Here is a 72089-nt window from a genome sequence, read left to right as displayed (position 1 = left end):
AGTCATAAGTACATGCTACTTTTTACTCAAAGCATCATCTACTTCATTCTCAACACCCAATTTGTGTTGTAAGATGAAATCAAATGCATGTAAGTATTCATGGCATGGCAGGGGTTTGGATGTTTTTGTGAGCTCAAATATCTGAGACATTCACGATGAGAGAAAATAAGGATTCTAGGGGAAATAAGGCAATGACACTAGTGTGGAAAAAACTTGGACAACCATGATAGCTCATTCTCGTATGGATGAACTTACGGAGAGGGTGGATGATTTCATCTTGACCACTAAAATCATCTTAATTAACTGAAAATATCTAAGCTAAGAAATTTGGAATGCCATGAATAAGAAATTCCAGGTTATAGTCAAATATAATGGTTCGTCTACAAGAAGACTTTCGGTGCCTTTTTTGGGCAAAAGCACAATGCCTGGTACGACCATTCGAAAGGTTGTGCTTGTAGATCGATACGGCCGTGCCCTAGAAGCCACCTTGGGGGCTTTGATATTTGTAGAGGTTTAGTGTTTCATGAATTTTTAGTCATGAAGCAAGTGTACATATACAATTACACACATAACCCACTCTCCCACGCTCACAACCCAAAGTAAAGAGATACTATAGTGAGAGCTTGGCAGGATTGGGGGAGTCCTTGGTTGTCAGCAGTTGGTTCTTGGCCCCTTCAGAGTCTTCTATGGTGCTTATGTAAGACATCGTGGGCTCCCATCTCTGACTCTCCATGTTATGCGCCACTCTAGAGGTCATCAGTGTTGGGTTCTGTGATTTGGTTCATCCATGGAAAAATACGTTCCATGGATGCGGAAGCGTGGTTGATCAATTCTCAAACGATCTATAAAACAAAACATTTTGTAGTACCTTTTGGGGAACTCGTTCCACCCTTGACTTTGCCGCTCCGAGATCGTTCTGAAGCCGTTCACGCGTCCGGCCTCTAGAAGTGTCCATGCGATCACTCGGCGCTTGGATCTCGACGTCTTCTTCTTCACTTCTTCTTGAGAATCTAGAAGATCTCCTCACCATGAAGACACTCTTCCTTGGATAAGTGTAGAAGAGAGTGGAGAGGGGGGGGGGCTCTCAAATGAGGCTTGCATGGGTGCTTAAAATGAGACCCCTTTACCTCTTTATATTTCACTTAAGGTTTTTCTCAAAAACCCTCTAAAGAAACATATATCCACCAATGCCCTTACGACCTTTTGCATGTGACCCTCTAGGCCCATGTATCGTTCTAGTTAATAAATTTAATTGCCCAATAACATTTATTGACCAACCTTATTAATTAACTATATCAACATATATATATTAATCAAATAAGGATCGATTCAACCCAATCGACAAGTTAAGTTTCCAGCTTGTGGGGTGCCAAGCTACACCTTGTGCTCTAGAAGATACCGAGTAGTCTCGAACTCTCTCATGGAACCTTTACCGTGATCGGTTACCGTATATGGATAATCCAGCATCCGCGCGACACTCTCGAATGACTTAGAGCATGGTTTTCGACAAACCCTAATATGTCATTCAATTAGTTCTGATGCGTAACGGGGATCATTGGAGAACGCCTTTTCCAATATCCTCACTACCTTGGACAGGGATTTTCCTGCATCGTCTTCCTCGAGTCAATCTCCTCTTATATCGAGGGTAGATGATCCCATCTTGACCACTCAATCATCTCCGCAAGCTTCTTACTACATTCAATCTATAACTTATTTGAATCTCATGATTAGAGGCTCGTAAGTCATAGTCAAAATGTAGTCGTCCACTCACGAGATGTCCTTGGTGTCTCAGGTCAGTGGATCACTTATACAACCGTGACTTGAATCAACCTGATTGACGTTTAGGTATAATACCATTCAGGGATTCATACGGATCAATTCAGTGAACTCTTTCTCCAAAATGCACCCACTATTTGTCCTTAGTGTCGCCACACTAATAGCCATAGGATCAACTATACTTATCGAATAAGTAGGATCATCTAGTGATATTCTATCCGGATAATTCGATGTCTGTCTCAACTATCCTCGAATAGGAATATTTAGAATACATGTTTAAAAACTAGTGATCACTGTATTATGATCTCATCATAATTCACTAAGTCATTGCACGTATTCATGGAATCCATTATAAACATCATATGAAATAATAATGAACGTAAATATTTTATTCAATGGACTTAAATAAAGATGGTAGTGTGATTGGCTTGACGGCCACATATATCCATCAATCAGATACAAGGGTCCGATGTGTGCGAATAGCTTGCATGGTGAGGCGCTCGAAGTGATTGATACATCATGTATCTTGGAGAAGGTCCTATCAAGTTCTAAATAAAAAATGATATGAACACACACTAAATTAATTCATAATATTAATTTAATGAATTATTTCTCCTCAAGATCACCTACTAATTATTTCTTCTCTAACAACCATGGGATCAGCCACACACATTAGATGAGTGGGCTATATCTCATCATAATTTAGTTATCATAAGATGTATTCATTTATTTCATTTTAAGCATCACACATACATCATATGAATATATTGTATCAATGAACATTAAAGGAGATCCAGAATGTATGATTGGCTCGAGGGACACAAATATTTCCATAAATCTTCCACTTTAAGAAGGTCGATCACTTCTAGAGAACAAACCCATTATTTCTTAGTGATGCTCAAAATACAATAAGCTAGTGGCTTCATCTATGCATATGATGTGCTATCAGTTAACAGAGCTCTTCTAATCTGACATATCCTACATATATATTCTCCCTAAACAAGTGAATTACGTTAGAAAGTTTGTTAACTTATAATGAAGCCTTGACACTTTCACCAACGCAATAGTACTATTGGTGTTGCACAAAAATGGAATAGGGTGTCTGATAAAAGGGATGACTCCAAGGTTAGTAATGAATATTTAAATCAAAATTTTTATTTTCAAACATCAGTTGAAATGATTACTCAACTTGCATGGTTTAGGTAGGCCTACTTTAAATCTTTCTAATGGGCTATACCCCCATGTTTTATTAGCAAGAGGTTAACTATATATTTTTTATCCTCTGTATCTCATAAAAGACTGAATTTTATGTACCCCTTGAGTTCAGTTATTATTTCTCCACGTACTATTCATATTTCATTAGGTATTCTCCAGACCTCAATAAAAAATCTCGCATTGTCTAGGTCTTGCTAGGTCTTGCACACATCATGATGTACATAATGGATCTAATTGTCAACTATAATAGATTCTACTTAAAGATCTGAACTCCATATCCCATAAATATGATTCCTATCTAAGAGTTATCCATCACAAACCCTTTTGGTGATGATTTATATGCTCATGGATTAATAGAATTCTGACAATCTTATTGACCTATTTCTATACATATGTATCCCAATATGTATGTTGCTTCTCTGAAATCACTAAATGGAGAAGTTATTTGATAAACATTGATTTATCAGATATAATATTCCTATATCATTTAAAGAATATAACATAATTTACATAGATTATTATGAAACTTATCAAGCTCCAATGGTCTTTATGTATAGTCATATGGCTCATCTTCATTCTCATTAACAACATGACATTTGAGCACTGCATCAAAATTCATCTTCCAACCAGAGGAAACATGTTTCAGTCCATAATTGGAACCATCAAAACTTTTCCCAACTTGGTTGTATAAACTTAAGGATATATCATATATACCTTCATCCATTTCCTAGATTCCATAATCACCATATGCTTCTTTGGCGAGAAGAACTCTAGTAAAATTTATGATGGTAACTATGATGCGAAACAACAGGTTGGGGTCGACAACCATTCTAGCATCATTTAGGCGGGAATGTTCTAGAATGCGAGTGCAAAATGCAACGAGAAAAGTCAAATGAGAAGTACAAATTGGACATTGACGGACTTTGATGATCTCTAAGCCACGATAAGAGGGACCTGGGAATGCCTCAAGGCTCCCAATGACCCGGGCATCGGGTTGAAGACCGACGACTCAAATAGGATTACTACCATTAGTGCTTTCACCTTTGACGAGTTCAACTAGGGACATATCGAATTCCTACCTCTCAGAGTCATATCCCTACTTGTCTCTACCCTAAACCCAGTGGTGGAGATGGGTTGGGGAGGTATTGAATAAAAGAAAGATTGTTGCGAGCGACCAACTAGGCCACGAGTCGGTCGATCATTGCGATGACAATGGAAGCCGGCGTGTGACCCGTCACCAGCACGATGTGCGGAGGTAGCGTGGGCGATGCACGTGGCAACTGCCGGGGTGTCGAGCGGGCGGCAGCATGGGGACGCATGCAATGGCTTTGGCAATGGCGCCAGTGTCGACTCGAGAATTGTGTAGGCGACGACATCGATAACAATGTATTCGATGGCTCGTGCAGCAACATGGGCAGTAGATAGGGTGATGGTGAAAATGATGGTGAGGCGATGACTTGGGCAGCGGTTATGATAGTAGGGCAGTGACGACGAGGACAATGCAAGTGATGACGGCATGGGAGACAGGGGTGGGTCAGCATGGGCAGTGGCGTTGGCAGACAAACAATGACGACGGTGAGGGCAGTGAGGGCGGGACGATGTACATCGGTGGCAAGGGTGACATGTGGCAATAGTGGGGGGCATGGGTGGCGACAATGCGTGGTGGTGGTGGAGCATCACGCGGCGGCAACGCGAGCAACGTGGATAGAGTGAGCAATGATGACAAAGCTATTAGTGTGGGTAGACACGCATTGACGTCACAGGAGTGACAAAGGTAGTGCTTGCAGACTTGTAGTGGCGGCGTGTGGTGGCTGTTGGGTTCTACAAGCCTATATGTGGATGGATATTTCAAAACAAACTCCAGTGGAAGACTTTAACAAAATTGTACTCTCATCGATAGAGCATTGAAACCAACTACCATTGCATGTATCACATTTGTGATTTCTCGGATCCTAGGGCGAGACGAGTTGAGATGCTGAAGTGTGCAGCCTCAAGATGTATCCACACGGTCCTCGACACGTTGGATCTCCTCCGTCTCGTTGACGAGCCTCGTTCATCCTCCGTCAGTGTCTTGGCGTCCTAATCGTGTCAGGAGTGGAGAGGAGGTGTGGGGAGAAGGGAGAAGAAGGGGAAGACCCCTTAACAATTCTGGCCTGGTTGAATTTTGTTCAGAGCCTTCTCCTATTTATACTAAGTGGGTATTTTTCATAAAACCCTCCAAAACTTAAGTATATATTTCGACGTCCAAAGACCATTTGCGTGTGACCCTCTCGACACATGTATATGTCTAGTTAATGACTCCAGTGGCCCAATAACCTTTATTGGCCTTCTAAATTAATTAACTATATTATCATTTAGATTAATTAATATCAGATCAATTTAACCCAATTGATAAGTCGAGTCTCAAACACGTGAGGTGCGAAGCTACACCTCGTGCTCTAGAAGATACAAAGGAGTGTGCGTTGACTCACTCAAGGAACATGTTTGTCATCGATTACCGGGTATGTTTAGTCCCTCGTCCACTTCATGCTCCTAGGACGACTTAGGGTATGGTCAATTGTCAAACCCTAATTGGTCATTTGAGTTAGTACTGATGCGTTTGAAAATCATCAGAGAACTCTTCTCTGATATTTCACTACCTTGGCTAAGGACTTCATCACATCGTCTTCCTTGAGTTGTCACCTCTTATACCGAGGGTGGACGATCCCATCTTGTTCACTCAATCATCTTCATGAACTTCTTGATGTACCCGAACTAAGACCGTTTAGAATCCCATGATTAGAGACTCATTGGCCATAGTCAAAGTACAACCATTTGTCCACAAGACGTCTTTGGTGTCTCAGGTCTAAGGACCACTTACATAGCCATGGCATGAATCAACCTGATTGATAGTTCGGTATAATACCATTCAGGAATTCATACCGATCAATTCAGTGAACTCTTTCCACTAAAGAGCACCCACTATCTATCCTTAGTGTCTCCACACTAATGGCCACGCGAACGACCATACTCATCATATGAGTGAGGCTAGATAGTGTTATTCTATCTGGATACTTTGATGTCCTTCTCGCGTATCCTTCGAATAGGAATGTTTAGAACACATGCTTAAAGACTAGTGATCTCTGTATTACAATATCATCATAATTCATTAAGTCCGATCATGTATTCATGGACTTCATTATAAGCATCACACATGCACAGTAATGAACATATTTTATTAATGAACATGGAACAAGATATAGAATGTGTGATTGGCTTCTCACCAACATATATTTCCATCAAAGGTGGTGAGGTGCCATGAAACAAGAGCACTAGCGGAGTGAGCGGTGTTAGCGTGGGCCAGCGCCGGAGCAAGCGGTGTGAGCGAAGTAGGTCGCAACGGCGCATAGGGTTGGTGAGGCAGCATGTTGGGATAGCGCAAGAAACAAAGAAGGTAGCACAGGCTGAGCAAGCAGCCACAACGCAACATCAGGGAGGGTGACATACACCAGCGTGTTGCGGCATCACAAGTAGATGTGCGCGATGACAAGGACTGTGAGGCCGCCGTAGGCGGGGGCTAGGAATGAGACAAGCGGCAGTGGTGACGATGAGTCCTTTGCATCGGCGGCTTGATGCACACGACATTTTGGCTAAGGCGTAGGCAGTGGTTCCACTAAGGCACATATAGTGGCTCGATTGGATGAAGGCACGTGCGTTCGACAACATAAACAACTTGAACAATGATGAGGCAGTGACCAGGAACGCGTCAAGGCAACAAGGACAATGATGCAGTTAGGGTTTCCCAAAAGAAGGGGATAGACCAAGAAAGGTCAAAATAGAGACAAGTACGAAAATAAATTAAAATAAAGAGCACTTATGATTTACTTTCAATTCTTCATTATTTTTTTCTAACAAAAGGGTGTTGGATTTTGTGTTTTGGTTCAACCATGAAAAACAAGTTTCGCTAGGGATGCGTAAGTGATAATCAAATTTCAACCGATATTTAAAATCATACCTTATGGGGAACTTATTCCACCGTTGACCTAGTCAATTTGAGATTGTTCTAAAGAGTTCACTTGTTCCACCTCTAGAAGTATCCACTTGATCACATTGTTCTTTGACCACTGATAATCTCCATTTAGGGTTAAAATTCGTCATTGGTGATTGAGATTATTCAATAAAAATATATTTAACCGTACTTACAAATACATAGTTAGTGATGAGTACAGATCGTCTCCACAGGGAATGATGATTAAGGAATTAATTTCTTATATTAGTGATGATCGACGAGAGGATAAACAAAAACACGGTCCGTGTGAGTGAACTAGTGATATTGATAAAAAGTAAGTAATTTATAAGTTAACTTAACTTAAATAAAAGAGTAAGCGTACGGGACAGACATGATGATGGACGAAGGTATGAATGAAGATGGTGATTGGATGTGGGGTGGTATGATGACAAGGATGGAGAGACGAGAAACATGAGTAAAATGAGAATGCAAGTAAGATTATAAACCCTAATTATGTTAACTATAGTGACGGGAAAGAGAAAAAGTAAGGCGAAGATACTTACCTTAGATCATTACGTTCTGCTAGAATCACGATAATTTACGAATGCTGGTAAGCTCCCTCTCTTCTCCAATGCTTCTTCCCACACACTCAAGACACCAAGGAAACTCTTGACGGATCTCAAAACTCACTATCTTTCAATCAGCCTACACAAGTAGGAAGAACGTTCAAGATGAATTTTACAATGATCCAAACCTCTATTTATAGATCAGAGGGTATGGATAGAAAGAGGAGGGGAAGACGAAGCAATCTTGAAAAGTTAGCTCAATCGGAGTTGTAGATAAAAAATTATGGCCGTTTCAAGTTGAGCCAATCCTAGCCCTTGATTTCCTTCTCTCTTCTCATCAGCGTCCTCGTTTTCTGTTTTCGTTAAGAAGTCAAACTGCATGAGATTCTGTGCTTTTCTCCTTCTCTCGTGTGCTTTTCAGAGTCCACGTGTACTTGAAAAGAAGTAAAAAAGACAAAAAGACGAGAGAGAAAGAGAGAAAAAAGAAGAAGAATAAAGAGAGATCCTTGCAGCTGACATGGTGGCAGGTCAGCGCGAGAGATGTTAGCACGGGCCCTTTTTTCTCCTCTCAGTGGGAGACACGTGCACACCACATCACCCTGCATGGGCCACTTGTACACGTGGCTTTGTGTGGGGTGGCCATGTCGCTCGTCGCTTTAGCAAAAGGAGAAAAAGATAAAGTAAAAAGTTTCTTTTTGTCTTTTTCTCCCTCGGCCCATGCGCGCATTTAGTGCGAAAAAAATGCGTTCCTTTTTCTGGTTACCCTGCGTAGAAAAAAGTAAAATGACCTTTTTGTTAGTCATCAATGCAATCATCACTTTGCGAATCGCAAAGGGATGATTGTGTGGTGAATGATTGGCTGACGCCAATCATTAATTGGGGTAATGATTGGTTGGCGCCAATCATCGATAATTGGGCTAATGATTGGTTCACTTAATCATAATCGAAGAGCTTCTCTCTCCTCTGTCAATGGCAATTTTCTCATCACTTTTGCGTCCGACCTTGGATTGAGCTGAAATTGGTTTCATTGCATTCAGAAGGTTGAAATCTATAGGAATCAACTCAAAAAGCGCCTCAAATAGATCAGTATAGCTCGTTCTAGAGGTGATTCAAGATCAAAGGTGAGTTTTATCTCTCGAAATTTATTTTACATAATTTAGGCGTTATACAAATCCAAACTGCGTCAAATTGGCCTTGGATTGTATGTCTTGGGGAGAAGAACAACAAGGTACACTTTTTTTTTCATTTATTTATCTTCTTTTCATTTATTTATGATGTTTTAGAAGCCTCCATCGAAAAAAAAAAATCGAAAAACATCGCCGCCTGCAATCCCATGCGGGCCGCTGAGTCACGGGGGGCGCCTAGCTGGCCATCGGACGTGTCAAACACGTCAAACAGCCAGCGCGCCCAATAAGGCGAGCTTATGCCGCCAGCACACCCTTTATCTGACATGCTCGCCATGTCAAATAAAGGTGAGCTAGATGCGCCAGCTCCACGATCCATCCAGGTCGTTGGATCGGACAGCCTGGATGGATCTAACACTCCAAAAAAACACAAAATTAAAAAAAATGTATTTGCAAAAAGACCCAACAAAAATCCCCTGTCACGCCACCGACATCATTAACTACTGAAGGTGGCGTTTGTCCATCTATCTAGATCGTCATCGACGACACGTGACACATAGACAACGATCCAGATGATGGACCTTCAATGGACCCATCAAAGATTCAAAAAAACCAGCAGTTGGCATTAACTGTCAATGGCTCTCTCATTAAATTTGGATTTCTCGATTCTATCCCCATTGCCCCGTCAGATCTGACGGTTGAGATTCAATCCGACATCCAAACCGATCCAATCCCAACCGTCGGATCAGCTCGATCATCCTACGTGGATGGATTTATTAAAGATTCTAACAACACATTAAATGTGTTGCTGGCAACCTCACCCCTTGCGACGCCTACAAAAATTGACGCCTACGGATGGATCTATTCCTCACGTCAGTTTCCGTTGGATCTCCCCGAGACACATCCATCAGACGGCTTAGATTGGGCCACGTCACCCCTTTCCCAACTTTCACATATCAGTGCTGATGTGGCCCATACAGGCCGTACTCTATCTGCCACACATGTCGGAGAAACGACGACCAGATTGGACCACGTCGATCCAGCTGGCCTGCCACCTCAGCACCACGCCATGTCAGTGCTGACTGGGCTGGTTGAGGAGGACTGGTCCGCTGAGTCGAATCGGCGGATGAAGGCTAAGTCGACCTGGTCGACTCAGCTAAGCCAACTCGAGTCGACCAGGCCGAGAGAGGCCGAGTTGACCTGGTCGACTCTGCTGACTCAGCCCGAGTCGACCAGATCGAGAGAGGCTGAGTTGACCAGATCAAGAGCGGCCAAGTCGACCAGATCGACTTGCTCGATTTGACCGAGTTGACCTGGTCGACTCAGCCAAATCGGACCGAGCCGATGCGGCCGACCCGATCAAGCCTGACCGAGTCAACTTGGTCGACTCAGTCCACTCTGACCAAGTCAACTTGGTTGACTTGGTCAACTCTGCTTGGGTCAACCAAGTTGACTCTGTTCACTTTGAACGATTCATTCTTGTTGACTCGGTACAGCCGCCCGAGTCAACCCTGATCGCGTTGATTGAGACGAGCAGGTTTAGTCAGTCAACCTTGAGTGTGTTGACCAGGTTGACTTGGTCAACCTCGATCTGGTTGACACGGTCATTCCTAATCTGGTTGACTTGGTAAACCTCTATCAGGTTGACTTGGTCAACCCTAACCATGTTGACCAGGTTGACACAGTCAACCCTTACCAGGTTGCCCACGTTGCCTCGGTCAACATAGTCACCTCTGATCCTGTCGGCCAGGATAACTCGGTCAACCTTGATTGAGTACACTCGGACGACCTAGGGCCTTTATACTTGGGACATTCAGACGACTCAAGACGACCTGACTCAGGTACTTTGCCCCCCCCCCCTCCCATCTGTTGACCGGAGTGGCATTGATGGGCCAGCCCGAGAGGTCTTGATTGACTCTAGGAAAGTGGGCTTGACATCTTCTATTGAAGTTGTCCCTCCTATTTTAGATCACGTTGCACCACTTGGACTAGGCATGGAGGATCAGTGAGCACTGAAAGAGCATGGGCAATGCACTTGCTGGGCAACCCTCTGGGAGACCACCATCGACGACCTGGGCGGCGAAAGTGGCGGGGACTACACACACGGCTAGCACTCAACCCGTCGCCAAGAAAGTTTTATTTTCTTGTCCATTTTGCTCGCTTTGTTTTTTGTTTTGTTTCAGGAATGGGGCCTCGTATCCACAGCTCTCACGGGAAGATTGTCAAATGCAGCATGACATATTCAAGATTTTACATCTATCATCTAAACAACAAGCCTCAAGTCCATCCCCGCTGTTTGCAATTCTCTCCCTCAATTTTCCTTTTCGTTATTTTAATCGTTATGCATTGAGGACCATGCGTGTTTTAGTGGGGGGGAGCTAGTTCATTTTATATGGAAAACGTTGACTCATGTGATTAATTTTAAAGAATACTACATGAATTGAACCTGATTTTAACGATATTTAACATGCACATACATGAATTAATTTTCTTTCATCCAGTGGTTTGGAAACATGTGTAGAGAAGTTAAGCTCCTAGAGCGGATCAGGAACATGTTGAGGTGCAACACAAGTGATTTTGAGCAATGTGGGTTCAATGTCAAATTGGGGAGGTCGTCTAGTGGTTGATTAGATGATGGAAAGTCTAAGGGTAGAAGCTCTATACTTCAAAGGAGAGTGATGAGTGAATTGAGATCCCCCATTCCAATCAGCTCAAAATAGCCGATCCCACTTATGTATTTCGTCCCACCATTAGCCTACTTTCATTCCAAAATAGTGGGCAGTCATTCTCCAAGTCCTATGCACAGAATCCACCATCTCCATCCACCTCATTGTTCCACACACTTCACGCCATATCCATCATAACCTGACTCCACCACCTTGCTCCCACTACCGAAGATATACCTATCTCCCAAGTACATCTATCTCCCTTTCCACGGTATCACTCCGATACTGCCTCTTCAACTCTTTTTCTGTCCATAATTCACTCTACATTATCTAAATCTTATTCTTATATCTCTTCTTCCTAGACCAATGTGATTGTTATAACACTCATGCTAGTTGTGACAAGATGTTTGGAAAACCATTTAAGTCATGGAAAGTGTTTCATTTGTTGTTATCCTCTTTGTTTGATATACAAAAAAAAAAAAAGAAGCTAAAAAAAAAGGAGTTTGAAAAAAAGAAAAAGAAAAAAAAAGACAAGAGGAATGAGAAGAAGACAAAGAGAAAGGAGGGGTTTGACTTGCACCATTTCTGGTTTTGACTTTCAATTCAGGGCAAGATGGTCTTTATTCTCTATATCATCACATTGGTCTCATCTCTTCTATCTCCCTCACTTCCTCTAAAAATCTTGGGAGTAGGTTATCCAAGGTAGCACAACACCCGTTGGACCATAAATCTCTCATTGTTCATGCTCACCCTAATTCTTTCACAAAGTCTCATTCTCCTCCCATCACAACTCTATCATATATTCTTCTCGTTGTGTTCAATATTCTGTGCTCAACAGGAGGAGGAAATGGCTTCTTCTATTCTTAGGAAAGAGAAAAGGCTAATGGAGAGGCAAGTACTAGGTGGCCGTCACCCCGGGAGAGAGTGATCTTGCTCGCTAGAGATGTGAGGCCAACTGCACATGAGTGGAGAGAGTTTACCTGAGGAGTATAGCGTTATACCTAGAAACAAGTACACTCCCTTCTCATCCACTTAGGCATCCAAGCCAAGGAGAAAGAAACCCCACATTCCTGAAAAGGTCGGAGCTCAAAATGTCATTTAGTGTTTTAGTTCGGCTTGTGATTGATACACTTAACACTTCCCACACTTGTTGTCTGACTTACAGGATGAAAGAGATGATAATTCAGCAAAGTACTTAGATGTTGCTAAGGGACTAGCAGTGTCTAAGTAGGGGGGTATATGATAACACCCTAATTTCGGTCTTTATTTCATGTTATTAGCATGATTTATGCATTGAAAAGGCTTAAATTTGGGTTGTTATCATATATTTACACAAAAATAATGCTTCCAAGTAATTTCTGATTTTTCCCTAATTTTCTGTTAATTATATGAATTTTTAAGGATTTATTGAAGCTCGAAATAATTATTTTTGGATGAAAATGGCACATTAAAAATTTTATTTCGACATTTATCAACATGGGAATTAATCAGGGAATTTTTTAGAATTTTCTAGAATTTTTTACGAATTTTTAGGAATTTTCTGGGATTTATTTCAAGAAGAAATGCATTTATTCTATGAAAAAGAGCATATTTATAAGAGAAAACAATGTATTTATGCAATTTCTAGACTTTTCGGGGCCTTTTTGCAACGTTTCATTGCAAAAAGACCCTGAAAACAGCTCTCGGTTGCCACGGCACGCGTAAAGATCCTATTTAAAATCATTCCGGGTTTTATTGCAATTTTTAATATATATTTTTAATGTTTTAGGAGAAATCAGAGGAGAGAGAGTGCGCAGGGGCATATACGCAATTACTTTTGGGCGGCGTCCAAAAGCAATTCCAGGCTTTTTAAGGACTTTTCTGCAAAAAGGAGGATTCAAAATGCGCCAGCCAATGAGAGAGCGACACGTCATTGCGTGTTTAAAAACGAACCTAATAAATAAATCAATTTTAAATCCAATGGATTAAATTGGTTTAAAATTGATTTATTAATAACTTTTGATCCTGAAGTCCGATTGAGATGATTTTTTATGGATTTGTTCGTTTTGATCCCCTCTTTCTATCTGTATGGTTAGATCATTCAGATATAGCCTACATTGATAGATAAATATTAAGTACTAAACGGGGGTAAAATGGTGATTTTTACCCTATAACCTAAGTATAAAAGCTAAATTTCGAGAGGGGGAGCTCATTATGGATGGTGCTCTATCACAGCTGCAAGACAGGGAGGAGCTCTAGCTTGGATCAAGTTATCTGGTACTTTTTTTCCTTGATTGTATTTGAACTTTTAATGCATTTTGAATGAATTAGGTTAAGTTGTTTGTTTCTTCATCTCTATTCTGATCTGAACTTCTAAATCGCTTGGCTTGAGCGGCATGTACAAGCCCTGATTAGGATTGAGAGGAGAAATTGAGGGATTTACCTTGGCATTCAATTGCATTCCAAAAGAAAACTCTAAAAAATTTAGTTTTAATTCTTAGGAGAGTAAGATTTCCCTTTTTATTTCTGATTTAGCAAATTCTCAAAACCAACCAAAACTTAAATCAAAAATTTCTTCCAACCTCTCTAATTGAATTCTTTGATCCATCCAATTGGATCAATTAATTCAATCTAGAGCCACACATTTCTTCTTTTCATCTCATCTCTTCTACCCCCCTCTCTAAATTCTCACCTAATTAGGGTGACTTGATCCTCATTGAAGATCAAATTCACTCTAATTAGGATCTAAAACACCAAAAATAAAATCAAATTAAAATTCCTACTTGCCTCCCTTGGACGACACTCATACTTATCACTATACATATTAAGTAGAGTTTTATAAATTTTATTGCATAAGCCAAAAATTCACAACGACAAGGGCTAAAAAATTTGCGTAATTTTCACCCCTATTTTTGGCTTATCAATTGGCGCTGTTGCCGGGGAAGCAACGCTAAGGAATTTAATTGGTTTTGATTCTTATCAATTGAGTGCCTACGAAGTATTTTGAAATCTTAAATGAGTTATTTGGTTTAGTGATTTCTCTCTTTGATTTTTAATAACTCTAAATTTCTGATAATTTTTTAACTTCAATAGAGAATATCATATTTTAATTTTCTTGAACATCTATATGCAATGAGCGTTTGATTTTTGGAATAATTATCCTTTTAGTGCCTTTTGTCATCCTATTTATCTAATCCTTGATTAGTGAATCTAGATTTACGTAAATGAAAAATATGCAGCCAAAGGTTAGAATGACAGTGAAAGAGCTTGCGATGCAAGCTGCAAGGGAGGGCAAAATAGAGACAGATAGTACCCAGACATCTTCACCTCCTATGAGCGTATTTGGACACTCTAGTAATCAAACACGGCGAACAATAGGGGACCATTACAAGGCACCTTCATTTGAGGAATATTTAACACTCAGAGAAAGATCATACAAAAGCCTTCATGGAGATGAGTTGAGGGTAGATGTTTCAAACAGAGAATTAAAGAGGACGGAAGAGGAAAAGAACAAAATAGTAGATGAGAATGTTCGATCTTTCCAATAGGAAGCGGACTTTAGGAAGGCTTGGAGCCGTACCACGTGGACAATTAGTGGTTCCACGATGCACACTTATCGATGAACAACCGATCAGACAAGCAGCTCACGGGAACATTTCCCCCACTCTGTACGGATTTGGATCGGTTTCCCAAGGTTCTGGCCACATCTCTTCACGCCTACTGCTCTAGAGTCCCTAGCAAGTGTTGTTGGAACATTTATACATCTTGACAAAGATGTACATCTGTTCAACCAACCCAGATATGCGAGGGTATGCGTCGAGATAGACCTATTTGAGCCCATCCACCGCATGATCCTCATTAGCAATGGGGATGAGCTGATTCGACAGCCCATAGTGTACGAGAACATTCCACAGTTCTGTACGCATTGTATCCTTCTAGGTCACACACTTCATACGTGTCGCCAACGGGCGTCGTCGACTACCTCGACCCCCTCAGAGGAGTACCTCCCACCTTTGTCTTACAATGACCACATCATAGAAGCAAAGTCTACTTCTCAAGGGCATCGCCCCACCAAGAGACCGACTTTGAGTACACGTCCCGCCCCTGCACCGCATGGTGCACCTACTACTACCCCTCTCCTACCAGGGACTCTATGTCGGCCAAACCTGTCTCGGCCAAGCATACGGCTTCAGGGTCACAATTGGTGAAGAGGGGGGCTGACGAGCGCCCACAAACCCTACCCCATCCCTTGGATGTTCCCCCTATCAGCATTTGGTCAGGCAAGGTTAAGGAGGTACAAGCACCCACTAGTACCTCCAATACCTTTGCTCTCTTAGATCTAGAGGTTGGGCAGAGTCGTTCGAGTCTCCCCAACACTTCCAGCCATACACCCACCCATCCCTCAATAGTCCCCCATTCCTTATCGTCCCCCCGTTCTACACCCTCTCGCCTCTCATCAGTCCACTGGCCTCCATCTTCATCATCCCCACCACTTCGCTCCCCTCCACCTTGCTCACCTCCACCTACATCTTCCCATCCTTCCCCTACGTCTCCCCCCCTAGTGCCCCGCTCCCCTCCACCGGCTTCACCTCCATCCCCTCCCTCCTCCACTATCCCACCCCCACTCCTGCACACTGCCCTCCTCACTCTTCCCCCTTGGACCCACTCCGCCCTATACCTCGCTCCCCCCCCCCCCCCTCGCTCACCACCCATCCCCATCCTTAGCTTACCGCCCCACCCTAGCCACACTCTGCCCCCAACTGATATACTCACCTCCATGCTCGACCTCCATCCATCACATATCCCTTTCGAGTAGGCGGAAAGCTTGACTAATTGTCAGGCTTCACTCAGTAGTTCGGAGGACACTTGTGGAGGTACTCGTGGTCGGACTTCCACACGAGAGGAGGAGGATGATGTCTCTCTCTCTGAGGATTTAGACGTGGATGCCTCTCCCCCTCCGAGACATCATTCGGATGCCTCCCATACACGCCGCATATACAACACCCGATCGAGGGTGCGTCACATGAGCCGGTAGTTTTATGATTCCATGTCTTGTTTAGAATTGTAGAGGGATTGGTAACCCTCTAACCCAGTCACATCTCCTCTCACTAATAAAAAAGCACAACTTAGGGATAGTTGGGCTTATCAAACTGATGACAACATCGGATCATTCCCACTCCATAGCGAGGAAACTCGGAATGGATCATATTTATTGTCATCCCTCGAATAAACTCTGGCTTCTTTGGAAGCGAGATTATTCGTTGGTGCTGCTGGCTGAAGGGACCTGGTACGTCACTTTTGACGTACCGTACTCCCCGAAGCCTTACTCGCTTACTGTCGTTTACGCCCCAAAAAGACAACTAGAGCAGGAGGCCCTCTAGGAGGAGCTCGCCTTACATGCCCATTCCCACTTACGGTTTGTTGATCTTCTTTGATTTATAGCTGGGGATTTCAACTGCATACGGGCAATTAGAGAGCGCTAGGGGGCCGCCCACCTCGGTCACAATCTATGCAAACGTTTAATGACTTTATCCATCATGCGTCACTAGTGGAGCTGCCTACCATAGGTCAGCAGTGGACCTGGTGTAATGAACATCAGGCGGATGCGCGTATGTATGAACAACTCAACCGTTGTTTTACCACTAGTACTGCACTGATGCATTACACCACCACGATTGAGATCCTACCGCGATATTACTCAGACCACTTGCTGATCCTCCTTCTCCCAGACTCTAGCAACCGAGTCCGCTACCCTCCATTCCGATTCCAAGGCATGTGGTTAGAGCACACCGACTTCCATCGTTATGTACAAAGCTATTGGCATGGAACGATCTCTACATCACCTATGGAGAACTTTAGTTCCAGATTGAGGAATCTCAAGTTCCACCTTAAATGGTAGAATCGACATGTCTTTGGAGACATACATGCACCGGTCGAAGCACTCAAGGGGGAACTAGCTGCTATCGAGCGACAATTGCAAGATGGTTGGACGGACGACGTGGGAGAATGCCAGCTTCACCTTAGAGAGCAGCTTGAGGATGCTATACGGCGCTAGGAGATTTTCTATCTCCAAAAGTCGCGTGTCCAATGGCTACAAGAGGGTGATAGAAACACATGTTTCTTTCACGCTTCGATCCGTCATAGGGCGCGTCCTAATTATACGACACTATGAGAGACGTATAGTCAGGACCCCGCCCAACTAGCAGCTGTACGAGTGGAGTATTATCACTCGCTCCTCTCCTCACAACCAACTGTTGTGAGTGAGGACATCCTTGCCTCTATCCCTCACTTGGTGACCAACCAAGATAGTGCACTTCTCATAGCTCTTCCTACCTAAGCAAAGATTAAGGTGGTCGTTTTTTCCTTCGGTAGGAAAAAGGCTCAAGGACCGAATGGATTTTCTACAGAATTCTACACTGCATGCTGAGATATCGTAGGCACTAACTTGGTGCTTGCTATCAAGGAGGTATTCACACGCAAAGTCTTCCCGCGAAGTTGGAAATCCACTTTTCTAGCGCTCATTCCTAAAGTGGACACTCCAATTTCCTTCCGAGACTTTCGCCCTATTAGTCTTTATAATGTATGCTACAAAGTTGCATCCAAGATCATTACAAATCAACCAGGGCACTTTCTCGATAGACTTATCTAGCCTGAACAGTATGGTTTTGTCAGGGGTCGACAGATCCATGACGATATCATGGTAGTTCACGAGCTAGCCTAGTAACTAGGTGCTCATATTCGGGGTTCAAATGTCATCATAAAACTTGATATGGAAAAGGCCTTCGATCGAGTTGAGTGGAATTTTCTTACCAAAGTGTTACGTCGCTTTGGATTCACTAATGCGTTCATCGATCTAGTTGATGCCTGCATTCGAGAGAATCATTTCTCTCTCTTGATGGATAGAAATTCTACTAGGTTCTTCACGGCCGCGATAGGTCTATGACAAGGTGATCCTATCTCACCCACCCTTTTTATATTGATGGAGGAGATCTTCAGTCGATCGCTCACACGTGCGATAAATCGTGGCCTAATCCAACCATATTTTACGAAAAGGGGATGCCCGATCCTCTCGCACCCAGTCTTTGTGGATGATGCCATCCTTTTCCTTAATGGACTAAAAAAATCTATTAAGGAATTTATGAGCATCCTCACTGCGTACGAGCAAGCCTCAGCCAGCTCGTCAATGCCTCAAAGAGTAGCTTTATAGTTGGTCCTTCCACCACTACACAGCGCTCCCAGATAATCCAACACTCTACCCGTTACTCACGAGGATGTCTCTCTTTCGACTATTTTGGATGTCCTATCTTTCTCGGACGCGCTAGGCATCATTACTTTGATGCCCTTCTGGCTAAATTGAGAAAGAAACTTGAGGTATGGAAACTCCATTTTCTCTCTCCTAGAGGATGCATCCAACTTATTCGGCATGTCCTCATGAGTATCGCGTTGCATACTCACTATCTCTCACAGTCCTCCGCTCAGTGGAACGATTATGCGCACGTTTGTTATGGTTCGGTCACCTCGAGGGTGAGTAGGCCAACGGCCGAGGGGGGTTAAGGGATCAGACGCCTCTCAGATGTCCTGGACATGCTTCAAAAGAAACTTGTATGGCGCATGCGCACCATACACTTCCGATTGGGAAGTTTTAATTCTGCCAAGTACGGTGAGTAGGCCCATCGAGAGATGGATATCCGAGGCCATCGGAGATGGCAAACGTGGCAGCGACAGTGGCTTGAGATCGCCCAGGTCACATGTTGGCGTATAGGCTGAGGTACGATTAGCGCCTAATTTGATACTTGGCACGCTGACGAGCCTTTTGCTCGCCATCCCCGCTTTGTACCACATCGAGTGCGACTTACAGTGGCCTAGCTGCTTAAGGGCAACGCGCCACACTTATGGGAGCAACATGGCTCCCCTCCGCCATGTTACCCAAAGTCCAGAACACTTCAATCAGGTCCACTCTCGACCGTGCTATTTGGATGCTCACACTGGATGGCGCACACTCATGGAGTTCTTCTTGGGAGTATTTTATTGAGAAATCCCCCATCCAGCACTAGGTCGCCGCACCTGGCACCCGGTGATCCTTACCAGCGTCTCCTTTTTACTCTAGAGACTCCTACACCGTGGCCTCTCAAATGATGATAGATGATCCGTCTAGGCCACTCTCTCACCTCATGTTGCAACTACTGTCCCGCATTTCCACATATTGAGACTATGGCACATCTTTTTTTCCATAGTGAGACAGCCATAGAATGTTGGCGCCAAATCACGCACCTTTGGCGTCCACTACTTCATATTCCACTGACCCCATTGGAGTGTTTTGGCAAGATATTTCTCTTGCTAATATGCTCTAAATGGAGTCCCATCCTACACATCGCCATAGCTTATTTACTATGGGAGATATGGAAGGGGCGAAATTCTTCTCATTTTGCAGGGACTCCCATGTGCGCCGTGGATATCATATGTTGCGCCAAGTTGTGGATACGACGCATCCACCATCTCATCCCCACTCGCGACTACAGCTCAATACTTGGATGCAATCTCCTTCGTGCATGGGGCATTCTGATGACCCTTGCCCCTATCCGCATTCAGCTACACGTCATCCATTGGCACCCATCGACAATTGGAAGCCTCAAACTAAATGTGGATGGTGCGTCCAAAGGGAACCCGGGGCCAGCATGGGGAGGTGGTATCCTCCGGGATCATACAGGGAATATTCTCTTTGCTTTCTCCTCTTTCTATGGTGTACAAACTAACAAAGTAGCCGAAGCTATGGTGATACATGATGGTGTAGCACTCTATGAGGAACGAAATCTTCATAATATCGTGGTAGAATCAAACTCACAAGTGTTAGTCGACATGCTTCATGCAAGTACATGTTCCCAATGACGACTACACTGTATATGGCAGAACATCATGCGGTGCCGCCCTCGCATAACTAGCGTTCGTCATCAGCTGCGAGAAGGCAACCAAACAACAGATGCCCTCGCCAACCACACGGTACACACACGACTCCCTTCCTTTTCCTTTCTTGGCAAGCACTCCCTCCGACCTCTAGGGGATGCAATCCCATCAAACGTCTCGGCTCGCCGAACCTCTGCACGTGCCGAACACTTTTGAAGGAGGTCCCATGGTAGTGGGGGATCGCGTGGAGCACTCGAGGTGGGAGCGCTCACACCTGATCCAACGATCACGACAGCGGGGTGGATGAGGTCCTCGCCATGCACTTCATCAATGTACTTGTTAAAGGCAGGGACAGCTCCACTATCTCTCCATCATCATCATGTGGGGGGCTCGTGTGAGGCGTCGACGCGAGCACTTCTCCAAGCACCTACAAGGTATCACTTATGTATCGTTTCCTCTCCTGCACATGGGCGTGGACGAGTGGGATCCAAGTGTAATTGGGATATTTATACTCGCTCCACGCCTATAAACATTGGTAAACACTTCACTTTGTAAATAAACTCCCCCTAGGTGGCGTCCAGGGCATGGCTGGATCGGTCTACGGGCACCATTGCTGGGTTGGCCGTACCCAACATCGTGTTTTTTGCCCAAAAAAACAAAAAGTCATCAATAAGAGCTATGATTCGTCGCTGTTCAACGAATTGAACGGCGCCATGTGGCGGCACAATTAAAAGGATTTTAAAATATTTAAAAATCCATAGTAATTAAAAAAATCCCAATAAATAGATATAAATATATATTTTGACTCAAAAAAATCGTTTCTTTCCAAATTTAATGTCAAATTTTTTAAAAAAAATCATATTCTGTCTTAAAAATTATATTATTTAAGAGTATATAGTTAGAAAAATCCCAAAAAATGCAAAAATTTCAGAAATTCATTCTAAAAATAGATTTAATTATTTTAAGCTTGATAACATGCAAATATGATAAATTTAATGCGGATAAACATGTAAATATGATAAGATAAGGTACAAAAAATTCATATTCTCAATCTCCACCTCTTCTTCTTCAACTCTCCTTGATAATGTTGAAGATCTTGTCACCATGAAGCCACTCTCCGTGGTTGAGTGGAGAACATAGCAGAGTGGAGAAAGGGTGAGTCTCAGTTCTCTCTGCCCTAGGTGCTTGAAATGAGTGCCCCTTCCCTATTTATCTTTCATTTAAGTTGTTCTCAAAAACCCATCAAGCAAAATATATTCACCAATGCCCTTATGATCTTATGCGTGTGACATTTTAGGCCCATTTGTCATTCTAGTTTATAAATTTAGTGCCTAATAATAATTATTGGGAAACCTTATTAATTAACTATATCGACATATATATTAATAAACTAAGGATCAATTTAACCCAATTCATAGGTTAAGTTTTCAGTGCGTGGGGTGCCAAGCTACGCCGCATGCTCTAGAAGTTACCAAGTAATGTTTGAACTCTCTTATGGAACTTTTACCGTCATTGGTCACCGTATATGTGTAATACATCATCTACACGAGACTCTTGAATGACTTAGGGTATGGTTGATCGTCAAACCATAATTCATCATTCGACTAGTACTGAAGTGTAACAGGGATGATTGGAGAACTTCTTCTCCAATATCCTCACTACCCTGGATAGGGATTTTCTACATCGTCTTCCTTGAGTCAATCTCCTCTTATACTGAGGGTGGATGATCTTGTCTTGACCACTCAATTATCTCCGTGAGCTTCTTACCACATCCGAGTTATGACTTTTTGAATGCCGTGATATGAGACTCATAAGTTGTAGTCAAAATGTGGTCGTCCATCCACGATGTTTATGGAAATATCTATGGCTAGCAAGCTAATCACGCATTCCATGTTCATTAATAAAACATATGCATTAGAGTGCATGTGTGATGCTTATAATGAAGTCCATGAATACATGAACTGATTTAGTGAATTATTATGAGGTCGTGATATGGAGATCACTAGTCTTTAAGCATGTGTTTTGACTATTCCTATTTGAAGGATACTTAAGAAGGACATCAAAATATACGTATATAATAATACTATCTAGCCTCACTCATATGATGGGTATGGCCATTTCCGTTGCCATTAGTGTCGAGTCACTAAGGATAGATAGTGGGTGCTCTTTGAATCCCATGAGCTTCTTTCTATATGATGAGTATGGCCGTTTTTGTAGCCGTTTCTATGAGTTTCTTACTACATCCGAGCTATGACTTGTTTGAATCCCATGATTAGAATCTTGTAAGTCTAGTCAAAATATAGTCGGCCATCCACGAGATTTCATTGGTGTCTCAGGTCAGTGTATCACTTATACTACTATGACATGAATCAACCTGATTGACGTTTAAGTATAATACCATTAATGGATTCCTCGGATCAATTCAATGAACTCTTTCTCTAAAGATCACCCACTATATGCCCTTAGTGTCACCACATTAATAGTCACAAGATCAGCAATAATTATTATATAAGTAGGATCAGTTAGGATTATTCTATCCAGATAATTTGATGTCCGTCTTGACTATCCATCGAATAGGATTCTTTAGAATACATGTTTAAAGACTATTGATCTCTGTATTATGATCTCATCATAATTCACTAGGTCATTGCACGTATTCATAGACTTCATTAGAAACATCATACCAAAATAATAATGAACATAATATTTTATTCATTTAACTTATATAAATATAGTGATGTGATTTGGCTTGACGGCCACATAACATCCATCAGCGGGCTCCCTCCTTACAAAGGGGGTAATATGCCCCCCCTAAGGAAAATAAGGAAATATGCCCACATAAAGGGTTCTATGGGCGCCTAAAAGGAGAGGCCCACACACATGATCATCAACAGGCTCAAACACACGTGTACAAACACAAACACACAAACACATTGTCCCGCATATAAGGCCTACAGACAAAAAGAAGCCATAAAAGCCCGAACGAAGATAACGTCAACCTCCGGGGGCCTGTTGACTAGTCTGAATACTTAAAGGCTAGGTCTTTCACTTTAGTCCATGTTCCTCAAGCTGGTTGGGACTGGCATTCGGTGCTAGTTGGTCCCCATCAAACTAGAGAAACAATTCTCCATAGACATTTCATCTAATACTTAAAACTTGTATATCAGCGTCACTCTTTCTTGGAGGATTCAATAACATCGTATGGGCATCGCCCTTGGGAGAATCCGCCAAGTTCCAAACTTAAATAGGAGCATAGATAACTTTCAAAATCTATGTGTTCTTATTCACTCCAGAAAGTTAGAATATTATCAACATTTACTTGAATCATTATTCCAACATTCTGATCACGCAGTACAATCATCGTGAATAGAGATATGAAATTATTGTGTCTATCTGAATAGGTTTAGCATTCAGACCTCAGCAATGAGGTTGTGATGGTTTTAGATTTGAAATTTCTTGCAAGATTATTATTACACCCAATATCTTCATATAGAAGAAATATGTCTTCGAACAAAAATATAATTTTATTGAAACTGCTGTTTGTTCCTTGGGAGGGTAGAATCAATATTCAAAAATTCTCTTTCGGATAACTCATGCCTCTTGTCAAAGGTTAGACTTCCCATGCTCATTCTTAAATTTGGGTTCAGTTCCTTTTCCATAACTCTTATGGGTTAAGAATTAACAAAATATCTGGAAAAAATATCATTATCTTATCCTACTTATATGATAATTATGGTTTATCTTGGGCCATTAGAGTATATACACTAAGTACATGTGGTGGGTGTTGTTTAAAGAAATATTTTACTAAAGTGATATATATATCCCTAAAGTGGTTATACATAAAATATCGTCGTTGTATAAGTAGCCTATTGCGTTGAAACATGATATACATCTTGTGGAGCGAGGACTATGTTTTGAGTAAGATGTATGAGACTCTAATCATTGGATTCAAATAAGAATGAACTCAAATATAATAAAAAATTCATGAGGAAGAAGATGCATTACATCCCTGGAAGGCTAGGGGGAATATTGGTTATCAAGTTATCCAATGATTCATGTTCCACATCAATACTAATTATAATGATACATCATGGCTTGGTGGTTAACCGTAATCATAGTCATTAAAGATCCATTGTCGCATTGATAATGTACATTCACCTTGAGTTGGAAATATGTACAACTTGAAGATACTCTTCCAAGGAGCAAAGTTTGAGTGGAATCAATTCCTGACAAGGTAATATGATCATCTAAAATTTAATGAAACAGTTCTAAAATAATTTTTGCTAGTGAACTACTTAAAGCTTGATTCTAAAGTAATATTAAAGCAAATAAAATGGAAAATTGTGGCTGGAAAAGATTTAAACCCAAAAATGCTTCAATAGATTCATATAAAATTAAATAGAAAAGCCAATATACATATTATACAAATAAATATATAAATAGTATATTCATGAATATAATGTCAAAAACAATGAAAAAATATATTATACTAAAAAATTATTTTTATAGTATAATATTATAAAATTCCCTCAAAATACCCAAAGTTTCAAAAATTTATAATATAATTCCAAAATAAGATTGGTCATTTTTATGCTTGATAACACATGTTTAATCAATTTAATGCAAATACAAATGTAAATATTGGTATATTAACATATTAAAAGTGTGTATTATCAAACCCCCTACTTTAATCAATTCTAGTCCATTAGTTGTGGCTGAGCATGGCATTAGAATGTGTTCTCCTATATTGGCAATCTCTTGGAGTAACAGTAGTCTGAGGCACATGTGAAGATGAGTCTAGGCACGTCACAAGTTGCAAAGGTCGACAACCACCACAGTGTGTCCCCGTTGTGCTCTATTTTATGCGCGAACCCACTATCATCACCAATGCTCAACTCTCATGCAGGAGCTGAAGAATTAACTCAACATCATGTAAAGTAAGGATGAAAATACTCCCTTGAGATGGTGGAAGGCAGTCGACACTATACTTTCTCATGTTGCCCAAAAGCACACTCAAGTTTCTTAATGTGAACCCATAAAGTGCATAAGTGGAAAAGGACTATTCTTTGTCAGTTGAGGCATCACCAAATATCACAAATTACACCTTGGCACTGAGAGCATTGTGATGTGATGATGTTGCGATCATGGTTCTTTTGGCACGACCAATACTCCTAAAACTCTGATGATGATGCCAACTGATGTAACACGATGGTTAGGAGTCGACATCTCATGTTACGTCACGGAGGAAAATCACTAAATGTGATATTAATGATGTGAAATGATGAGTAGGTTTAGAGATTTAATGAGAAGTACGACGGTAGTCAGAAGATCCGAGGCGTGACCAATTGACAACACATACGGGTTATGTCACGAGCAAGTTCTCAATGACCCATGTGAGCAGATCAAAAGACGATGAGTGGAAACGATCTCATCCAAGAGCGTCCACACCTTAAATGTAGACTATCAGACCCGACACAGATAAAAAAAATTCTCTATCATGAATATGGTGGCTAATAAATCCACATTTAAACTCACTCGAAGGCGATGAGAAATTTAGAGATCGGCACTAAAACAAATAATCAAGCTGAATAGAACAGAAATTATGAGAGTGCCTAACCTGGGAAAGCAACAGCCTTGGCGGGTGTTGACAAGTAGAGATGTATGAACAATAAGTGATGTATCATGAGCTGCATGGTTCATTTGTATGTGGAGTCACATGGAGATGCTTCCAAAGTAGAACGAATGAAGCATCCAATTTGTAGAGAAGATCCAAACTCAATGGTCGGAGATCACATTGTCGGAATCGGTTTTGCAACATCAAGCGATCAGTTAAGTAACCGCCAGGGAAATTGAGTTAGGAGTCATCGTCGGGAAATAGTTGCCGGCAAAGGATGACTCCGGCAATGTCAATCAAGCAGTCTCAACAAAGGTTAATATTCTCCGCTTGGGTGTTGTTGAACAAATGACGTGAAATTTTGCTGGGAAAATCTGACTGCCGCACCTGGTTATCGTGGCTAGATGTGGTTTTTCTATGGAGCCCATGGTCAGAGGTGACTTAAGATGCCGGACCCGCTGAGGGGATCGGGTAGTCACCGTTGTGCGCTGGGAGGAATTGAAATCGACGATCAACTGAATACACCTTTGATGTGGCAGGGCAGAGCGACGATTGTTGAGGCCTTCACTGTGAGAATTGGTACGGTGACATGGATTCCGCAATAGCCGAGTGGTATAACTCAAAGAATCAATGATCAGGTTTGAGATGCGGTCAGCCGATCATGAATCACCACTGGAGAATGTTCCAAATGGTGGGTCTTCGATATGAGGCAGAAAATCGACAGGGCTTGGCTGAGTTCGGGTACGTCAACGAAGGTATTTTGATTCTAAATGATGACAACGTCAATAGTAGTGGAACATTGACTCTCATGTTGCAAATCTCTGATCGATTCTGGTGGGGACAACGCAAGATCACCTGATGTGTCCTCCCATATGTTCCTAGATAACATAAGTGACAATTTCTATGGAGGCAGAAGGAGCACCCCACGTAAACAAAGGAATTGCTTCCAATTTCCCCTACGATCTCTTCTTCCTCTTCTTCTTCGAGGTACTCTTGTTCTTCTTCAGAAAGCAAACACGATAACACTTCTTCCAAAAAGGGGAAAAAACACACAATAACTACTAATAATCAACACGAGATTTCAATTCTTCAAATGATCAAGCCTGTTCCTTTCCCACGTCCACTCCTTCCCTCTTATATAGGGAAAGTAGTAGTTGTGGGTGGCCCTATTGGGCCCCCCTTATAACGGAAAGCCTATTGGGCTTCCCCTTAAAAGGGATCTTTAGGGGAAGAAGAAAGCCCATCATGGTTTTCTCCCCCTAAAGAGGACAATTAAGCACAATTAAATAATAGAAAACACATGTAGGAGGCCGGTACTTACGCAGGAGGGGTCTCCCGAAAATCCAAAGATGACGAAAGAAAGAAAAGAACATAAAGACACACAACACAAAGTGAGACGACAACGCCGCTTCTCAAACATGATAGTGGAACTATAGAGTCTTCACGTGAGCTCAGGCTCCGCAATGTGGCTGGCGACGGGTCAGAGCGCGATCGACTGGATGGTCCTCCATCACCAACAATGATGAAACTTTAGAAGTTTGTAAGTTATGTTCTATTACTTAAAATTTAAGCAATTATATTTCGTACAGAGACTAATTGTTACTCAATATAACAGGTTGGCCGTGGAGAAAAAACAGATGGTACTTTATGGGATGTGAGGCGTACCATCATACTCATTTAAGGGAGCCCTGAACTACATATCAAACTGTTAATTTTGTTTCTAGAGCAAAAAAATGACTATTTCTTACCTTTATTTTTGATTTTTTATGTAGAAATACTGCTATAGTTTCAAAGCTGAGACTTCTCTCTACTTTTCTTCAGGACTGTTTTCCGTTATGTCATTGTTTCTTATGTTTTATATGTTTGAATCAGTGTAAATCTAAATTATCTTCTCTCCCTTTATTTATCTATGTTTAGCTTCCACATCTCCCCTTTTTACTCTGAGTTTTTAGCCCAAGACAAAAAACTGGGCCACCGTATTCATACCATATCTCTTTTTGTCTCTCTATCTTTACTTATCCTCTTGCACCCCTTCTCTATTTCCCACTCCTTTTGTCTTTGGTTCTCTTTACCCCACTCATTATTTATCTCTAGCCCTCCCTCCTTACCTCTATTCCTCTTTATTTATATCTGTGCCTTCTATTTATTTTTCTCTTTATCTCACTCTTTAAATGTATCTCTTCCCTCTCTAATGTGTGTGCCGTAGCTCATTCTACATGAATCTACATCCCTCTCCTTATTTATTAGTCTTTAGCTCTCACTCCATCTCTCAAACACTCACTCTCGAAATATCTCTTTTCTCTTTATTTTCTCTGAGACTGTTTTCCTTTGTGTGTCTATTTCCTATGCTTCATATGTTAGAAAGACTGTTCTCTTATTTCTCTCTATTTGGCTTCCATATCTCCCCTTTTATCTATGAGTCTTTATGATGAAGGACAGCCTTGCTGACGCGGGTCAACAATCTAGTGTCGACGGGTTGCAGGAGTCCGTAGATGGAGATTTTGGATGACGGTTGACTGTTGATGTGTCGTTGAGTTGACCGTTGACTGATCACTGAACAGGGTGGATAGACCAAGGAGAGAGGGAAAGAGAGAGTGATTGAGAGAGAGAACAGTCCGTCGAAGAGAAAGAACGGCCCGATAGAGAGAAAGAGCGATGGAGACGGCAGCAGGAGGCCTTCCCTCAGTGGCGGCGGCGGCTGAGGAGAAACCGATGGGCGAGATTTATCGAAGTAATCTTTTCTTCAGATTAAAATCGCCATCGAAAACAATGAAAGTCTTGGTATCTTATAGATCCATAGAGGGAAAGAAGAAAGTGGGAAGCATGGGGGGAAGAAGAGGGTGGCGGCGGTTGCTACTCGAACCGCAACAAACGTGGTGTCGTTCATCGTGCAATCTCCACCACTTTAGATCTTGTCTTAAGATACTGGGCAACCTATTCATTTCTTGTATCCTTCTCCACATGTTTATAGTATATCGCTTTCTCAAGTTCTCTTGTTCTATTAATCCCCATCTTTATAACTCGATCTCTATTCATCTACTTCTTTCTATTTCCCTTTTTTCACATTATGAAGTGTCAATTGTAAGCTGGTCTCTTGTAGCAGAAGGCGAGAAGAACAGAGTGTAGAAGAGAAAGAAAAAGGAGGAAATGATTAGAGAAAAGAAGCTCAAATTTTCGTTAACATAAGAGGGTATTTATACTAGCCATCTATAACGGCTAGTTTGACTAGCTCCAATGGCTAGTTTGACTAGCCGTTATAACTTCAATTTAATTAAATCAGATGATGGGCCCATAAGTGTTGACCCATTAATAATAGTCTAATTATATTATTTCTATAATTAGCTTATACATTCAACACTCCCCCTCAAGCGTAGGAATGTATATTAGTTATTCCAAGCTCGGACACCAGGTATTGCATGTTCTTGATCGGTAAACCCTAGGAGAAGATATCTGCACATTGCTCCTTAGAGTTGACGTGTTCAGTCTTTAGAATTCCTTGCTCCTAATGGTCTTGTATGTAGAATCTGTCAATGTTCACGTGTTTCATCCCATCATGATCAACTGGGTCGTGAGCAATGCTGATGGCAGACTTGTTGTCTCAGCGGATGAGAATTGGCCTTGAATACATAATCCCTAAGTCGTCCAGTAAGCTTTTGATCCACATTGCTTCATAGATCCCCTGTGACATTCTTTGAATTCTGCTTCAGTGCTCGACTTTGATACAATGCTCTGCTTTTTGCTTCTCCATGTCACCAATTTTCTCCCAAGGAACGTGCAGTATCCGGTAGTTGACCTATAATCAAGACAAAAACCAGCAAAATCAGAATCAATGTATAGAACAAGATCTAACTTACCTGTCCTTCTATAGGCGATACCAAGTCCTGGTGTTCCTTTCAAGTACCTGAGAATTCTGTTAGCAGCCTAAAATTGAGAATTTCTAGGTGAATGCATAAACTAAGTACATTTACTGCGTAACATATGTCAGGTCGTAAATGTGAGAGATAGAGTAATTTTCCAACAATGCTTTGATATGAGCTAATTTCTACCCTAGTTTCATTCTCATTGATAGTTACCTTGTGGTTGACTTCAATTGGGGTTTCACTTACATGACAATTCATACGTTTGTTGTGTCATTAGTATCCCTTCATTCGATATTGCAAATTCAATACGTAAAAAATATTTTAGGTCCCTAATTGTTCAACTCTAAAATTCTTATCTAAATGATCTTCAAGGGTCTTAATTTCTCTAAAATCATTTCCGGTGATGATGATATTGTCCACATACACAAACAAGATTGTTATCATTCTTTCAGTTTGATGTTTAAAGAACATAGTATGTTCCCCATTACTTTAGTTGTAACCAAGCCTTTTCATAGCTTGGGAAAAATTCCCAAACCATGCGCAGGGAGACTGTTTTAAACCATATAAAGCCTTGCGAAGTCGGCATACCTTACCCTGATTCAGTTTTTCTTCATATGCAGGGAAAATATCCATATAAATTTCTTCCTTCAGGTCTCCATTAAGGAAGAGATTTTAAATGTCATATTGATTTAGTGGCCAATCCAAGTTTGCTGCTAGGGATATAAGAATCCTGATAGTATTAATCTTTGAAACTGGTGCAAAAGTTTCTTGGTAGTCAATTCCATATGTTTGAGTGTATCCTCTGGCTACTAGACGTGCCTTATATCTGTCTAAACTATTGTTAGATTTACACTTTATCGTGCATACCCATCTATAGCATACTGATTTTTTATCCTTCGGCCGATGAACTACCCCCCAGGTATTATTCTGCAATAGAGCCCTCGTTTCATCATCCATTGCTTCCTTCCATCTGATGTTCTTCATAGCTTCCTGTGGGGACTTTGGTATTGGAATGTCTTGTATTTTGGCGAGAAATACTTTGTGTCCAGGTGAAACTTGCTTATAGTTTAAGTAATTTGTCATAGGATAGGGTACAGGTTTCACAAATGCTCATTTTCCCTTCCTTAGGATGATTGGCCATTCTGTCCCTTCATTATTATGTTCTATTTCTTTATTTTCATCTACTTCTCCCCCTGCAGTAGAAAGTACTCACCCTTCATCCAAATTCGTAGGTCCTGGTAATCTCTCTTTTTTCTTCCTCTAGTAGTATTTTGGATATGGGGTTAATTGATGTAATCCTTCCGATTGTCCTGTCTCAACTTCATTTGGTTGACATGGATCTGCATTTTCTGTTCCATGTTCAACCTCATTTGTTTCGATGGGTATAATATCAATACCATTCTCAGGTAGTCTGTATTCCTCATATGGATCTTGGTTGGTGTCCATTTTTGATGTTGTTGTTGTTTCACTAGTCAGTAACTGAGTTATGTACTTATGAGTCTCAGCTCCTCTAGGCTTATAATAAAATGAGTTTTGATCAAACACCACATCCTCGGACACTATGTACTTACGGGTTACTGGATGATATAGTTTGTATCCTTTTTGAGTAATAGAATATCCAATAAAAACACATTTCAATCCCTTTTTGGATAACTTGTTCTATTTATGTGCATTGTTGTACACATATTCAACACATCCAAATGTTCTAACAAGTAGTCCAGTCTTCAACCTCACATTGGGATAATAAGTTTCCACCAGTTCTAGAGGACTCTTAAAGTCTAAGATCCTTGAAGGAAGTCGATTTATCAAGTGTGTAGCTGTCATTATCGTAAAACCCCATAGGTTTGCAGGAACGTTTCCATGAATTAAAAGAGTTCTCCCCTTGTCCACTATATCTCCTAGTTTCCTTTCAGCCACTCCATTTTGTTGTGGAGTATAAGGACACGAAGTTTCATGTCTTATTCCTTCAGCAATAACAAACTCCAATAATTCATTGTTAAGGAAATCTTTGCATTTTCTGTTCTAAGTCCTTGTACTTGATCACCAAACTGTCTCTTAATCAAAGCACACAATCCTTTTATATTTTTGGTTACTTCATGTTTGTGTTTTTGAAGAAACATTGATATTCTAGGAAATATCAATGTCCTAGAATATCCTGTTGTGGAGAGTGTCCCCAAACATCGCAATGGATTATTTGGAAAGGTTTAGTCGTGTGGGTGTTACTAGGAGGATAGGTAGTCCTTTTAAATTTGTCTAACTGACAAGCTTCAGATAGTAAATTTCCACTAAAATGTCCTTGAACAAATAGGGGTACATGTGTTTTAGAAGATGAAAGGATGGATGACCCATTCTTTGGTGGATCTCCATGAGTGACTCCTTTGATGATGTGGCTACAACTACCACCTTGGTTCTATCTCTTCCTAAGGATCTAGGATTCTGCCAGGGCAGATAGTAGAGTCCTTGTTGGACCTTAGCTAGTCCAATTCTCCACCCGAGTTCCGTGTGACATAAATAGGCATCCATATTAACAAATAAGACATTATATTCTTTTAACTTAGCTAATTGCTCTACGGAAATTAAACTTACAAAAAGTTTGGGAACATACAATACATTTTGTAGTTCACCAATTGGTTGTATATTCAAATTGCCAATGCCTACTACTGGGAGTAGTGTGCCATCAACAGTTTGAACATGTTTCCTAGGAGTGAGTTTTTCATATGTTATAAAGGATTCTCTCCTTGATGGCATATGATCAGTCAACCCTGAATCAAGGATCCATGCATTTGCTAGATCCTTAGTAAATAAAGCTATATTTGTCAAAAATTCCCTTTTACCAGTATTGGCCATAGAAGTAGAGCCGATGATGGAACCGGAGTGGATGATCGTCTTTAGATTTTGAAATTCCTCAGTCATCTTCTGGAAGTCCTAGGATAAGGGAAGATCATTCCCAGAATTTTTTTCTCCTTGCTGTGCTAGATGGACTCTTACAATAAGGGGAGAATTTCAATCGAGTTTCCAGGATTTGTCTTTAATGTGTCCCTTTTTCTTGCAATAGTTGCAAATTACCTCTTCTTTATTCACCTTCTCTAAGTCCAATCTTGGTTGGCTCTGACCTTTAGTGATGTAGGCTGTAGACTCAATATTTCATCGAGCAGCATTTAACCAACTTTCCTCTTCCATCACCTTGGTCACATCTTCATCAAATGTAGGCTCATCTTCCTTGTTGTACAACTGACTCTTGATCATCTCAAATTCAAGTCGTAGCCCTTGTAAGAATAGACATAATCTATTTGTAGCTTCATGAGCCCTGGCAACTGGGTCTATAGAGGGTGGTCGAAAATGATCTAACTCATTATGGATGTCCCTCAATTTATTTGAATAGGTTAGGACATCTATATCCCCTTGTTTGAGAGTGTAGGATTGTATTATAAGATCAATAATTTTTGTTTTGTCATTCTTTTTAGAATGACTCCGAGGAATCGCCTCCCATAATGTCCTAGATGTTCCATATGATGAATATCTGGCTCATTGCTCCGATGCAATAGAGTCCAGTAGCCAGGCAAATACGAATTCTTCCTCCATGACCCACCTCTGATAGTTTGGACGAGTCTTATTTGGACAGCTTCTGTGAGAAGATGTAGTAGCTTCCTTGGTTTTAAGGCAGCTTGGATATTCTTCTCTCATAGCAGGAGATTATTCCCATTGAATATGTTGCACTTGGCAATAACCGGAAGGTGAGTAAGCCATCTATCCGCAAAAGGCACTTGAGCTCCTGATGATGATGGACCTTGCTCCCCGGTAAGCTTCATGGAATCTTCTGTAACAGCCATGTAGTCGAGATACTGAGAGCTCCTCCTAACGGATGTGTCGACAACTCAAAATTGCTATCGATCTTATACTCAAAAGAATGACCACCAATCTTGTAAAGTAGACAGAATCCTCCCGTAGGATGATTTTTTCTTCAACAAAAAACTCCCAAGCAGAAATCCTCCCGTAGGATGATTTTTCTTCAACAAGACTCCCACGTAATCATAAGCTTGGCTCTGATACCATGTCAATTATAACCTGGTCTCTTGTAGCAGAAGGCGAGAAGAACATAGTGTAGAATAGAAAGAAAAAGGAGGAAACGATTAGAGAAAAAAAGCTCACATTTTCATTAACATAAGAGGGTATCTATACTAGCCATCTATAACGGCTCGTTTGAGTAGCTCTAATGGCTAGTTTGACTAGCCGTTATAACTCCGGTTTAATTAAATCGGATGATGGGCACATAAGTGTTGGACCATTAATAATAGACTAATTATATAATTTCTATGGTTAGCTTATACATTCAACATGAGGTAATACACATTTAGCATTTTCCAATCATATTCCAGTTATAGTGTTTCATATAGATATACTTATACGAATTGGAATAAATTTGAACTAATATATAATGACTACCCAATATATCAAAATTAAAGTAATAACTGGAAATTAAAAAAAATAATTATCACACATCAATTAGTTACATGCTTTAATGGGGAATAATCCTCAGTCCTAAGAAGAAAACAATGTGAAGGACACAAATAGTTATCGCTGAAGAATAATAACATTGAAAAAATAAACAATTTTTTTTTCAGTTCTTAATCGTCTGCTGTCCAAGGCCTCGGATGAAGTGATTTTTTCCTCTTGAGATGGTGGACGAGATCGGCGGATGGTATTGGTGGTCCACTCATTATTTTTTGTTACTCAACATATAAAAAAATAACACTGTCCCATCCGTCGTCTCTTGCATATGATTTTCCATCCGACAATCGTGCGACCTCCTAGATGGGATGAGAAAACCATCTCGTCCGCGTCCATGCACTATAATTAGTGTTGGACATTTAGGACTGAGGACTAGCTTTGGAAACAGCTAGCAATGAATGCCCCTTTGCCTCCCTTCCTTTCTTTCCTGCCTCTCGCTCAATCTCTCTCTCAACATAATACAGAAAGAAGAAATGTTGAACCGAGAAAGAGATTTTGATGGCTTCTTTCAGCCCACCTTCAAATAAGAACTCCTCTACATCAAGTGGGTGCCATAGATGGTCAAATATTTGGTGGCTATCACTAAGCTCAACAAAAACCTCTCAAGCAAGATAGATTTAATAAAATTTAAAAGTTTTTTAAAAATATTAAATAAATATTGAATAATGTTCAGTCTCGGTCTGGTCAGGTTGACTAGTCAATGTCAAAGTCGAAGTAGAAAATTTAGGTTGATGGGTATGTTGAATATCCACAACATTAGGTAAGGTTTAGGTCTTTGCTGAAAATCCAGGCTGGATCGAGACCGTTAAATCCTTACTATAATGGTATGGGGCTGTCATAAATGCCTTCCCTCGGACTACATAAGAGCTCCTCTGTGCATGCTTCTTTTGAGCTTTCATCAGGCCTCTTATGTCTCACTTGGGCGCTATATTGGAACCTTCGACAGATTTCCTTACGACACTTACAGGGCCGTATTTTGGGCGCTATAATGGAGCGAGGAAGGAGCAGCCAAAAGAGGCCTTATGTTGTGGAACCCTTTGTAGTGAGTGTTTTCCCCCTTAGTTTTCTTTAAAGTTATTCAGTATGATTATGGTTTTCCTAATTCGACTGTAACATTGACATTGATTTTGACTTTGACATTGACCAAGTTGGTTCTTTAGGCACTAGTTTTAGTAAAAAACAGAGCCATAACCCGCGATCATCATACTGCTTTCATACAGTCAAGTAGACATGGTCGTTCGGTTCGCTTTGTGCGAATTGGAGCGATTTGTGCGTTCTGTTCGGAAATCCAAACAGAACAAATTTGAAAATGAACATAAATTCGCACAGACCCCTGTGCGGTTCGCATTGTGCAAATTGTGCAAATTTTTTTTATGTCAATTAAAAAAAAAACCCTCGTCGGCCTTCCATCTCCCCGTGTCTACTCTCTCGACTCGCCATTCCATCCCCCTTCTCGATTTTTAGGTCTTTCTACTCCCCTTCTTCTCCCTCCGACTCTCGTCCGTCGCTGCTCCCCCAGCTCCCCCTGCTCGGCTGCGCCCTCCGTCCCTCGTCGGCCAACGATCTCCCCCTGCTCTACCTTCTCGGCTGCGCATTCAGTTCCTTGTCAGCCGTCGGTGTCGCATCTCTCCACGAGGTACGCACACTTCCTCTTCTCCCTCGTCTTCCCCCTCTCCCTCTTCCTCTCCATTTGTATGCCTCTCCCTGTCCATCTTCTTTTTTGGACTTCTCCGTTGTCCCTTCTCTCAATCACTCTTCTCCCCGCTCTCCTACTCTCCCTCTCCTTCTCCAATGCTCTGTTTCCACCTCTCTTAATCCCTCTTCCTCCCCCTCTCCTTCTCCATCTTCTTCTCCAATTCTCGGTCACCTCCTCGCTCAATCACTCTTCTTTCCCTTCTCGCTCTTCCTCTCCATTCGTATGCCTCTCCCTGTCCATCTACTTTCTTTTCTAGACTTCTCCGTTGTCCCTTCTCTCAGTCACTCATTCCTCCCCATCTAGGCCTCCCCCTCTTCTTCTCTAATTCTCTGTCTCCACCTCTCTTAATCCCTCTTCCTTCCCCTCTCCTTCTCCAATCCTATGCCTCTCCCTCTCCCTCTCCATTCCTATGCCTCTCCCTGTCCATCTTCTTCTTTTTTAGACTTATCCGTTGCCCTTTCTCTCAATTACTCTTCCTCCCCCTCTAGGCCTCCCCTTCTTCTTCTCCAATACTCTATCTCTCAATTAGCACAGATCTCTTCTAGATTTGATTTTTTCTGATAATGACAAACATTTGAAGCTATTTACGTCCCATCAGTAAGCCTAAAAAATGGATGTGGGTCACATTTAAGAAACTACCATGTGCGGAACGTGGGCCAAATGTAAGACGTAATAACCTCTCTGCTTCTGCAATGCACCCGACAGGATCACTATTTTGGGGCGGATTCGGCTGAGAAGCGTTGAGAGCATTTTTGAAGTCATCTGGAATTGGAGCTGCCTAGTTTACGGTAAGTTTTTTTTATTGACTCTGATTTTAGTTCGTGCTCATTTGGCTCGGTGTTTCAGAATTCTTTCATTTTCACTGCGCTGAATTCTCCATTTCTCTATGTCAGCGTATATTCTTGTTTTTCTTGCCATCTTGCAATCTTTCAGTGATGATGTTGGAGTCTACTTAAGAATGAATGGTAGCTATATTCTTCATTAAAATTTCAAAGCCATGGTATTTCTGTTAGATCCATGAGACAATGATTTTTTCGATATCCCAAAGTATCTGTACTGTGTTGCGTAAATTCGGATCACATAATGTTTGGTGATGTTTCCGCTGATTTATCTCTATGTTTGCCTCCCAATTGATTTATTTGTCTTTCTCGTCATTCTGGATGATCTTGTAGCATAAGATGCCTATAACACATCGATCAAATACCTCTGCTTCATCTGAGAGCTCTGCGTCGACAGAGGGAAGTGTTGGCCACGCCCAAAAGAAGAGGAAGAGAAAGAATGAATGCGCTGCCCGGATACACTTCACAGAGGTGGCGCCTAGGGTTTTCACATGCAATTTATGTACGACTCGGACTAGGGGTCGTGCAGTGACAGTAGAGCAGAACAAGTATAGCTGCAAGTACGGTGCTATGGCGACATTTGCTAAATGTGCACCGTAAAGAGTATAACGAACTTAAGGTTCAAGAAGGGAGCTCTTCCAACCAACCGTCAGTGGCGAACATCTTTGATTGACCAAGTACAGAAAAATTGTACTTCACTGGGCGCTCGTCAGAGATGACAAAAGAAGAGCTTGTACGATTCATATGCCAATCAGCCGCACCATGGAACATTGTATGCAAGAAATATTTCATACGACTACTGCGATACATCGCACAAGAGGAGATTTCGATCCCATCGACAAGGGCTGTGAAGGAAAAGGCTTTCAAGCTTTACACTGAGTTGGCGATTGGTATTCGCGACCGACTAGAGGTTGTCAAAAAAGTGGCCATTACTTTAGATTGTTGGACTTTTGCCAATCGAATCTCATTTTTAGGACTCACCGTTCATTGGGTTGATGCAGAATGGAAGATGTGTGAATGTGTCCTCGTTGTACGTCAGTTGGAGGGCTCGCATAGTGGGGAGTGCTTGAGCGAGATTGTGTTGGAGGTTCTTGCTGATTTTAAGTTGAGTGCAAAGGTCTGCGCGGTGACGACGGACAATGCGTCAAATAATACAACAATGATGGCGACATTGGAACGAAAGTTGCGCTCTGTGAACCCCCGTTTTACTGCAAAGAGACATGTGTTGTGTATTGCCTAGGTGATCAATTTAGTTATGCAGGCCGGACTGAAGGCGCTCGATGTCATCGACGAAGGCCCTGAGGCAACCTTCATTGACGAAGTCGACCTCACTAACATCGACAACATCTTCGATGCGGAGGAGTCGGCTGCCCAATCAATTTCCTTAGGTGACGTTGTCCGGCGCCTCAGAGATGTGGTAGTCGCTATACGAGGATCGTCTAAGAAAGAGGCAAAATATTTCGCCTACTGCCGACAGTTGAATATGTCAAACACGAGGAGGATCCCGATAGATTGCCCTACAAGGTGGAGCTCAACTTTCAAAATGCTTTGTGGATGCATTGAGAAGAAATTCGTCATTGATATGCTGATGTCAAATGTGCTTCGCAAACGTTCTTTACTTGACGCGGAGTGGGACCTCATTGAAAAATTTGTCGACTTACTCAAACCACTACAGCAAGGTACCTATGTCGCTATTTGGAGCAAGGCACCGACGTCAAATGAGGGTATAGTCATTATTAAGGGTCTGATGAGGCACCTTGAGCGTATTAGAGTAGGAGTTACTGAGTCCTCCATGCTTCCTATTGGACACGCTATGTCTACCAGGCAAAGGAACGCCTTATCTAATGTTTGTTCAGCTATGCGGGCGAAGTTAGAGAAATATGTTTCCTTACTAACACGAAATGAGGCGTTCACTATTGCCTCTCTACTGGACCCATCCATGAAGCTTCGTTTGATTGATCCACATGCGAAGAATGATGTACTGTCTACCGTTTGCAATATCATGGAGTCCCATTCGGTATCCAGGGATGTTGGGAGTCGATCCACCGAACGATCTGCTCTATCAACGACGAGTGATTTCATACAAATGGAGCTAGAAGAACTACTAGATCCCTCTAAACTACCGCAAAGAGTTGATCCTATTGAGGAGCTCAACGTGTATGCGACGCCCCCATCAGCTTTTGGCACAGAGGTGTTGCATTGGTGGAAGACAACATGTAACATTAAATTTGCATTTTTCATTTTTCTGATTGCGTATATGATTAACTTTACTCTCATAACAGGTCAACTTTCTTACCCAACGTTAGCGTTGGTTGCAAAGGAGTTCCTAGCTGTGCAAGCGACGAGTGCGGCGTGTGAGCGTCTATTCTCAGAAGGCCGCCGTGTAATCAACTACAGGCGATCGCGACTCACAACATAGAGCGTAGAAGTCCTAATGATGTTGAAGTCATGGTACATCAACGAAGATTTAAGAGCGGATGAGGATGAAGATGGTGATGAAGATGATGGGCCAGTTGACATTTGTGTCGACGCATTCTAGAACAACACGGTGAGTGTTTCTTACTCATGAACTACACTCTAAAAGAAAGTATGCCACGAATCTCAACTATGAACGTCCCTGATACGTTGACTATTGACGTTCAAGCACAGAATGGTCCACAAAAGTTATTGCTCTTACAACTCAGAATTTTCATATATCCTCGTTTATTTCTCCTTTAAATGCTCCTCGACTGTCATGTTTGTCTGTTAAAGTGTGGTCCACTCTCTATTAGACTCCCTATTGGTTTCAAGCATAATTATTTGAGCATGTCATCATCCATCACATACATATTATGACGTCTCCCAAAAAATGCAGGTACATCCATTGCAATGGAGGGCGCAGGAGCCAGATGTAGGGGCGCCCCACGGAGAAGTGTGAGACTTCTACGACGACGACATCAAAAGCAACCCCAAGATCCGACTGTTACTGTCATCAGCTCGGACTCCGAACCAGACGGTGATGACGTCAACACGCGCAGAAACAATACAGATGGGGAAATCCTCGATCAGTTTTCCCCAATTGAAGAGCAATTTATTGTGATCGGCTACGAATACATGCTTACAGAAATTGTTTCTGCCCTGACAAAAGACTTCAACCCTGCGACAAATTCCAAAAGAGTTTTGAATACTGAATGGGATGACAACGAATTTTGGGAGCGCGTCAACTTTACTCCAGCAATGATTGATGTAATCAAGAAACGCATCTGTCATTTCGCCTCCGAGCTTTGATGTTCTATCAACTAATTTGGTGCTTGGCAAGACATCTTTTACCTTTCCTAAATGCACTTGGACTTTTTCATATGTAACGGTTTCCTAAATGCACTTGGACATCTTTTAAGTAGTAATTGTCGTTGTGCATGGACTCATTCGTTTTGTCATTTTAACTGCCAGCGAGTAATAACAACTCAGAACAGAACTACTTTAAGCTAAAAAATTAAACCTCAAAAATGCCACATTTAATTTTATCAATTAAACAAGTGTGATAGATTAGTAGGATAGTTTAGTAGGGTTCGTTTCTTCATCAGTTTCCTCATTTTTAGTTATAACTCTCAATTTTTTTAAAAAAAATTAATCACTCACTTATAAATTAATAATTCTTCTACCACTAAAATTTCTATTCTTCTTATTGTAAATTTTAATTAAATTTATATTCGCACTTGTCATCTGGAAGATTTTGCCCACCATGATAGAAATTAATTCATACCATATTATCCCCCTCTTTTGTATATTAGTTAAATATATTATAACTTAGAATATTATTAGTTCAGTATACTATCCTACATACATAGCAATGTTGTCCCAACTCTGTACAATTTTATGCAATTTACAACCAAAATATCCAATTTTTTCACTTCATGTGCGAATTATGTTCGTTATGTGCGAATTGTGTTCGCTTTGTGCGAATTTGTTCCTTTGTGCGAATTTATTCTTTTGTGCGAATTTGTTCGGATTGTGCGAATTTGTTCGGATTGTGCGAAGTGTGCAAATTGTGCGAATTGTGCGAATTGTTCGGATTGTGCGAATTTGTGCGAATTGTGCGAATTGTGCGAATTTGTTCGGATTGTGCGAATTTGTTCGAACATCTGTTCTAATTTTCGCACACAAAACGAACAGAACAGCGAACAGACCCCTGTGCGGTTCGTTTGTGCGAGTTTTTTGTTTGTTTTAAACGAACAGAATAGAACGGCCATGTCTACAGTCAAGTACGTACTCCTTGCGCTGCCGCCTCTGTCTCCGTCGGAACTTCCATCCGGGCCGAAGCTCCATTCCTCTCTCTCTCTCTGTGTCTCTCTCTCTCTCGCTAGCTCTCTGCGATCGTAGCTGGCTCAGAAGTCGGAGCCTCTTTGCAAGGACAACTTTGGCTGTTTCAGGAGATTTCTCGTCGGGCGGTCGCCCTGTGGCGAGTGAGTTCAACTGCAGAAGAAGCGAGAAACAACAAACAAATGAAAATGGAAGACCCGAGGCCCAGCGGGTTTGCTATCTTCACCGCCGATCGTCGTCGTCTCCGTGAAGTTACGTCGTTCGCCCTCTTCAATGGGTATCGGGATCGGCGACTCAGGAATCTTCCCGCCGTGCGGGAGCAGGTTCAGAAGACGACGGGAGAGACTTCATCGGCGATGATTTCGGCGCGCCACGAGATGGCATCCGGCAGCAGGGGGGGGAAGGAAGTGCGATATGACAATGGCCGTTCATTCGAATTGCCCCGATAAAGGCTCCAGGCCATGACTCCTTTTCCTGAGGCTTTGGGCCGTCGTATCCCTGCAACCTGTCATAGCCGCTCACATCTTCCTCCGCGCAATCGGGTCAGCCACTCGCAATTTCCTCAGAAAATGAAGAAATTCCAAAGTGGGCGAAGGGCCAAGTCTCGTATGAGCTCCGCTCAGTTTCTTGTGTATCATCCATTGAGGCATTGCCTCGGCCGCCCGTCCACTTTGGCGATTTCTTCATTTTCTCTAAGGATATTGCGCAGTATCATCCTTCTAGAGACCCTGATGCATCTCTCGATATTCTACCTCTTTCTTTGATCCCTTCGAATTCCTATCGAGGACACACCTCCACGCAGACCCACTTTGGATCGCTGCTGCTGCTTTCTTCATGGACAGACGGGTAACCAACCAAACCCATGAAGTGATGTTTCTTTTTTTTTTGAAAATTATGAAGTGATGTTTCTTCCTCCCACGTTTCACATTACGTGTCATCTTAGGCGATCTTTGGACTTCAAAACTTTGATTCTTTCATTCTTTCTTATATATCTTGGTGCTTCGGTCATCGTTTGGATAGTGAATCTCGACTTTGACTATCTGATTATCTTACTCTTTGCGATGGCCCTTAATAAATCTTTCTTTGACATCTTTTGAGCAGACTTCAGCCAACATTGTGGTGGGTTCCCATGTATGGATTGAAGATCCGTCTTTAGCTTGGATCGATGGTCAAGTTACACGGATCAATGGCGAAGCGGGTGAAATACTTACAAGCAATGGGAAAAAGGTAATCATCAATGTGCCACAACTCACGTGCGTCTCCAACTTTAATGTCACTATGTGCCTGATCCATTTGACATAGCTTCAGAGCCAAATAAAGCCAATTAATTTGGTTAATTTCCGTAAACATATATTTTTTTTTGATAAGTGATTTGAGGCGGTCACCCAACAAAGCAGTAACCACCCAAAGTTACATGTAAAGATAGCTAAAGCTCTACTCACCACACGGCCAACCCCTCCCTTATCTGATTATCCCTCAAGTGAACCATAATGACATGAGGCCCTCGACTTTGTGGGTGAGCCAGCCAGAATCCCTTATCTGATTCCGTAAATGTATTACTTGCTGCTTTGAACGGAATGCATGAGAAGAAGATTTGTGCAAGGAAGATGAAATCAATTAGTTCAGCCAATGAGGCACTTGAACTCAAATAATAGTCGCAGTATCTGAGAATTTATGATACTTCTAGATACACATAAAGACATTAATATATATTTATGTCCAGAGAAATTTTGTTTTGAAGAAATTTATCGAGAGAGACTTGAACTAGAGTATTCAAGTTTGTAGAAAATTTATGCAATATCCTTGGTAGAATGCTGGTGGTTATTCCTTCTTTCACCCTTTCAGGCCATGGCATTTATTTCCCATCCTTCCATTTTAACATTTTCATCATAGAAATTTGTTGATGTCTTTAAAAACAAATTTTTGTCAAAGTTGTTTATGTTTACTGTCTCTTTTCTTAACCATACTGACTGTACTGTACGACATATTTTAGGTTAATGCACATTTGTCCAAAATATTCCCAAAAGATATGGAAGTTCCACCTGGTGGTGTTGATGACATGACCAAACTCTCATATTTGCACGAACCTGGTGTTCTGCAGAACCTCTCTTCAAGATATGAGCTCAACGAAATTTACGTATGATGTTACTTTCTGTTTTCCACTTCTAGACTGCAGATTTCTGCAATGCAATTTATGCTTAATCTTGTGATTTATTTCGTAAAAATTACTGCAGACTTATACAGGAAACATTCTGATAGCCGTCAACCCTTTTCAAAGATTGCCTCATCTTTACAATGCCCACATGATGGAGCAGTACAGGGGGGAATCTCTTGGAGACCTTAGTCCCCATGTTTTTGCAGTAGCAGATGTTGCGTACAGGTGATGGTTTTTTTTTTTCATGGTGGTTAAGTTGTGCCGGTTTAAAATTCAACTGGGAAAGCAATTATTGAATTGTTAATTTTGCTGATTGCTGCGTTGAATAGTTTGCCATGATGATTTGAAACATAAATGCTCATATGCATTATCGTTCTATTTGACGTTTGATTCAAAGTTATTCATGGGCCCTGAGTGTAGGAAAAAAATCCTAGTTTTTGGCTTATTTCTACATATTCTTGTTTTCACCGGGTATATTTTGGTGAATTTTGAGTCTGATTTTTTTATTATTTTCCTTTAATCATCCATTTTGTTTCACAGGGTGGGTAATTGATGTATATACAGATGATGGGTAAATGAGTCGATGAGCAAACTACACTTGGGGGGTGGGATTACCCGTGCAGGGCTAGATCCCATTATATGAATTTGATACTTCATTGGCTGTTGGTCTGCCTTAGACAGGCAGACACTCGCCTGGACCAAAGACTATATGACAAGCGCAATAACTTTGTTAATAGCTAGTTTGCCTGTAGGCAGACATAGTATTTGAAGGGTTTCATGGATTACTTCGCAAAAGGAGACGAGTATCCTATTTTGATGTGATTCATATGATTCAACCCAGTTGACATTTCACAGTTATAGGTATAGTGCTTCTTGTATTAGTAGTCTTTACATCTAGTATTTCCAATCGAAGGATGGTCCAGAGAAAGATCACAATTTGATGGGGCTTCTTCCTGTATCTATTCTTCCTTTAGTTGTGAATGTCATTGGACAAGGGAATGAGACATTGAGGAAGTGTTTTAAGTCTTCCAATATTAGTGGGCTAATTGTTTTCCACCTGTATCTTCCAAAAAAGAAAAACAATATATTTCTCATCATAGGCAACACTTCTTAGAATATCCAAGAAATTTGAAGTTTCTGTTTTTCTCTTGTCTTCTTTGGATGAGTGTATAAATATAAAAAAGTCAGCACTGTCCAGTATTAGTTAATTTAGGGTAAAATTTTTTTGGTAAGGGATAAATACGTTTCTCTCGGGACGTATCATCTTTAATGTGATTTCGTTGATGAAACACACCAATTCCTTAGGGATAGAAGGGAGCTGAGGTGGTTATGCAGTAGAGACTTCCCGGGATGGGGAGGAGAATGGGAATAGTCAAGGGAGAGGCCGAACGGAGAAGTAGGGATCGGCTGAGAACAAGCCGCCTGAAGATGCAGGGTAGATGACACTACCACACGAAAAGGGGATTGCATAGGAAGAGATAGGGTTTGGACATAGAGTGAAGAAAGGACGAGTTCTCCCAATAACAATACACGTTCTGTTTGTTTTAAAAAAAAACAATACACATTCTGCCTGACATTCTAAAGGGAGGACACTCTATTTGAAGGGAACATTTGGTAGGAAAAGGATGCTTACTGCCCTTAAGAGGGGTTGGGGATCAGTCCTCTTTGGGTAAGTAATAGTAATAACCATTTATTGGAATGTTTTAGATATATTTCAAACAAAAATTGGAATGTTTTAGGTATAAAGACCCCAGAATCTATGGAATCCTTTTTCTACCTCGTTCTACTCTCTCTGCTCTGGAATCTCCCACTAGTCTGATAGATCTCCATCAGGTATCATATAAATAGTATCAGAGCACTGGTCTTGGGCCAAGGAAATAAAGGGAGTGGGATGCAGCTTTGGGAGGAGCGGTGAGAGAGAGTTAAAGATATGTTGAAGCATTATCTTTGCAAATTGATTTGATCAGGATTTTGCGGAATTTAGTTCTTGTTGGTGATTGTCACTTAGCAAAGAGCTGTATGAGGTTGAAGGTTAAAGGGAGGTGCAACCTTGGTTAGATGTGATTGTCTCCAAGAATAAATCTCTAGAGTTTCTGGTGGGAAAATTACCTCCGAGCAGGCCATAAAACAGCTGCTAATTCACCATCTGATGACACGGCAGTAGCACCCTCTGCTGCAACCACAACTATGTCCATTGCATCTGCATTGCGTACACTCCTGAACACTTCAAATTTCTACTGCTGTTGACAGCCTTCATGCTGCAGTCATATATTGTGGTAGCATTGGCCACACCATCGTAGCTCTGCCACTGTCTCATCCCATGCAAGGGCCACATTCCCAATGGGAGCAGGCTGTTGTGGACCATAGGTTCACAACTGCCACTTCTGGGACATTAAACCTTGATAAAAATATGGGCTTCTGCTGGGAAGATTGTGACATGCCATTCAAAGTTGTCCAGTCTCATGGGGTCCAATTGCAGGCTACGAGCTGCAGCCTAATCCAGCCTAGGGTGCCATGACGCAGCCTGATGGGCTTGGCCACAATTCAACGCTGCCCTGCTGTAGTCTGCCCATGATCCAACCTGCGGGGCAATCCTATTGGCCAGTTGAGATCCAATTGTGGTTAAGCTGCTGTCCAACCACAGTCCATATGTGGCACAGTCAGCAGTCTAGATACAGCCCAGCGAAACCCTGGGCCTAGCTGCAATTGGCAAATGGGATGACGCAACCACCTTGAGGACAGTGGCCCCCCATGCCCATACAACCACCTCGAGGACAAGCTGACTCTGACTGCGGATTATTGATACAGTCCTGGGCTAGGAAATGTTAGTTACCATCTCTTGGATTAATACGAATGTAGGTACCCTTGAATGTATGAAAAGAGGATCTAAAGATTAATGTCCTCTTTTCTCCACCTCTCCTCTCTGGAATCTGCTGCTTGTCTGATAGATCTCTGTCAGGAATTGTATCAGTAAAGAGTTGTCAATCATAGATTCCCATGAGAAATTGGTTGGAATAAACGTTCAACTATGATTTACTTGTTGGTTCACTCTTCTTGTGAGAAAAATACCAGTGAATGTAAGAGATAAGTTCCACCCAGCAAAGAACTGATACAACAAGAGGCACATTCATCGAACTTTACAACTTTTTGCACCCAAATATTTCAAAACAAAAAAAGTTATGTACCCAAATCGGGACATCATGATATGATCCCTATCTGAGAGGAACCCTTGTGTTCCTATAGCGGTGAAGATGGAAAGAGAGGGAGAAGACACTGGAGTGATTGCCGGCGGAGGGACAGGAGAAGCCATGATGAACCTCGGTCAGAGGAGAATATAGGCCCTGACATAGTGGACTTCACTCAAGGATCAAGGCGTTACATACATAGCACAGAGGAGACAGAGGAACCAACTTGATTTTACGTCCTTGTCTGCCTTCCTAAAAGGAGGGCTGCACTATTTAAAGTGAAATACACATAGTGGAAATGACTAAAATATCCTATTGGGTTGAAATAACAAACTAGTCCTAGATTTGAGGGGGGATCATATCACCTTCCTATCAAGATTAGTTTGGTCATGTTAGCCTTCTAGGGGCATATTGAGCATTTGGCCTTCTGCATTTCCTTTCAATAGAACAGCCTTCCCTCTAAAAGGACAGCTAAAAAAACCAATGTTGAAGACCCTTAGTCTCTCCTCCCCTCAATGTCTAACTCCTGTCTCATCCTCAACAACCCTGTCCCTACTGCACCGCACATTTAAATTGCTCGGCCCCTGTCGATCCCTGACTCCTCCATTTGACTTCTCCTATCATTCCTATTCAACTCTCCAACTAGGGTAACATATTCCTGTATTCTCTATCCCCCTTTCCCCCATACTACCCTACATCCAATTTTCATAGCACATTATTCTTTTAACTTATTACTACAATTTTCTGTGAAGCGTTCTTCTTCGGCATCTGATTTTTCCCACCATTTTTGTCTTAGAGCGATGATTAATGAAGGGAAAAGCAATTCGATCCTCGTAAGTGGAGAAAGTGGTGCAGGGAAAACTGAAACCACTAAGATGCTCATGCAATATCTTGCCTTCCTGGGTGGGCGATCAGCAACGGAAGGTCGGACAGTCGAACAACAAGTTTTAGAAGTAAATTCTCTATTCTTACTATTGATACGATCAATTCTTTAGACCTATGTATTCTTTGAAAAAAATTCTGTTTCAACAGTGTTTCATCTATTTTTAGATTAATTAAAACCCATAGAGTAAATTTAATCGTTCACTGAAATCCGCTGGAGATAGCCAAATGACACACATTATTTTTTTGCAGTCCAATCCTGTTCTTGAGGCATTCGGAAATGCAAAGACCGTGAGAAACAACAACTCCAGGTAAGTTTTACTCATGATCAAGTTTTCTATGCCATTTGACAATTCCTACTTATTTTCTGAACTGGGTATAACTTTGAGTATACTTTTAATTACTCAAATTTATTTAAGACTTTCTGATTCTGTAATGGCCAAGGAAATTGCATTGAAGATTTATTTAGTTTTATTATAACCTTATTTCTTATGCAGCCGTTTTGGAAAGTTTGTTGAGATCCAATTTGATAGTCATGGGAGAATTTCTGGAGCTGCCATTAGAACATATCTGCTGGAGCGTTCACGAGTGTGCCAGATTTCTGACCCGGAGCGTAACTATCATTGCTTTTACCTTCTTTGTGCTGCACCACAGGAGGTATTTTGTCTACTTGTATACGTCAGCTATTAAGCTTAATTTCCCTTGGAAGTGTCTTCTTTTAAGTTAGTTGATCCATGATTTTGTCAGGTGATTGATAGATATAAACTGGGACGTCCTTCTTCCTTTCACTATCTAAACCAATCGAATTGCTATGATCTTGTTGGTGTGAATGACGGCCACGATTACCTCACCACTAGAAGGGCGATGGACATTGTAGGCATTAGCGAGGAGGAACAGGTTATCTTTGGCAACTTGTTCTTACAGATGTGGAAAATAAAATCATACGGCTCATTAACCATTCTTACAGGACTCAATTTTTCGAGTAGTTGCTGCGATCCTTCACCTTGGAAATATCGATTTTGCCAAAGGGAAGGAAATAGATTCCTCAATCCCAAAAGATGAGAAATCCATTTTTCATCTCAAAACCACGGCTGAACTCCTCATGTACCACTTTTTAATCATTTTTGAGGTGTGAAATACAATTTTATTTGTCTATCAGAGTGTTTACTTGAGGCTTTGATTTAAATTAGGTGTGAACCTGAGGCTCTTGAGGATGCCTTGTGCAAACGCGTGATGGTAACTCCCGAGGAAGTGATCCAACGGACTCTAGATCCTCTCAGTGCAATAGTGAGTCGGGATGGCTTGGCAAAAACAATCTACTCTCATCTTTTTGATTGGTGAGATACTGATACTTAAACATTCAGACTCTTATTTATGGGTTTCTTTGTCACAGTTTTAAGGTTTATGATATTCAAATTTGTAGGATAGTTGAGAAAATTAATGTGTCGATTGGACAAGATTCAACATCTCGGTCCTTAATTGGTGTTCTAGATATTTATGGATTTGAAAGCTTCAAGAATAACAGGTAATATTTACTTTATCATTCCATGTTAATTCCAACGCCGGTATATATTTCTGAAACTTACAAAATCATAATTTTTTTGAACGCCCCTTGCTGTGAAAAAGTTTTGAGCAGTTCTGCATTAATTATACAAATGAGAAGTTGCAGCAACATTTTAATCAGGTACCCTTTGTGAAATTTATGTTCGAATTCATCCATGCAAGATGTAACACTGCATTAATAGGGCTTTGCTTTTCGTAACCTTATGTGCTTCAGCATGTCTTCAAAATGGAGCAAGAGGAGTACACAAAAGAAGAAATTGACTGGAGCTACATTGAATTCGTGGACAATCAAGATGTTTTGGATCTCATTGAGAAGGTGTTTTCTCTGCTATCCATGCTCCTCGATTAAAGGTTCTTATCATATGACTCATCTTTTATCCATGATTAATGAAGTGTTACTCGAGTTTATCATTGTTAGTTGTTTTCTGGCCAAATTGTTTTTTTTAAAAAGGGTTTTTTAAGGGGATTGATATCTATCCACTTACAACATCGTATTCCTTGTGTCTGATCTTTAAATTTTGGGTTCTCTTGCTTTTGTCAGACTGCTATTCGAAACTGTGAAATTTGACAAATCAGGAATTGTCAAATTAAGGACCAATCAGGAACTCGGAATAATGTATTGATATGATCTGTATCGAATTGGTCAAAATATATCAAGAAAGGTACTTACAGATGTAGTATCGCAATTTTCCACCCACAAATCCGTCTTCAGAATTCCCCGTTGATGCCGATCCTCCAGTAGCTAGCCCCCTTGTTGGTATGAATGCCCTCAGAAGACTCTTGCCGCATACAGCTGGTCTGTCCAAGATTCTCCCACACCCTTCAAGAACTCTAACTGACCACAGGTACCTTTCTTGGAGGTCTCCCCCCTTACTTATAGGCATCCTTTATTCTCTTATCACTCCCAGTCAAGACTGGGAGCTAGTAGCCACATCAGCATCATGTGGACCACCAGGTCCTCTGGTGCCTGTTGACTGGTCAACAGGCTTTATTTGGCTTCCCTTTCTTTTCCTTCTCTCATATATTCTAATGGGAACCGTATCACATATGTGAAATTTGACAAATGATTTGATTATCTATGCTTTATCAGAGAAAAAAATTAGACTGCAGTTAAAAAATATGTGGAATGAGTATGACAGGGAATAGTCAGGAACTGGGAATGCGTTTCTGAAATTCCATGAATGATTTGAACATCCACACATTATAGTCTGTCATATCTTCGATTTTCACTTGTTCATAGCTTTTCTTTTCATAGGGCTATTCTCAGTTCAGAACTGCAGATGTTGAACGCAATAGCAATGATCCTCGAGAATTTTATTTTAGTAAACTTTCCTGAGTAATAAAATTGCTAGGTCAGGAATTGCTTATGCCACTCACTAGAGCACAGAGCAGCATATTTTTTTCTCATACTTTTTAGAATTATCTCTTCATCCTTGATGTAATTGGAGAGAATATAGGCCTCTGTGAACTTAAGCGTAGCTGCTTTGTTGTCATTTTCAGAAACCTGGCGGCATTATTTCTCTTCTCGATGAAGCATGGTATGAAACCTTTCTTATGGTCTAAAAGGTTGTTTACTGATTGGGATATCAAAGCAGTCTAAATGTTTGCTTGGTTTATGGGTTTTATTGTCATGGATTTCAGTATGTTCCCGAAGTCTACACATGAAACTTTTTCTCAGAAGCTTTATCAAATATTCAAGGCTCACAGACGTTTTATCAAACCCAAATTATCTCAGACTGCTTTCACTGTTGTCCACTATGCCGGAGAGGTAAGAAAATCCAAATGGAGTCTATTTATTCTCGAGATTGGTGAAAACAAAGTCTTTGAGCAAGTTATGAATTTGCGTGTTTCAGGTTTTGTATCAATCTGACCAGTTTCTTGACAAGAACAAAGACTACATCGTTCCTGAACATCAAGATCTTTTAAGTACTTCAAAATGTGGTTTTGTCTCGGGTCTTTTCCCTCCTTTACGGGAAGAAACCAACAAGTCCTCCAAATTTTCGTCCATTGGTTCACGTTTCAAAGTACTTATTACTTTGTGCTCATTAAGCACAATTATTCAGTTCATATGACTGTCCTAACGTAAAAATTCCAAATGCAGCTACAATTACAGTCGCTAATGGAGACATTGAACTCGACAGAACCTCATTACATCAGATGTGTCAAGCCGAATAATCAACTGAAGCCGTCAATTTTTGAAAACGTGAATGTTATGCAGCAATTGAGATGTGGTGTAAGTACATTTTTCCTCTGATTTCCATCTTGTCCAGTATCTTGCATTTGAATGTACCTGATAATTAAAAACTTCGTGTGCTGTGAATGAAAGCGTTATTTATTTTAGCTTCCTAAAATTCTTGGTTCCATCCTAAAAGTATCAAATACAGCGTTTTCTGAAAAATTCCTTTTGTATATCCCTCAAAATTTCCACAACCGCGATACCCTTGAGGACTGTGATCTTTAGAAACGTTAAATATTATCTATTTATTTGTTATTGTTGTTTTAATGAGTGAAATGGTGAACTTATCAGTAAACTCAAAATTTCCACAACAGCGATACCCTTGAGGACTGTGATCTTTAGAAACGTTAAATACTATATATTTATTTGTTACTGTCGTTTTAATGAGTGAAATGTTGAACTTATTGGTAAACTCAAAACATTTATGGAGAACTACCTTATATTGTGGTGTTCACTTAGCACATGCTCAAGGTTGACAATGCCTTCTTTTGTTGCCAAGCGAACTTGTGTTTTGGAAGCCTTCGAGAGTTTTGTCAACATTCATTCATCAAGATAATCAAATATCCAAAGGGGATTGAAAAACAAAACAAAGATAGTTTCTAGTGCTTCCTTTCATGTTTCTTTATGTATCTAAACTTTCCTTTTAGGGTGTTTTGGAGGCCATAAGAATCAGCTGTGCTGGATATCCAACACGTAGAACATTTTATGAGTTTCTACATCGGTTTGGCATCTTTGCCCCTGACGTTCTTGAAGGGTAAAATTCCTGCTATTGTATTATTAAACCTTTGATCGCCCACCATTTGATAAACTTAAGTCCTTGCAGTTTTGAAATTTGAGTCCCTCAATAAGTTTGCCTTTCAAAAATTGTCTTACGGATCTTACCTCTTCTACAGCTGTGATGAAAAGATTGCCTGTGAGAAGATTTTACAAAAGAAGGGCTTGAATGGATATCAGGTGACTGGCTAACCGACCTTTTTTCCTGGATATTTCTTATCATTGATTATAATATTAATTATTTGTGAAATTTTCATAGATTGGAAAAACTAAGGTCTTTCTAAGAGCTGGTCAGATGGCTGAGTTAGATGCTCATAGGGCAGAGGTTCTTAATAATGCAGCAAAACTCATTCAACGCAAAAGTCGAGCACATGTTGCTCGGAAACAGTTCATTGCTCTACGGAAAGCATGCATAGTGGTTCAGTCGCGTTGGAGAGGTTCTTTCATTTTTTGTTGGACTACTGAAATTTCCTTAAAAATTCCATGAAATTGACAAATTTATCAGTCGGATTTCTGAAATATTCCTGAATTTCTATTTTTAGGAAAATTGGCGTGCAAACTTTATCAAAGAATGAGGATGGATGATGCTTCTATAAAAATTCAGAAAAACCTGAGGAGATATGAGGCCAAGAAAGCATATCGGTTGTTGAAGGCATCCGCCCTTGTCCTGCAGATGGGCTTAAGAGCGATCTCTGCCCGTAAATCATATAGAATTAAAAAACAAACAAAGGCAGCGACCATTATACAGGTATAATCGGTGTACCCTTTTTCTTTGTCATTCCTTATTTATCTTTTATATCTAACTTCATTAAAATGTTGACTGTATGTGTAGGCAAAATGGCGGGGCCACAGATTATACTCTGACTTTAAGAGTCTGAAGAAAGCTTCTATTGCTTGTCAAACGTTTTGGAGAGGGAGAATTGCAAGAAAAGAGCTGAGGAAGCTCAAAATGGTGTGTGGCCGGGAAAACTCAAAAACTCCCCAGTCTTTCATTACTACTAATTTGGTGTCTGACTTTAGTTTATAATTTTACTTTCAGATAACTCAAATTATTAAAATATACTTCTCCATAAAAAAGACTTCAGCTTATGATATAACTCCAAGCAATGTGATCTTCCGTAATTGTGTTGGCCATTTCAGAAAACATAGAATAGTGAAATATATTTCTCCATGAAAAGACTTCAGCTTATGAAATACTTCTCAAATGTTAAATGTTGAACCTAGCGGTATGTGAATATTTTGTACGGAAGCTGAGTAAGTATATACTTGTGATATCCTTTGTTTATGTGTATTCCCCTTTTTGGGTTTTTCGAATTTTATTCTTTGTCTATGGTTTTGGTGCTTGTATAATTTATACTTTTACGCAATACCAGTTGGTTGAGGAGTTTTGAATTAAATCAACAGTAACTTGGTTTCTTTGTTGATCTTTATTTTTTATCTTCTTGAAGATTTCAAATATTTTATCAATCAATGTGAGCGGAATTTTCTCGGCATATGTAATTTTGAGTCCTGTAACTACTGTTTTCTATAAACAAGTGAGGTATGGGGCAACGATCTGGAGTTCTGATTGGTTTTTCAAACATGAGTACAATCACCATAAACTGGCTTGTAGAGCTATCCAGCGTGCACTGCTACCTTTCTGCCTGTTTTACATAATTTCTGGAATTCTTACCTTAGTTGTGCTGGGGTTCTGTGGATACTTCAAGCAAATCAGATGGACATTCATGAATGGAACATTTTCTGTTGAAATTGCCTATCATACTCCATTTGTCTCAGAGGCTTCATGTCACTGTTTCTTAAGACTTGTTTTTCGGTTGTGGATTCAGCACTAAGGATTCATTTGACCTTTTTGGGCCATATTGCTCATGATTTCCACAGGCTGCTAGAGAAACGGGTGCACTTAAGGAAGCAAAAGACAAGCTTGAAAAGAAGGTGGAAGAACTCACTTGGCGTTTGCAATTGGAGAAAAGAATGAGGGTACTTCACACTCTTTATTTATGCCCTGAAACTTCTGTAATGATTAACCTAGTATTGTAGTTAAACATGTATTTATATGTATAGGCTGACTTGGAGGAATCGAAAGGAGAAGAATTGGCAAAGTTGCAGCACTCTTTGGAAATCATGGGAGCCAAAGTTAGTGAAGCAAGTGCAAGGTTGGCCAAGGAACGATCTGAGAAAACTGCTTTAATGAATTCCATTCCAGTAGTGAAAGAAAAACAAATATTGGTGGAGGACTCTAAAAGAGTCGATGCGGTGCTTGAGGAATTGAATCAGTTGAAGGTGACTTCTCCAGACCCATCTCGAGTTCCTCCAGTGATTTGCATTTTATTTATTTTATCACACGTTTCAAATTGTAGCTTTCATTTGTCTATTTGACTCTTTTGGGTACAAGGTTCTACTTGGAATGGGTTTCAACTGAATCTTATTGTCTTCGGATGATAATTTGTCTTCGCTATTGTGATTGATATCTTTGATGGAAGAATATTCTTTCAGATGAATATGGTGTCTTCTCTCTAATTGCGGAGTAGGTTTCCTGTCAATTAGTGCTTTAAAGATTTGCACTGCACATGAGGTATAACGACGAATAAATTAGTCCTAGTCATCAGGAAAGGCAGTCATCTACTAAGTGGAACTTGAATAGGGTAACACGGCCTCTTTGGCTATTTTTCCGATACAGATTCATGATGTCAAACTGATACAGTCCTCTCAGAATGGCACAATTAAAACTAGAACACGAACAATAACTATATATTTAACACAGTCACAAGTACAAATGCACAACCCTTGTTACAGGAGCGATTTTACAAGACGATGACTTCGCCTCCCAATCTCTAAATTATCTCTTAAGAGCCTTAGGAAATTCTCTCACTAACTCAGGAGAGTCTTTTTCCTGCCTCCTACATACATATCATACACATTTATATTACACAATTTAGGTTGTTATTCTTCAATATCCTTTTCGAACATATCCAAGGGTGGTGTCTGCTGGATGCCACCCTTGGATTCTTCATGAAAGGATGCTTCAGTGGGATGTGCTTCTTCAGGTAATTCAGTTGTATTGTTGATCTGATTTGCTCCCCAATAAGATTCCAACGAATTCTGTGAATAACTGTCATAACTGTCACCTGTGACAGTCAATAGTGATTTATTTCGTCTCTTGTAAACTTTAGGAAGGTTCATATCACAAACCTATTGGGTTTCATAGGTCATTATTGTTTTCCTTAAAACTTTTTTCAATATAACATGAATACATGTTTAATTTTGGGAGGACTATAACTTCTTCGGAAATTTTGCAGGCCTCACTGGAGCAGGAGAAAGAAAGAGCTGAAGAGCATGGTAAGAGATTATCTGAAGCGTTGGAAGAAAACAGGGTGAAACAATCGAAGCTAGAGGAGAAAGAAAGGGAGCTCATAGTTCTTCAGGAATCGGTGACCAGGTAAAGTCAACGAAAAATTGTGAAACCTGACTTTCCTTATTTTTTGCTGTTGCTAAATTGATTAACTCACCGAGTTAAAGCAGCTGACCGAGTTAAAGCAGATCAAGGTTCAACTTTGTCTTGTTTCCCTGATTGTGAATTGTCTGATTGACTAGTTATTAGACATCAGCATTTCTCTACTGTAGTTGAACATTTGCATGCTATCATTTGGCTCATTTAATCTCTTATTTCAGAACCTGGATGTCTTTCACACTGAATTTTTAAGTATGCATCATTTGTTTTTTGAAACATTAAAGGGAACAATCACCCGACGAGTCGGTGACCCTCCCAGTTGGCGTATGCATAATATCTTTTTATTCTTAAAGTGCTTTTCCCGTTTTTGTTATTGGGTGCCCCTATTGGCCAATTTTCCAACGTTAATTTTAGGTGTGGATAGTTCTATATTTGTTGAACAAACACTTTATTTTGAAGATGTTTGCTACTTTTATCAATATATTGCGCATCTGTTATTGTGGATAAGCTGGTTTAGCTGACATTTGATAGATGTCTTTTTAGCAGTTTATAAGAAAATTTAACCAATTAAACATTATATCATCATTCGGTTTCCTATTTATCCCCCTATTATTTATTTATTAAGGCTGCAGGAGAAACTCACAAATTTAGAATCAGAAAACAAAGTCTTTCGGCAACAAGCGTTATCTTTGGCACCTAACAAGTTCCTTTCTGGTCGTTCGAGATCAACACTTCAGGTGCATTCCTCTTTTCAGTGGACTTTTTCATGAGTTTTTTTCATTTGCCTGAAAGTGATCTCGATCTTTTTTTGTATGATGGCAGCGGAACATGGAGAATGGTCATTTCGCAAATGGCGAAGCCAAGTCAAATTTGGTCAGTTTTCTAGAGTTGACAGAAAATTGTCTCAATGTTAACGTTACAATATCTGATCTGAAATTTGAGTGCATGTTTAGGACTCTCATGGTATCATATCAAATCTGCCAAAAGAATCTCCTGAGGCCGAGGACAAACCCCAAAGATCACTCAATGAAAAACAACAGGTAAATATAGAAAACCTCTTCACAGTTGTCTTGTTTCCTTTGTATTTCTTTTTACATAGCCTGGGTGAAATATTTAAAATCTTTTTATGGTTCCCAGGAGAATCAGAATCTTTTAATCAGATGCATTGCGCAAAACTTAGGCTTCTCACAGGGAAGACCAATTGCAGCATGTATCATGTACAAATGCCTTCTCCAGTGGAGATCTTTTGAAGTCGAGAGAACCAGTATTTTTGATCGGATTGTCCAGGCAATAGGCCATGCCATTGAGGTATACACATTTTACAAGATGGCCAGTCTGGGATTCCCTTTTTTACAAGATTTAAATCTTAATTTTTTCTAAAGACTCAGGAGAACAATGAGGTCTTAGCCTATTGGCTGTCCAACACGTCCACTTTACTCATGCTGCTTCAACATAGCCTTAAAGCAAGTGGCGCTGGAGGACTCGCCCCACAACGCCGTCGGCAGTCATCAGCAACATTATTCGGGAGAATGACTCAAGTTAGTTGGGATTGAATCTTCCCAAAAGAGTAGGTTTTGCTCCTGATATCTAATACATAATCCTCTTAACTTTATATCTTTCTTTTGCGACTCTTAAGAGCTTTCGGGGAGTGTCTTCGGATGTGAATCTTTCCTTCTTAAATGGGACATTGGCGGGTGGATTGGATGTGCGCCAAGTTGAAGCCAAGTATCCTGCTTTGCTGTTCAAGCAACAACTCACAGCATACGTTGAGAAGATATATGGGATGATTCGGGACAATCTAAAAAAAGAAATCTCTCCTTTGCTCGGAAGGTGTATACAGGTGACTAATCAAGATTTGAAACTTTGAAGTTCAATCTGCCAGTAGGTCTAGTATTTCTCTCTCCTTGTGATGAAGGTATACTGTTCTTACTGCTTGGACAGGCGCCAAGAACCTCGAGGGCAAGTTTGATCAAAGGGTCTATTCGCTCCCTTGCAAGTGTGACAGCGCAGGAAGCCTTAATTGCTCACTGGCAAGGGATTGTTAAGGGTCTCTCCAGTTTCCTGGAAACCCTCAAGTGTAACCATGTTAGTACTCTCTGGAAATCCTCAAGTGTGACAGTTCTCTTTTCAGTAGTCCTTCCTAAGGCTGTTGGTTTTCACAGCGAAGCATGTTTTTGCAAGATAATCTAATTATTTTCTGGTTTTCTTCTAATTTTGATGGCCAGGTTCCTCCCTTCCTCGTCAGAAAAGTGTTCACACAGATATTCTCATTTATAAACGTGCAACTGTTCAATAGGTACCTGAAAACTGTATTTTTCACTTGGAAATTCTATTGCTAGGGACTTGGACTGACGGCTGCCTTTGTATCAACAAAACAGCTTACTTCTCAGGAGAGAATGCTGCTCATTTAGCAATGGGGAGTATGTTAAAGCTGGACTTGCAGAATTGGAGCTCTGGTGCTACAAAGCTACTGATGAGGTTACTTCCTCCCTATGAATTTTTCCCCATGGATTTGTCTCCATTAAAATCAAACATGACAAAGTCTTATTTTACGTCTTTAGTATTATATGTCAAAGAATACTTGCCATTTAGCATTCATTGTTTTTTTCATGCTTCAGATGACTAATTATATCATCTTTGGTCAAATACGGAATCGGAAGAATGAGCTCCCAAATACTTTATTTTTATGTTCTGATATACATATGAGCTTGAAGGTTATGTTGCTGGGTGGACGTCTTGAGTATAGTGTTGTTTTAACAAGATTATACAAATCATTACAGTATGCAGGGTCCGCATGGGATGAGTTACGGCACATCAGGCAAGCTATCGGTTTTCTGGTAGGAATACTGTTTCCCAAACCCCTCCCTCCTCCATCTCTCCACTGTCTGTACAGTTTTCCATATTTTTTGTTGGATTAACTGAGAACTTGTTGGTGACATTGAAAGGCAATTTCAGAGACTGTTATTTAACTAAAAGCATATTTATATATAAAAAACCAACTCATTATTTTTACAGGATTCATCAAGTTCTCCTGTGCTTTTGAATCTTCCTTCATCAATTACCTGCTGCTTGTGCAGGTCATCCATCAAAAGCCCAGGAAGACGCTGGACGAAATAAGTCACGATCTTTGCCCAGTGAGCAAATCCTACCCAATCTTAGAGAGAGTTCCCTCAGATCTGCCACTTTCTGACACTCTTTTCAAACTAAATATTTATCATTTTTCCTGCTTTGCGGTAGATCTTGAGTATACAGCAGCTGTACCGAATCAGCACCATGTACTGGGACGACACATACGGCACCCAGAGTGTTTCCTCAGAGGTAAGATGAGAGCAATTCACTGTCGCTTCTATCATTTCATTGATTTGGGATGGATATGAAGACAATGACCCTTCATGTGCTGTTCTTCTCAATTTGCTGACTTTTCATAGCTGTATCTTTGTTCATTGCACCACCCCATATATCGCTCCCCAGGTAATATCAAGCATGAGGATTATGATGACGGAGGACTCGACTGATGCCAGCAGTAGCTCTTTCTTACTAGACGATGATTCCAGGTATCAGCTGACATTTAGCTGAGATTTCTTTCTTTTATATCATAATGAGATTCATAATTTGCTCTTTCTTACAACATAAATCTTGCGTTTCACTTTCTTGCAGCATACCCTTTTCTGTGGATGATTTTTCCAAGTCCATTGAACAGATTGACCTCTCTGATGTGGAACCGCCTGCTCTGATCAGAGAAAACTCTGGCTTTGTATTCCTTTTGCCCCGCTCTGACTGAAGTTGACTCCTTTTGATTTTGTCTGAGGACCCGTTTGATGCCTATTATCTTTCTAGAGCACCATTGGTTCTTGCTTCTGGCACCCATAATTTATTGTTCACACTCCCCTCTTTTTTTCATACTAGTCTATATTGTCATTTAAAGAGTACCCTGCACTAACTAGTAATGGAGCTCGATTCTCGATTATTATGGCTTCTCAATGTCAGCCAGAACTATTGGCTGACTATCTCATTATTTCATTATTTGCCATTATTCAGAATAATTTAAAACACCAGTAAGATGTGATAGTGGAACTCCATGTTTATATACAACAGATGCCACTAAAACAGAGCCACTTATGTTCGACTGCAGACAAACACACATCCATCCAGACATAATTAAGAGTTATGCCAACTGGTTGACTTCAAACAAGGGGCTGATTTAAAAATATCCCTCTCAAGGTTTGATTTTCTATAGATGCTAAGTCTATTTGCTCATTGCCTTGAAAGTAGGTAAATAATATAATAATGATTTTAAATAGTCCAATCCACAACTATTGCTTTGTTATCATTCAATTTCCCTAATTTTCTCCCTCAAAATTTACAGGTTAACATATACTTTCTCTATTCTATCTCTTGAATCATTGTCCAGTTCAATGCATTCTTCCATAAAGGCCATCTCCTATATCTAGCATTTAATATATCATCTTGGAATCTGACCACAAGATGAAATTTCCAAAACAAGTTAGTGCAGAATCAGGAAACTACAAAAAATTTTGGTTCACCTATAGTTCAGCACTAAATACCATCCATGTTAATTATTCATTGACTTGAATTATCTTTTGGGATTTGTATCCATTTGGTTAAGATCAAAAATTTTTAGAGGTTTTTATTTGAATGGTTCTTTGGATTAGGATTTGACATTAAGCTGGATGACTAAGTTGGCCTAACTTGCGCAATCCATTTTTATTGGTTAAATGTGGCATAATATTTTTATCTTCAGGAGAAACCATACATTCAATATTAGTTGCACCACTTTTCTTAATTTTCTGATTCAAATTTCGTGACAACAGATATTTTTTTCCTTGATTATAACTTTCAAATTGATATTTTGCACAATAGTTAAGATAAAAGTAGCACTTCACATTTGTTTAAATTACAAATAAAAAAAAATTCACTATGTAGAAATTTTTATTTGGTTACATTTTCTGATTCATTTTTATTTTAGTTTATTTTAAAATTATGATTATAAATGATCAACGATAAAAGTGCACGATTAGAATCACAATGCTCTCTAGTTGAGATAAACGTGTGATTAGGTGGAATTCAATTCACTACTGTGTGGTTCTTTGAACAAGTCATCTCATATCATGTGTCCTAGATCTAAGTCTACCCACACAAAACCTCACCATGTCATTGATGGATATTATGCGACTTTCAAGCCAACCACACTTCCATATTTTGTTTATGTTTATAAAAATAAACTTTATTCATTATTGTTATCATGTGACGTTCTTAATGAAGGTCTTGAATGCATGAAATGACTGAGCAAATCATGATGATATCATAACACATAGATCGCTATTCCTTACATGTGTTCTAAAGATTCCTATTGAAATGGTACAAGAGATAAATGTGAAATATGTTGATACATATCACTTTTTAATCACATTAATATGATTATTATGGAAAATATTCAAGCCATTAGTATGGAGGTACTAATGATAAATAATGGGTGTTATTTAGTTAAAAACTTCACAAAGTTAATTCACATGAATCCTTGAATGGTATTATAGCTAACTCTGAATTCATGTTGAATCACGCAATGATAGTGTAAGTGTTCCTTACGATTGAGACACCGAATACATATTGTAGATGGATGGCTATGTTTTGGCAATAATTTATGAGTTCAAAGTCGTGGGATTCCAAAATGTATTAGCTCAGATACAAAAAAATTCCACAAAGATGTGGCATGGTCAAGATGAGATTATTTGACCTTGGTATAAGAAAAGACAACTCAACATAGTTGACCATACCTTAAGTCACCTTTGGAGTGTTAAACTGACGAGGGATCATGCTTCTTAAATTTAAAGGGCATGAGGTGTATCCTGGCACCCTATGGGCCAGTATCTTAACTAATTAATTGGATAAAATCACTTTGCAGTAAATAAATTGATATAGTTAATTTAATAAGTTTGGAGATTAAAATTTACATGACAATTATAGTCATTACATTAAATAAGTCATACACAAAAAGTGAACATTGGTAGATACAATCCAAGTTCAAGAAATTTTATGAAAGTATCTTGGAGATTAAAAATTGCGGGAGGAACCCACTTTTGAAACCCTTGTAAGTATGATGTTAATATAGGTATCTGTATATGATACCTGTTATTAGATAAAGTTAGGGTGGCCAGCTAATGGGGTGGCCATAGGGCAAACATCATACCATACACTAGTCATGCAATGGGCAACTAGCCAGTAGATCGTAGTGGATGACTCTGACTAGTGGCGTTGCCAAGTACGCCACCTTTTGGGGCCTTTGCTATCAGACTCTTGGTAAGCCCACTCGCTATACTTGGGCAAAATAAAGCACCCCAACGAGGAACTCGTGGTAAGCATATGCCACACGAGCTTCTTTTGAAGCATGTCTTGGGCATCTTGAGGGCGCCTAACCTGTAGATCCCCCTTGTTTGTTTGTGGACATGCTTTCTGCTACGAGACCCAATGATGTCAGTAAGCTCTCTCTAGGTGACTTGACCACAAGAAGTGACACATAGGCACTCCATGGATCAAAGAACAGATAGAGATACAAAGTGTATGACTGGGGTATGCAACATGATGCTCATGAGGACGTGACATATGAGTTTAATGTGCAACCTAGGAATAGAAAATGAAGTTTTTATCCTTAGAGTTACTTTCTCAACTTGGCCAATAAGGCATCATAATTATAATGACGTGCAGGGCCAAGAAAGATGGGATATCCAAAATAGTCGAAAGGTAGGCGTTTTTGTGAGTATCAGGTGTAATGCTGGATGATGTGTGAGTGTTTTATGGTGGTAAATGGTCCTACTATAAAGCTGTTCTTTGAGGCATTGATGAGCTGGCCCGAAGCCCACTCGTGCGTAGTAAGTATGCTTATAACCCCCTTAATGAAGATTTTAAATCCATTAACAATAATGTGGGATGATTGGGCAATCCCTTGCTAAAATTTATGGTTGGATGAGACCTTTGTGAATCACTCATATGAGTGATCGACTGATGACCTCTTCCATCAATATGAAAACAGTGGGTGAGATAAGGTCACCTTACCGTAGACCGCGCGTGGTAGTCAAGAAATGAGAAGAGTTTCTATTCACTAAGAGAGAGAAATGACTCTCTAATATAAGCATCAATGAGATCGATGAATGCATTAGTGAAACCAAAGCGTCACAATGTTTTGGAAAGGAAATTTCATTCGACTCACGTGACACACCCTCGATGTGGTGTTATATTTGCAATTGATGTACAGAGTATCTGAATGATGATTGGGACTAGGGTGTGTCCGTATCTGAATCCTTAGATATGCAGGTATTGTCCTCCTCGCCCTTGGAAGCAAGTCCACTAATTTCCCCACAAGTGTCATCACTAGGGAGAGAAACTTGATGGTTGGTCAAGCATTCCTACCAAGCAAATATTATATGAGATGGGTGTAGATCAGGCGGGAAAATGGGTGTGACGGGTGGGTCAGGGTGTGGCGTCGGATGACTAGGGGAGGTGACGATGGGTGGGTGGGGATGGACAACGATTGGTGAGGAGGAGGCTTACTAGGAGAAGGTGCAGGGGATGGAGGGTGAGCAGCTGGGGAAGGAGGGAATAGAATGATGGAGGGCAGAAGCTTGGGTAAGGTGGAGGGAATGACATGAGGGTGAGGGACGGGGGGATGGACGTTGAACAGGGGAGGATGGTGAGAGACATGAGTATGTAGTCTCGGAGAAACTAGGGGCATAACGAATCGAAGTGCGTCCAACATCTGATGGACTAAATCTTACCCTTACCTTAGTGTGGTCTTAGGCATCGGGTCCATATGTTACTTCCACAAGGTCAAATGCATTTGAGGTTAGTGGAGGGTCCCTAACAGCTTTACCTATGCCCGACGGGTGGGTAATAGATGGGACATCCTTATCCCTAGGTGGGGTTCTGGGAAGCCTATTAGCGCCCTTCTTTACCCAGTATAAAGCTATAGGTGTAGGCTTGGCAGAAATAGTTTTAGCCAACATAGAGTCCTTAACTATGGGAGGCAGCGCATTCGACATAACTTGTGATGAGAGGGTGGACTGGACACTAGGATGCGGTGTTTGATTAGGGGGACGCCCTTGGGTAATGGACTTTGCCTCTACTATGTAATCATTATAGGGTAGGGGAAAGGAATTCCACTAGGGCTGGTGAGGTTTCGTGCATCGCTTTTGGTGACACGTGTGGATAGTGTGACCTAGAAAAATACAATGTGACATAATTGTTGAAGATTCTTGTACAGAATGGGCTGACGAATCATCTCGTCGCCATTCGTAATGAGTAGCATACGATGCATAGGTGTCAGTAGATTGATCTCTACACATACACGTGCATACTAGGGCGGTTGAACAAATGTACATCTTTGTCAAGACTTATAAATGTTCCTACAACACTGGCCAATGACTCCAAGGCGGTGGGCGTGAAGAGATGGGGTTGTAGGCCAAGGAAGCCGATCCACATAGGGACAAAGTGAAGGTAATGATCACGTGAGCTCCTCATTTGCTCTATCGTCCATCGATGTGCATGCGTAGTGGAGCCACTAGTTGTCCACGTGGTGCGACTCCAAGCTTTCTTGAAGTCTTCTTCAAGTTGGAAGCGAATAAAAACACTATGTGATGTAACATGAGTCAAATTCAGGACCGACAGTGCTAAGCACGGATGTTAGCATGATCGGCTCTGACACAAATATGTTGTAACACGAATGTTAAGATCGCTCGGTTCGTGATACACCACATGGAAGTTAACGTGAAAGGAGAAGTGACGCTATAATGAGAAGATGAAGATAGGTTGGTTCGTATGATCTGAGACATAACTTGGTTAATATGTCAGAGTAGAGTAGCACGTCCAAGCTCCCAATGATCTGCGCAATCAGTTCAACGGCCGTCGGAGTGGGGGGGACATTCTTTGTCCAGGAGCGTCCACACCCTCGACATGAACGAACATGCCCCACACCTTCAAAGAAAATAACTAATACGTTTATGATGGCTATTTATAAACATGAATAACTTCACTCTCGTCGAAGGAACATTTGGGTCCGGTACTGAAACAGATAATAGTACTGAAATGAGGGAAGACAGATGAACTGACCTGAGAGCATGGCACAAATGAAGCAACGGACGACTTCTTGAGTTACGGTGAAGAATGCCGCAGGCAGATGACCAAGAAAGAATTGATCTCACGATCGAATTGTAGCAGAGAATTGTGATAGATAAGAGTGAAATTTGCGTGCGTCGCCGAAGAACACAATGCAGAAAATCGTTATGATGATGGAAGAAGGGGATCCATCGATGATTCTCCTGAGGAAAGTCAGAGGTCCATGGCCATGGGGCCGAAAATCAAATGAGAGGCTCTTTCTCAAAGTGAGGAAGCGAAATTCCACTATATGGTTCCATTGCTAGGTTGGTCAACAATAGTGCAATAGAGGACACGAACAGTGGTCGTGACGATCAAGTAGGATGTCGTTGACTGTGTTTTCTTCTAGAAGATCTCTAGGTTCAGAATTCGGAATTGTCACTAGAAACACTAAAGGGAACGGAAAAAATGGACTTACAATTCCCATTCGTAGGGAACGACACGTCCGAGACGTGAAGAGCCAGATGTGATGGGACGGAAGATGATCGGTGACATGACGAACTGTTCCTCGTGTCACTGTCTCGTCACACGTCTGATTGAGTTTGGGAAAAAACCATCACATACCTGCCATGCGCCCCTCCTTCATCATTCTGTCCCGTCACCATCACTGTGACGGTGTCATCGTCACTAGTGACGGAAATAATATCTCTATTTTACGATGTTTATAATTGGAAAGTTCTAACTTCTCAGGGATAAGGATTCCCCGTAAGGTCAAAGCTTTTATCCGAGGCTTCCTTGAGCCAGGTCAAACGCTCTTGACAGGTCAAAGGCTCTGGCTAAGTCGAGAGAGTTCTTGCAAGGTCGAGAGAGCTCTCCTTCTCCATCAAGTAGTATGTCATCTTCTCCGTTGATAATGAAGTTTACGACAGTATGAGTCGGAATTATATTATTGATTTTTTTCGGTATTTCTATCTCTAGCATTAAATGGTGAATTTTTGAATCTCTTTGGAACGTCATCCCATTTTAAAGTTGAAATAAATTCATTTTTAGAACTCGCAGCATCAGTCAGAATTTTTCAGCATTGCAGGTCTCTTAAATTTGGTGAGCTATTCGGCTGCTTTGGATCAATCATGCAATGCACACAAATTTATCGTGCACTTGAAATGATATAAACCTAAATAATTGCTCAAATGGCTGTTTGCTTGCAGTTACATTTATTGAATAATAAGGTATACACTCAATTTGTGAAATGATACCGGTAAAATATTCTTTAAATGAGTCTTTGATGCATAACTAGTATAAAAATTACGATTATGCAAGAAAATGGATGTAAATGATAATAATAATGTTACCAATATTCACATGTTATCATTATTGTCATGCCGACATGAAAATCAATGTAAATGTAATATGTAGTCGAATATGTAAGTGATGTGAAACGACGACGGCCGGGATCGATCGGCGCGTTTCACGTCACAGGGTTATGATGCGAATGTATGGGATGTAAGCCGAATGATGAGAAAATACGAATGAGCAGATAAGGACTTGACGGATAACGACGTCGGCCGTACCGATCAATGAGAGACGAGTGATCCTAAGATCAAACTCCCAATGACCCGCTGGACCTACTAGACGTCTAGTAGGTGAGGGGCATCTAACAGCCCTGGAGCATTCGGCGTCCAAGTCGGATGACAGTCCGTCTACCACAAAAATCCCTATGCTCGACAAGGTGGCTAGTCCTATCCGATGATGTTCGAGAATATCACGGTAGCGGACGCGATAGGGAAAGACGAGACTGTCGAAGACAATAATACTGGAGTTTATAGAGGGGAGACGAGACTGACCTTTGTATCGCTTAGTCCAAGGCATCCAAGTCGTCGAGCGGATGCTTAGTGTCGGGTCGTGCGGACGAGTGTCGTTGACGAGGACAAAACCGGGTGCGGACGGTGCGGTCGTAACTACCAGCAGAGAGCTGAGTCCACGGGTGGCGTGCAACAAAAGTCGGAGCAGAGGGCGCAGAAGGCGCGCGCTTGGCTGGCGCACGGCGTTGTCGTGTGGGCGGGCAAGACAGCGAACCAAGTATCGTGGGAATAGTCGTGGGGGTGGGGCAGAAAACCAAGTAATCGGTTATGGCGTAGAGGGTGGGAATCAAGAAATCAAGAAAGATGAGGGCAAAGGGGAGAACGAAGGGGAATCAAGGAGATATGGTGAGATCAAGAAATCAAGAAATCATGAAATCAAGAATTCAAGAAATCAAGAAATCAAGAAATCAAGGGGAAAGAAAGTGGGCGATCAAGAAAGACAAGAGGATGCGGTTGGGGATCAAGAAACGATGGGGAAAGGAGGGTGGGCGATCAAGAAAGGCAAGACGAGGCGGTTGGGAATCAAGAAACGATGGGAGAAAGGAGGGTAGGCGATCAAGAAAGGCAAGACGAGGCGGTTGGGAATCAAGAAACGATGGGGAAAGGGGGGTGGGCGATCAAGAAATGGTGGAAGGGTGGAAAAAGGTACCAAGAAATGGCTTTCTTGAACTGTAACAACCAAGAACCCTCCAAGAAAGAGGAGTTCTTGACGGATCTGGGGTGTGCTCCCTCGAGGGAGCAGATTTCCCCGGTTGATGGCGTGTCGGCGACGCTTCTTGAATCTCCTAAGACCCCCGGAGTAATCTCGACGAAGGCCTCTTTCGATTCTTGATGGCGGCGGCTTCTTGAAACTCTTTCCTCACACCGGAGTGATCTCGACGGCGCGCTTTAACACATCTCCCTCGGAGTGATCTCGACGGGGAGACGTGGGCTCTACCCACGGAGTGATCTCAACGTGGGGTGGGGCTAGCCAAACCCCCTACACTACTCTCTACGATAGGGGGGGAGACGAATTGTGAATAAACTTTTCAACAATGACTCCAAGGTGTTCCTTGGGCATGCCATCCCCTTATATAGTGAGGATGGGTGCCAAGTGAACGTGGGAGAGGACGAACCGTCGCGAGACGTGGTTCAGCCTCCCTTACAAATTCAAAATACAAACATAAAAAGTAAAAATGACGAGGACGGGGCCCAACAACATTGGCCCAGTCCACAAATCCAAAAATACAAACACACATGAAAATGAGCATAAGTAAAAAGATAAAAGTTCTTACGCGGGGTACTTAAATCCCGGGTGGCGAGCGTCGGCGCGAGCTGCTCGGCGTGGCTGACGACATCCCGTCGCGTCATCCTCGAGATGGTTCTTCGTCATCGTGGCGTCGTCCTCGAGATGGTCCTCCATCAGTAAGATTTTAAGTTCGCCCGTCCGTGTGCCAATTAAGTTCATATCTACTCAAGAATGCTAATCACAATAATAAAACTATTTTTTATCATGTAACTTCTTAATTGACAACTGAAATTGTCGACAAGTGACTTGATCATGCTATATCTGATGTTTATTAATTACATTATCACCTTTTTTGAAATTATCATATCGAATGTTTCAAAAACAACAATTATCATATTCATTGCATCCATTCCTGAGATCTCAAGAACCGATTCTCATGATTTTATATTGAAAATCATAGTTGTGCAGTAAGTTAGTTTGGTTAATCATAATCAATATCATAATTACTTCCTCGTTAGAGATTATAATGGTTAAAGTGTTTACGTTGCTCCATTTAACCATTATAATCTCTATCAAGTAATTATGATATTGAGTATGATAAATGAAGTAATTATGATATTTCTTATTCTTCCTTGATAGATATTCCTTTATGAAGAATAATGTCTTATAAAGCATATTAAGCTAATATTTTAAAACATAATATTCTCATTTTCATGTTGTTATACTCAACGCAGTCTCTCTTTCTTCTTCTCATTAAGGAGAATAGAATAATTTGGCTTATAAAAAAATTCATCATGAGTTACAACACAAATAATAGTTACGGAAAATAGAAAAGTAAGCAAAATAAGTCCACAATTTTTCAATAATCATTTACTTCAGCTTTGGTAGATTTTGGTATTGCACTTTTACTAGTTTTCTTGGGTTCCATCTATGCATTCATCCTTTTTAAGTATTTGACATTGATAAGCTTGGTCATCAATCCATAATTTGGATAATGAAATATTTATAATCTTTATGCATAAACTCATGATTCTTCCTCAGATCTATTATTCTTGTATAGACCAACATAGGCTTCATCTTCAAGTGGGCTGATATTCTACCAACTTCATCTTCTGCTCATACTCTCCCTATCTCCATCCCTCTCTGCTCTCTCTATTTCTCTATCTCCCTATCTCCATCCCTCTTTTCTCCCTATTTATCTATCTCCCCACCTCCATCCGTCTCTACTCTATCTATTTCTCCTTATCTCAATATCTCTATTTTACTATCTCTATCAGTTCTCTTTGAATTTTGTTATCTGGCTGCCTGCATCTTTTCATTTCCCTTTCTATGCTTCAGTCCCTTTTTCTATCTACATATAAACTGATGTGGCTGCATGTCTAACTGCCCACATAGCTCCTCCAATCCAGGTATCCATTTGTCTATCAATCTCATCAAAGGAGAGGTCCTCTGCAGACCAAAAATGTCCAACTTTGGGTGCCCCGTGAACGAGGTACACTTGAAGGCAATAATTTCATACATAGCTCAACATTTTTTATGTCTATTTTGTGATCGGTAACATATCATTATCTATAATTAACAAGAAATATTTTAAAAGTTTGCATTTTTTGCGATTCCTTTTAAGTAAAGAATAATGGCTGCGATCTTCTTATATTCAGAATATTAGTGATGATTCTCTTCACTATTTCACATGGGGAAATTTTCTTCACTCCCCTAATTTTGAAAAAACTTACGAGAGACTTGAAATTTTACAAATCTTTATGTGATCATGATGTAGCTCTAATACTTGTAATTGATGTTTCTAATGTTCATATATCTTAATGTTAATTTCATGGAGATTTATTCATTGAATGAGTTAGTTTTTGAATTTAACTACCAGTGCATTTTCACCTATTCTCTTTGACATAGTCGCGAATGGAAAATCCAATTGGCGACGTGTGCGTTGACTTGGCAGTAAAGTCATCGGAGGAGGATGTTCAAGAAATCCCTCTACCGGTGGTAGGGACGTTACGTCCCAAGCGCAGTGATAAGCCAAAAATAGGGATAAATTTTATGCAATTTTAAACCCTTGTCGTTCTCAATTTAGCTTATACAATAAAATTTATAAAAACTCTACTTAAGATGTGTAGTGATAAGTACGAGAGTGTCGTCCAAGGGAAGCTAGTAAGGAATCCAATTGATGTTCTTCTTGAATAATTGAACTTAATTGGGGTTAATTTAATCTTCAACAGAGATTAAATCACCCTAATTAGATGACAAATTTAGAAAGGGGGGTAGAAGAGATGAGTAGATGAAATAAGGGGCTATAAGTTGAATTAATTGATCCAATTGAAAGGATCAAAGAATTCAATTCGAGAGATTAAGAAGAAAATTTAGACGTGTTTTGGTTGGTTCTTTAGGTTTAACAATTCATTAATAACTACTCTATTGGATAATGAAATGGAAAATTTAATATCCTAGAATGTTAACCCTTTTTATAAGTTTTTTTTTATTGTTTTCTTTTATATGCACTTTGAATAGCTAGGAAATCTCTCAATTTGTCCTCTAAATCCTAGTCAGGGCTTGTACATTCCGCTCAAGCCAGGCGATTTAGAAGTTCAGACAGGGTTCAAGAAGAAAGATTAAGAAATTCAACTAACAACATCCAAAATACACCAAAAGTTCAAATAAAAAGAAGAAAAAAGTACCAAATAGGTTGATCCAAGCTGGAGCTCCTCTCTGTCTTGCAGCTGTGATAGAGCACCATCAAGAAGGAGCTCCCCCTCTCGAAATTTAGCTTTTATACCAAGGTTATATGGAAAAAATCTCCATTTACCCCCATTTAGTAATTAATTTTTATTTATCAATTTAGGCTTAATCTGAGAGATTCAACCATACAGATAGAAAGAGGGGATCAAGAAGAGCAAATCCATAAAAAAATCATCTCAATCGGACTTCAGGATCAAAAGTTATTAATAAATGAATTTAAACCAATTTTAGCCATTGGATTTAAATCATTTATTTAATTATTTTATTTTGAGACACGCAATGATGTGTCGAGCGTTCATTGGCTGGAAAATTTTCAACTTCTAAGGGCGGCTTCATTTCTGTTGTCTCACGTACCCCCCTGGCGAAAATAAAAACAAAGAAAAACTCATAAGTTCGTGATTTGTATACTTTTAGATGCGCACATAAATATGTGTTTTATCTACGTTTTAACAACTCGGAACTCGCCACGTCACCGCCCGTGCGTGCACTGTGTATGCGCCGCACACGCGGTAACCTTACCGCCTGCTGGGCGCTAGCACTACCCCCCGTCGGATTCTCATCCGACGACAGTAAGAATGCCACGTAGTTGCAATTGAGAATCACCTGGTCGCTTTACAAATAAATCCTTCTTAAAAGATAAACTTGCTATCGGACGCCGCCCAAAAATAATTGTGTAAATACCCCTTGCGCATTCTCTGTCCTCTGGTTTTTTTCTAAAACATTAAAACAAAATATAAAATAATTACAATAAAACCCTAGAACATTTTAAATCATATCTTTACTCCTGCAACCACGACCGAGAGCTGTTTTGAGGGTATCATTGCAACGAAACTTTACAAAAATGCCCTTCAAAGTTTGAAAATAATGTTAATACTTATTTTTGCCTTATAAATATATCTTTTTTCTTAAAAAAAATGCATTTCTTCTTCAAATAAATCTCATAAAAATCCTAGAAAATCCTAAAAAATCCTAGAAAATTCTAGAAAATCCCCTGATTCATCCCTGTACTAATAAATCTTGAAATTAAATATTAAACCTGCCATTTGGATTCAAAAATAATTATTTCAAGGTAAAATAAATCCCTTAAAATTCATAGAATTAACAGAAAATTAGCGAAAAATCAGAAATCACTTGAAAACAGTATTTTCATGTAAATTGATGATAACAACCCCATTTTAAGCTCTTTATCTGCATACAATTGCGAATAACATGAAATAAAGACCAAATTTAGGGTGTTATCATATACCCCCCTAATTAGACATTGATAGTCCCTTAGCAACATTTAAGTAGTTAGCCAAATTATCATTTTTTCCATCTTGTAGGTCAATGAACGAGTGTTGGAAGTGTTAAATATATCAATCACAAGCTGAGACAAAACACTAAATGACAATTTGAGCTTCGACCTTTTCAGGAATGTGGGGTTCCTTTCTCCTTGATCTGGATGCCTAAGTAGATGAAAAGGGAGTCTACTTGTTGCTAGGTATGACGCTATACTCCTAAGATAACTTGCTGCACTCATTTGAAGCTGGCCTCACATCTCTCGCAAGCAAGATCACTCGCTCCCAGGGGTGGCGGCCACCTAGTACTTGTCTCTCCATTAGCTTTCCTCCTATCCAAAAATAGTAGAAGCCAATTTCCTCCTCATGTTGAACCAGAATATGGAAGATAACAAGAAGAATAACTGGCAACATGTTTGGAATTGTGATAGGAAAAATGGAATTCTCATGAAGGAAATGGGGAAGGTGTTAACAATGGGTTGAATGTATGGTCAAGGAGATGTGGTGATACCTAAGATAACCTACTCCCAAGATTTTAGATGAAATGGGGGAGATAGAAAAGATGGACCAATGTGATGGTACAAAGATATAGAA

At 40.6% G+C, this 72089-nt stretch overlaps 1 protein-coding gene across 1 annotated transcript; it reads left to right on the top strand.

Annotated features, from left to right (window-relative positions):
• Nucleotides 1-40980: 40980 nt before the first annotated feature.
• LOC144710970 (myosin-9-like) lies at nucleotides 40981-59098 on the top strand. Its single transcript, XM_078584845.1, has 39 exons — nucleotides 40981-41878; nucleotides 42134-42259; nucleotides 43026-43169; nucleotides 43267-43412; nucleotides 47169-47325; nucleotides 47507-47565; nucleotides 47752-47911; nucleotides 48002-48151; nucleotides 48222-48358; nucleotides 48445-48591; nucleotides 48678-48779; nucleotides 48881-48938; nucleotides 49032-49133; nucleotides 50318-50355; nucleotides 50459-50585; nucleotides 50671-50841; nucleotides 50919-51050; nucleotides 51701-51807; nucleotides 51947-52007; nucleotides 52087-52264; nucleotides 52370-52575; nucleotides 52660-52779; nucleotides 53706-53804; nucleotides 53889-54107; nucleotides 55124-55263; nucleotides 55901-56012; nucleotides 56098-56148; nucleotides 56229-56315; nucleotides 56413-56583; nucleotides 56658-56813; nucleotides 56912-57115; nucleotides 57217-57360; nucleotides 57501-57571; nucleotides 57654-57753; nucleotides 58056-58112; nucleotides 58353-58409; nucleotides 58513-58593; nucleotides 58747-58829; nucleotides 58933-59098. The coding sequence occupies exons 1-39, from the start codon at nucleotides 41867-41869 to the stop codon at nucleotides 59054-59056; spliced, it is 4596 nt and encodes a 1531-aa protein (XP_078440971.1). The 5' UTR covers nucleotides 40981-41866; the 3' UTR covers nucleotides 59057-59098.
• Nucleotides 59099-72089: the final 12991 nt, after the last annotated feature.

Source organism: Wolffia australiana, chromosome 13 (assembly GCF_029677425.1).
Source record: "Wolffia australiana isolate 7733 chromosome 13, ASM2967742v1".
Lineage (NCBI taxonomy): Eukaryota > Viridiplantae > Streptophyta > Magnoliopsida > Alismatales > Araceae > Wolffia > Wolffia australiana.
Note: the sequence above shows the minus strand (reverse complement) of the source record. Positions and strands in the feature narration are given on the sequence as shown.

Coding starts and splice junctions, on each gene's coding strand:
- LOC144710970 (XM_078584845.1), top strand. Junction 47,326..47,506: donor TCGAACAACAAGTTTTAGAA/GTAAATTCTCTA, acceptor ATTTTTTTGCAG/TCCAATCCTGTTCTTGAGGC. Junction 53,805..53,888: donor AATTGGAGAAAAGAATGAGG/GTACTTCACACT, acceptor TTATATGTATAG/GCTGACTTGGAGGAATCGAA.